This window comes from Prosopis cineraria, unplaced genomic scaffold (assembly GCF_029017545.1).
Source record: "Prosopis cineraria cultivar Desert tree isolate PC_DT_omini unplaced genomic scaffold, ASM2901754v1 PC8, whole genome shotgun sequence".
NCBI lineage: Eukaryota > Viridiplantae > Streptophyta > Magnoliopsida > Fabales > Fabaceae > Prosopis > Prosopis cineraria.
Window position 1 is genome coordinate 34454495 of NW_026555339.1, and position 72089 is coordinate 34526583.

The 72089-nt window shown below is 31.8% G+C and overlaps 4 protein-coding genes and 1 pseudogene across 4 annotated transcripts; 1 reads left to right on the plus strand and 4 right to left on the minus strand.

Moving 5' to 3' along the window:
• Positions 1-5101: 5101 nt before the first annotated feature.
• Positions 5102-13547, minus strand: LOC129317557 (polygalacturonase-like). The gene is made up of 6 exons (XM_054961868.1): positions 13514-13547; positions 13172-13231; positions 6726-6802; positions 6299-6613; positions 5653-6171; positions 5102-5518 (listed from the first exon to the last, which is right to left on the minus strand). Exons 1-6 carry the CDS (start codon positions 13545-13547, stop codon positions 5294-5296), a joined length of 1230 nt encoding a protein of 409 aa, XP_054817843.1. The 3' UTR covers positions 5102-5293.
• Positions 13548-16492: 2945 nt separating this feature from the next.
• LOC129317618 (putative glycerol-3-phosphate transporter 5) lies at positions 16493-19183 on the minus strand. Its single transcript, XM_054961946.1, has 2 exons — positions 17668-19183; positions 16493-17232 (listed from the first exon to the last, which is right to left on the minus strand). The coding sequence occupies exons 1-2, from the start codon at positions 18629-18631 to the stop codon at positions 16715-16717; spliced, it is 1482 nt and encodes a 493-aa protein (XP_054817921.1). The 5' UTR covers positions 18632-19183; the 3' UTR covers positions 16493-16714.
• Positions 19184-21212: 2029 nt separating this feature from the next.
• On the minus strand, positions 21213-33188 carry LOC129317558 (110 kDa U5 small nuclear ribonucleoprotein component CLO-like; annotated as a pseudogene).
• A 2618-nt stretch (positions 33189-35806) lies between these two features.
• LOC129317739 (glucan endo-1,3-beta-glucosidase-like) lies at positions 35807-38235 on the minus strand. Its single transcript, XM_054962105.1, has 2 exons — positions 38077-38235; positions 35807-36896 (listed from the first exon to the last, which is right to left on the minus strand). Exons 1-2 carry the CDS (start codon positions 38156-38158, stop codon positions 35968-35970), a joined length of 1011 nt encoding a protein of 336 aa, XP_054818080.1. The 5' UTR covers positions 38159-38235; the 3' UTR covers positions 35807-35967.
• A 23644-nt stretch (positions 38236-61879) lies between these two features.
• Positions 61880-65810, plus strand: LOC129318754 (glucan endo-1,3-beta-glucosidase-like). Its single transcript, XM_054963690.1, has 2 exons — positions 61880-62043; positions 64626-65810. The coding sequence occupies exons 1-2, from the start codon at positions 61953-61955 to the stop codon at positions 65558-65560; spliced, it is 1026 nt and encodes a 341-aa protein (XP_054819665.1). The 5' UTR covers positions 61880-61952; the 3' UTR covers positions 65561-65810.
• The last annotated feature ends 6279 nt before the right edge of the window (positions 65811-72089 follow it).

Sequence of the window (72089 nt, forward strand, 5' to 3'; positions counted from 1 at the left end):
ACATCTAGATACCACAAAACAAATTTAATTATTAAGAGATCCATATAAAATATATAAAATATTTTTAAATTTCAAATCCTGCATGTTTATAATTAGGCAAACCAAATTATCATTTTTTTATCAATTTATTATTTTTCTTTACCCAATTACAAATGAATATGATTTATCAATAATTATGAGTATTTTATGTATTTTATCATACTTATCAATAATTAAATTTATTCTTTGAAATCTAGGTGTGATTTTTGCTATTTATAACAAGAATATTGATGAGTACAAATAAATACTCGCTCTAGTCCCATTTATAAGACAGCTTTTAGAAGATCTATTTAGTCTCATTTATAAATCATGATGTACTTTTTTAAGTAATATTTAAAAGATATTTTCAAAATTACTCTTCATAAAAAAAAAAGTAACATAATATTACTTTTGGGATTTGTTATACAAGGATATATTTAAAAATTTACACACTTTTATTCTTTTTTTTTTTTACATTGTTATTGATAAAGTTAATAGAAATGATTTATAAAGAGGGCTAAAGAAGTATATGGGTATGCACCCAAAATCTCAAGTGCTTGAACACGTGTAATGGAGATAACAAATAACACCACACTTAACCTACCCTCTTCCACTCTATCAATCAAATCACATGAAGCAGTACACCGAAAAAAGGTTGAAATATATTCTTTGGGGGAAGCTATGGAATCTGGAGCTTTTATATGGAATTATATGGAATTGTATTTTTGAAGACAATTTTATCCTCTTAAAAAGATTGAGAAGAAGACTGTGTCCTTACTCATTTGTGGTTAATACTGGAAGAATGGAGCATGCTAAGCTCGGTCGTGATAGGGACAATTCAAAATGTAGAGCTCCTATACTTTCATGCCTTGTTCTATCGAATGTATGTAAATTACAATATGTATTCTTTTATAAAATATTTTAATTTTAATTTTTAGGCATATTTTTGTCTTTCAGCTGTAATTCTATTTTCATGTCTTACATACCAAACAAAAATAATACAAGAATTTCATCTATTTTTTTTAATATACCAAATATACTTTTAAAATTCAATTTAATTTTAATTCTGATTTCAATTCCATCAAAAACTATTCAATCATACCAAATAGGACCTTACTCATATGAACATCACATATAACTCCACTTCTCAATATATATGACATATCCTTAACTACATATACTCACAATCTTCATCATTTTCACAATAATATATCGTCACCTTTCTCACATAACTTTATACTATGCTTGTTTAACACTACAAATATCTCAAGTACCACATATAAATTCATTTCATATTATTCATTTGACATGCACATGGCCATTTCGCAACATAATCTCAACATGAGTTTCACATCACTTTTAGCAATAATTAGGGTCATTTATGTTTGATTACTACCATGATAATCAAATCAACCAACATTATCTCATTAGCTTTCTTTACACATCACATAGTTAAAAACCCATGGAATTCAACAATAATGTCCACCCACCCACACGCGCGCGCACAAGAGAGAGAGATATAAACATTTCATTTCAACAATCAACATCAATTAACAAACAACCATACAAAATAGATTCTTTTAGCTACTTCAAACCTTTAAATGGTCAAAGGTTTGATATATATAAACATTTCATTTCAACAATCAACATCAATTAACAAACAACCATACAAAATAGATTCTTTTAGCTACTTCAAACCTTTAAATGGCCAAAGGTTTATCCCTTAAGCAAATGCTTAGAAAGCTTGTTCTCTGGCTAAAATCAACGCCTAGATAATTAATCTATAATTAATTATATCTACAACCATTAATACTATTATTTACCTAATTCTAACTTCCTATTTCAACACCTAAAATATCCAAAATCCTTATTTCTAGCATTTAGGCTTACTCGTTGGGTCCGTTAACTCCCCTGAGTCCTCATAAGCTTCATTAAACTTTCAAACCATCATTAATGGCTTCCCAACCAACTCTAACAACCATATTTATTGGCATTTTAGGACGTTAATGTCCACCAACAACCACAAATGTGCAAAACCCTTAATCCTTAGTTTAGATCGCTCAAACAAATCTCATAACTCTATTTAAGTCAATGTATTTGGACCCATAACCCCTATGATCCAAAAATCAACTCCCAACACACAAACCCTAACTCTAAAATCTCATAAAATAGAGAAGAAAAAGAGGAGAAGGACTGAAAAACTTACCCTTTAGTGTTTGCTCACTTCAAAATGCTCCAAACTCTCCAACTAAATAAGCCCTAGTAGAGCTCTAAGTCTTCTCCATTTCCCTTTTATTCTTTCACTTCCTTTTCTTTTGTTTTCATATGTGATTTATGACTGTTTTTTCCTAGATTTTGTCCATGCGTTGCAATGCACGATGCACATGCCATGACATTTGGCACAAAGCTATATTTCCTTTTTCTTTCTTCCTTTTTTAGGTTTAGGTAACATGATTTCGCTCCCAACCTAAACGTGGGGCTGAAATTATAATCCAATATATTTATTAACTATCTATAACTACACACCAAAATAATTCTCTTAATTACTTTCATTTGACTTAATTAATTAGGGTTTTAATTTTTGGGATATTACAAAGTTTAATTTCAAATTTTTACATTGTCATCTATCACAAGAGCCTTAACACCTATAGTTTCCATGTTTTCATTGTTCACAGGTAACATAATTTAAGAGAAAAACTGCAAAGTTCATCTTTCAAAAAAAAAATGAGGTGGTCAAATTCTTGTTTAGTTGTTGCCTTGCATGCATTCCAAAGTTCATATTTCACATTCTTTCCCTTGTAAAAAAAGAGAATAATGTCCTCAACTTAAAAAAAAATGAAATGTGTGTTAAAAGTAAAAATTATAATTTTGCCCCTCCTTAAAATTTGTTAAAAAATAATAAAAAATATATATTTTTTATTTTCATGTGCCATATGTATTTACATTTGTTAAAAAATAATAAAAATATATATTACTTGGCAATAACTATATTAATAACATAACAGTTAATTAATGGTAGAGGGTTTTGAAAAATAAAATTAAAGGTTAGGGTTAATTTTAAATGTTTAAAAGCGATGAGGTCATATGCAACTGCCTCAAATTTTATAGGGATTTTAAATTAAAGGTTAGGGTTAATTTTAAATGTTTAAAAGCGATGAGGTCATATGTAACTGCCTCAAAGTTTATAGGAATTTTATACATTTTAGCCAAAAAAAAAATTGAAAGGTTAGGGAGATTAATTTTAAACTTTTAAAGATGACGTGGGGTTTTGTACAACTGACTCAAAGTTTGGAGAAGTTTTCTATATTTTCACTATGCTAGACAGGAGAAAAAATGATGGGAAGAGAATAGTGGAAGGGAAAAGTGGGGAGGAAATAATGTTTTTTTTTTCTACTTGGCTATAAAGAAAAAAGTGAAGGGGAGATAAATGTGGGAGGAAAATAATGTGGGACCCATATATTTTTATTTTCAAATTTTCTCTCCAAATATGGGGAGATTTTGGAGAGAAAAATTTCATTTCCAAATTTACCTATCAATTTTTTTGTTGCCACCTTTTGCTTCCTCCATTTTTATCATGATATTTATAGTGTAATTACATTTTGATAATGAACTTTTATTAAATAAGAAGTATAACTTTGTTCTATTTATGTTATATAAGCAAACGATAAATAGTAGATGACACATTAAATTTAATGTAAAAAGCATATAATATGATGATGGGATTCAGTCAAGTCCCAATCAAGATTTTGAAATTTTTAATTTTGAATTTAAGGCAAATGTCAATTTTGATGTAATTCATTTGAAAATCAAGACCTATACAATCCCTTTTTAAAATGTTAATTTGAATTTGAAATAAACTTTGAGCAATTAGTTATTTAACAATTTTCCAAAAAAAAAAATTACATTGAATAAGTTTACCACGTATTCATTCCTAATTTAGCTCAAAGTCATACTCGGTCGTTATACCATAATTTTCAACAATATTTTACCATCAACATTAATCGGCAATTAGTTCTAACAAAATTAATGGATATTAATCGGAAATTTAAATGAAAAATAATTATTTCTAACAATTACTAATATTAATCGGCAATCAACATTCAGGATAATGTAAATTTAAAATAATCATTATAGTTCATTGTGACATAATTTTCATTGCACGACAAATGAAGATACATCTAATAATTTTCATTATAATATATATCTGTATAGAAAGATATTTTATTCTATATAAAATGTAAATAAAACATAGTCTAGGATTGAAATATTATGAATAGAGAAAAAAATACGTTGAAAGAGGGAGAGATAATAATAGTAGATAACAGATAAATATATAAAATAATATTGATTAATGAAATATTTTCCATTATATATCTTTATTATTTGTAAATAAAGTCCTTCGAGGAGGTACATTATTCGTACTTCTATTTAATTGTTTATTAAAATCATACTATTTATTATCCTTAGATAGCTAATTCTCATGCGCCACGTATTACAATATTAATTAAGTCCCTATATGCATATTATTTTAAGCCGTCTTGAATAAGTAGCAATAAGTAGTTTTCTAATTCTATTAAATCAATAATTTCATGTTGGAAAGCAAGGTTGAATATGTGATACAGAGACAGGGAAGGAGGAAGAAATTAAAATATTTAACCATTTGAATGTTATAAGTTATTTTTAATATTAGGAATAAAATTTTTTTTGTGATATTCTATTTTTTATTTTAACTATTTAGTTAGATATTTGAATCAATAAAATCTCTAACAAACTCAAAATATTATGAATTTAGTCGAATGTCAACATCAAGAAATTAAAATTTTTAATTATGTAGTCGAAAATCATGGTATATAATATTTATCCAAGATATACATAATTTGTTTTTGAAATGCATATCATTATTTAGTGGTTAAAAATATGTTTCTAATTCTGCAAAGAGAAAATGTAATATACTCTGTGTCAGTGTGAGTTTCTCAACTATGCAAACCTAAGTATATAGTTTGGTGAAAATAATTATATGCCACAAATAAGAGAATAAAATTACTATGGAGGCAGACGTTTAAATTTTCAGGAAACAAAAACCAATACTAACAAATAATCTTTTATAAAATACTCAGACAAATATGCATGCATTATCGTAGGAAAAGAATCTTTACAATACATAGCTCAATTTTCAAATACTTATTCTAAAAAACTGCAAATCCTCATCACCTAACTAGGAGGATGCACACTCTATCCTGCATTAAGAGATAAAAAAGGCCTTGATTCTATGGTGCTAAGGTTTGCAAGAAGGAGTAGCCTTTCCGATTTCTATAGGGTCAACATTAATGCACGTTGCTAATGGGAGAGATCCATTTGATAATTTGATATCAACGTTGTTAAATTGCACATTCTGGCATGGTTTCTCTTTACTGCAATTCAGAACTACTGCATATTGGAACGCTGAAGTGCCTCTAATATTCTTGAATGTCACATTGCTTATCTGTATTTTTGATGGCTTCTAAAAGCCAATGAAAACATACATCAAATTTGTTAGATAAACTCACATGTATAGAAAGAAAAGCACAACAGGTTTGTCAAAAAAGACGATATATAATAAAGATATGTAAAGAAAGAGAAATAGTTGAACAAGACCTTGTTGGGGCAATCTTTTGATGGACAATACTCTTGATCTATGATGATTGGATTCTGTACGTTGATCATTGTGATGTCTTCAAAAAAAAGATTGGAGATTGAAATATTTCCTGGTTTATCGGCCCAAGTCTTAACCCTAACTCCATTAGATGTGCCATTAAGTGTGCAATTCCTAACAGTGAAGCCATCCACAGGCAGTTCTTTTGGGTTTCCTCCGAGGCTTCCAACACTAAAGCCATGTCCAGGTCCACAATTCACATTTTGGACCATTATTTGCTTATCTCCAGCACCTAATGAGACACAATCATCTCCAGTACCAATTCTAGAGTTTACAACGCTCACATTGGTGGATTTTGAGATGTGAAGTCCATCGGTGTTGATACTGTTTGCTGGAGCACTCACAGTGAAGTCATCAATTGTCACATTATTGCATCCATTTACATTCACATGAAAGCCTCTACTATCCTTTGTAGTTACGCCTCGAATAACTAAGTTGTTCACGGAATTGAATGCTAAATTCTGTTGTCATAGTCACAAGAAATCATTAGAGTTTAATGTAAATGAAAGACAAGACATAACAACACAAGATTTGTTTTCAAAGCTTTTGAAGAGGTTAAAAAAATAATTGAAAATAAATGTGAATTACATAGGGTTTGCAGGTTCCTGCGTTTTGTTTTGTACAATCATCTTGTGTCCAAGGATGGCTAACACCTTGACCATCAAAAATACCTGAACCTGATAAAGTGAATGAGTCAATGTCTGAAAAAGTAAGCCAAGTTTTTTCATTTTGGAGATCACTAGGATTTTCTGGGCCTTGGATTATTCCATCAACTTTAACTTCAATAGGAGCCTTGCAACTTCCATAGAGAGCCAAACCGTGCATCTTGAATGTTCCTCTTGGGACCATTACTATGCTGCTAACATTTGATGCACATGCATCATTCCAAGCATTTCTAAGAGCCTTCACATCCCAAAAAAGAATAAAAGAAAATTAAAGTTTACAATAATCAAAGTTATATTCTAGCTCAACAAAATTCACATAAATATATAGGAATGTGAGTAAATGACTTTACCTGGGTTATATCTCCATTAGGTACTCCACCATATGTTACTATATCAAATGTCTTGGGTACCGCGGAGATTGATGATGCTAAAAACATGAAGAAGGAACATGTTGTGATACTCAATTTCCAATACGAACAACTCATCTTGAAAGTTTATTTATTTTAGCTTTGGCTTTGCCTTTTAACAACAAACTGGAATATGCCTACATTGAAATTAAAGTAGCAAATTGTTAGATCACACATAGTCAAAGATCTATTTAACCAGAAATTATCCTCTTGTATGCTAACTATAAAGATTTTTTAATGATATTTTTACAAAGAGAAAATAGAATTTAGCAAGAATTAAAATTTAAATTATTATTTAGATGTTAGAAACTTGTTTTGAAGAAATTGAATGCATTATAATCCTCGAAATACATGACTTAACTGTGTTTAGTGTTCACAATTCACAAACAATACATTTGCACTCATAGAAAACTAGAAAAAAATAGGCTCAACTCAACAGGCCAGCCAACCATTTTTTGCGGGTTTTCAAAACAGGTTAGGTTGGCCTAAATTGTGAAAATATGCAGGTTCTAGCCTTCCTTTAAAAAAAAAAAATTATTGAGGTATGAGATTGTTGTGGTCATGCAGTGTGAATTGAACCCCCTTACTTTGTTTTTTTGCACCACCTAATCATATCCATTATATTTATAAGTTGAATTAATTATTTTCATCTGATTAATTATTATGAACATGATTCAAGGCTAGCCATTGAATTTATTGACTCTAGATTTGCAAGAACTCTAAGCGTGAAATATAAAAATAATCAAGATCCAGCAAGTATGCATATCGATATAATCATATGGCTAACTATTAGTTAAGGTTAATAAAAGACCGGGTCAAAGAGATCTGTTGAGCATATTTTATATCATATAAAAATAATCCTAGCTAAGCACACATACAGATTCAAACTCAGGAAATAACTATGGTCTAAATAATTGCAATAATATTTAGAATAATAAGAATGAGGCAGGCTGATTAAGTATTTTGGGAAGAGCTAAGAAATTGCATTTGTATAATTATTCTTTGACTTGACCAGATGTTTGTGAGTGAGGGAGTAATTTGATGACAGCTTGTAAATTTACTATATTTTAATGAAGTAAAAAACAAAATGCACACATTTTAATTTATATTAAAATAAAAAATGAAAAAAAGTAAGAGTTATTAGAGTAACTAAAAATAATAAAAAATAAATATCAGGTACAATTTTAATTTCTACATTTTTATTCAAAATTTATAAATTATTAGTTGAAATTTCCCCTTTTTTTTAAATAATCCGACTTCATAAAACATGCCTGCAAAGTTAATAGTTTTTTATATTTAACAAAAATTAATATTCTATGTGTCATTATATTTTTAAAATTTAAAATAAATTTTTATTAATTTACTGTACTAGAAAATATTTAAAGTAAAATAAATTTAAAATAAATCTTACAGGGGGTCTCTCCTGTGCTGTGCAAGCCCTTTAAATTATAATATAAAAATGATATTTTTCTTTCGTTGGTGAAGAAAAGGCTACAACCAAACCATAAAAATAAATAGCAAATTAAAGTTTGGTGTGAGACTCAATTGAGGTGGAAATGGACAACACAACAAATCAGAGGAAAGTGCTACTCTTCTTCTTCTTGTAAGAGAAAAATGAATAAATATGAAATGGAGTGTATGAATAATTCAAAAAAAAAAAGAAAAAGAAATGGAGTGTATGAAACCTGGCTCGTGCTACTCGATTCTCAATTTCCTTGTAGATAGCTGTCAAACTGTAAAAATTCTGGTTCATGTGTTGAGAGCTACCAATTAACAAATATATATATATAAGTGTGTGATGTGCCCAATGAAAATGAAAAATTTCAAATTCCAATTATGTAGTTGATCGATTCAAACTTCTAGCTGAATATCTTATAATACCTAAATTAATTAAGATATTTGACCCGGTCTATTTAATTGGAATGAGCTCAGTTAAGATATTCACCTGGAATTAGTTAAAATCTATTTAACTAATAACTAATAAAATAAGTAGCTTTTAACTCAAAACGATTTAATTTATAAAATCAAATTGTCGGTTATCTCTAGTTCAACAACATTAATTAATCAAATATTTAATATAATGGAAGTTTTACATGGATTTCAATTGTGATTTTTATTTTTTTTTATTTTCTTAATTTTTTTTCTTAAAAGGAACCATGTAGACAAACCATGCAGGTTTATATTTAATATAAAAAGATATTTACTCCTCATAACTAAAAAATACAATATTGATAATAAGTGAATAATTCAAATATTATCATAAATAAATCATCTATTGTAATTATTAAAAATTAAATAAGGTAGAAATAATATATATATATATATATATATAGGTATACTTCTAATAAGATAATTTTCTATCTTTTACTATTTAACTAATAATAAATAAATCAAACGTATTTGAAATTATAAACTAATTGTTTTTAGAATTAATAGTTAAGTGGTAAGTTCTAAATAATTCATAAATGGATATTAAAAACTAAATTAGCGGATGGCGAAAATAGTATTTGATTATAATATTGGAAGGTTGTATTTGAAAATAATATTAACGGTTATATTGGAACATTAAAACTGAATAATGTAATGATTTCAATTTCTTAGAAATCAAAATATAAAAGAAAGTATTAATTACTTTTATCCTCAGATAAAAATTGTAAGATGATGGGAATTAATATAAGGATGCAGTTGGTTACCAAAAAAAAAATAATAATATAAGGATGCAGGTATATATATTTGAAACTTCCCAATAAAAATCACCTGAATACAAAATTATGATAAGAATATTATTGTTTTATCAAATATGATTGCAATATTCTATTCTAGGATTTTATAGTTAATTTAAAGAATCTTTCCATCGAGATATTGAGATTGTATGGTTGAAGGATTTCACTATGATACATTATTTGACAAAAAAATAAAATTTAATATAAATATATGTTTGTTTATATTTTAGCAATTTTAATTTTTGTGAAAAGAAGAGGTGGAAGCCTACAGTTCAAAACTAATCTTATATAAAAGATTAATGCTAACAAAATGCGTTGTAATATAAAATTTTTTAAATAAATTTAATTAAAATATGAAATTAAAACATAATTTGTATTCTTTTGCATGGTATATATCTAATTTTTATTCATATTTTTTTGAAAATTCTGTTTATTTATCAAACATGTATGTATGAAAAAAAATAAAATATTAGTTTTTTAATATTACAATCCTCGTGAATTATCCGATCTTTAATATTTTAAAATTTCTAATTTATGTATTAAATTTTAAAATAAAGTTAATTGATAAGTTATATTTTTAGTAATTTTTAATCAACTAATATTGAATATTTAAAACCTATTTAAATTTCATAATTAAATTTTTATTGGTAATTTTGATGACTGTATAACCAGAAGATCCAAACAGAATGATTTAATCCATGGAGGTTTTAATTTTTTTTCAAGAAAATATAAAATAAAATGAAAACATATTTTTAGTATAAGGTAAAAAATTATGAAATTTTAATGTTAAAATAATTAAAATTGAATATAACTAGTTTAAATAAAATAAATAACTATTTTTATCCCAAAAATAATGGATCATCTGTAACGCTAATAGTAAATCTCCAATAGAATTTATTTTAATTTATCATAGTATATTTAATTTGAAGAAAATAAAAATGTAGAGCCTAACGTCCGCGTAAAATTTTATTATAGGCAAATTTGCAAATGATGAAGGGCTGGTTTTGAATTTTTGTTTTGTCATTGTAATGTTTATTTTCTTCTCTAGTGAATGATAGTTTTCCTTTTGAATTCCAAAAGAAGAAGAAGAGAGACTTAAATACATATAACTTTCCCCAACAAGAGAGACTTAAATGCATTTAACTTTCCCCAACTTTAGACTAACTTCATATAACTCTCCTAAAATTTGTAAGTTTAAGCTTGAGACTTTAATGTTTTATATATTTTGTCTATCCGCTTCCCTACCATTAAAATTGCAGTTCAATCTCACCACGTTAGAATTTTTGTTGTTTTTTTTTTTAATCACACACCATTTCATTTAGGGCTTAGGTGCATTTTTGTTCCTTAATTATTTTTCAAAAAGCATCTCATGTCTTAAATTATTTATCATAACAGTTCCAACCCGAAAATAATTAAAGGGTAGCTTATTTTTTCGTAACATTAAATACTATAATGTTAATTTAAGATTTTAAACTCACTTAAATATCAATCTTCCTCACGTGGAAAAATAATCTTTTAATGTAGCACTAAAGTTTAAATATATTTTTATATTTTGAATAGAAGAGTACAAATATAATTAATTAATCAATTTTATTTAACTTAATCTTAAAGTTAAACATATTGTATTTAAATAATAAATTTTCAAAAAAATTTGTATTTTTTTTAAATGCCCCAGTAATCAAAGTTGATGTGATCAGCAACACAGTGCTTGCAGAGGTTTGCTTAGAAACTGCAAAGGCAAATGGATTCACCAATATAATTGATATACAAATTATTACTCCCTTGATTTAAAAATATAAAATATTTTTAATAAAATCCTATTTTTAATAAAATAGTTAGTTATCTTCTAACTAATATCATCTTTCCACATCTAATCCTATTTAATAGGGTGTTTTACTTTAAAATAAATATAAAATGACTTATCTATTATGGACACTTTTGGTAAAAATATATTAATTACATCTCAAAACACTAAAAATACTTTATATTTTTTTAACATACAAACCTTGCAAAAATGCCTTATATTTTTTTAAGAAAGGAAGTATATTGATATAGAAGTGAGAGGCCTATGTAGCTATTGTAGTTGTAAGGATGTTTATAGGTTTAATTTGGTTTGGTTTCCAGGAAAAATCAAACCAAATTAAACCAATCGATTTACCAAAGCTTGAGATAGTTTTAGTTTTTTTTTCCCCTCTAATTGGTTTGGCTTAAATTTGGTTTGGTTTGGTTTAAGCTTAGGATCAATTTACTAAAGCTTGAGATCTAAACAGTTGTAACAGTTTGGTTTGATTTAATTTAAGTTTGAATTTTTTTGAGATATTTTTCATAATCAATATATGTACACATTTACTAGTAATTTTTAACCATTATTAATTGCTATTTCAAAAAAAAACCTTGAGGACAAATAGATATTTTTAATAATTAATTAGCACATTTAATGGTTAACAGCTAATAAATTATCTATAAAATACTTGATTATAAACTTTTAAAAAAATATAGACAACATTTAGTTAATTGTAATAGATTTTTTATTAGTGATTTACATATAACTAAACTTAGGAAAGAGAAAAAAATTACAGAAATTTATAAAAAAATATATAAAATAAATATAATAATATTTAATTTAGTTTAGTTCAAGTTTCATAAGGCAAAATCTTGAACTGAATCAAACCGATTAGTTTTGTCAAAAGAAAAACTTAACTTTATTTATAATTAATTTTGATCGGTTCATATCGATTTGGATTGGTTTTGAATGCCATAAGTGATTGGATGCATCATTAAAATACCATCATAGTTTGGTTGACTATTGCAAGCTGCTCAACAGTGATACTGCACTTAATTTTCATTGCAGACTCCAACCAGCCAGAAACAAATGGTTTTGTTGAATGGGTTGAGACGCATGTCAAACTATAATCAATTATTTGAAAGACAAAATGGATAGCCATCCTTTTGTTTTGTTTTGTTTTGTTTTTGGTTTTTTGTTTTTTGCTTTGAGGTTTCCTTATATTAATCAGAAAAAGCTTGGATTTAAGTTTGACTATGGTTTGGTGTTGGGAAGGCGGCTACTAATTCCAAGATAGGCTCTATCTGCAAGATACACATGTAATGCTAAAAAAACAATGGTAAACCTGATTTTTGATGTAATCATTTGGGTTTGGGCATTGCCAAAATACATTAACAGAGCAACAGCTAAGCATTGCACTCTAATCCTGGTATGAAGTGACCAAAAAAGGACAATTCCTGAACTTGTTCTCTGGCACCAAGTGAAGCTGGGGATGAAGTTAGATTTGCATCAGTTGAATCTGACTAAGCACAAACATATGACTGGGAAAAAAAGGAAAATATTAGCACAAGACACCTGAGTACTCGAATCTCGTAACACTCCAGTCAAGGGATAAAGTTCAAATATTCAAAACAACAAATACATGTGTTGTATATTTTTCTGATTAATGATAACACCAGAATACTGTACAGTAGTATGAATACTGATGTTTGAAAAAAATTGTACACACACACCTAAACCCCTTAATTTATACATGCTCTTTGTCAAGTCTCACCTTTCGATGTCTTGGGAAAAGAAAATAGTTGTTCCTCTAAGGCTGTGTATAGTTACTGCCATTTAATTAGAGGCCACAGAGAAGATAAGAGAAAAAGAAAGAAGTATACAATAATGCTTATCAGTACCACGAAACTGAGGTGAAGCAGCAATCTTCTCAGTATTACAACCTGAAAGTTGGTCTTAAAAAAAAAAAAAAAACCATCTTAACTTGCAAATGAAAAGTATCTCACGATGGAAAAAACAGCATCTCACGATGAAAAAGTGAGATATTTAACTAAAAAATAGGTTCATAAAGTATAACTCATTGAGTCTAGCAAAATAACTCAAAACAAACTTTAGAAAGTACATACACTTTTTAGTGTGACAATCTATCTGAAAAACGATGAAATAATCAATTATATTTATTAAAGATAAAATATACTCTAGTGCTTTATGTCATGTCAACTTACCATTTGCATGCTCATGGAACACCATGCCCCCCATCTACATCTTCTCTGGTCTTTCACGTGACCCTAATAGCTATCTTAGCAAAGTTGCCCAAAACTAATATCCTCATTCACCATTTCTAATCACTTAGCTAGAAGCCACTAGACTGATAACTGAGAGAAGGATGGAGTGAAGCAGGGGATGCGTACAATGCAGGAGGCAATGGAAATTTCAACTCCGCTCGAATTTAAGAACCAATAAGTCATGACCCAGCCTTTTCTAATACTCCCAGCACCTAGCAATTGTACTCAAGTCCTTTTTGCCAGAACATTAAGTACACGCAATAGTTTAAGATATCTTTTAAAACAACGTATTATAAGAGATAAAAACTACTTTAAATCTTGAATTTCCCTCTTTTCAAATCCATTTAGACATACATAGATTTTCTATTCTTTCTCATGTTTCTATTTCAGGGAGTTGTTCAACATGTATGTTTTCCCCTTTTATTTTTTCCTTGTAAATGCAAAAGTTTCTTGAATCTTTGAACTACTTCCATGGTCAAGGATCTCTATCATCCAACATTGTAATAAAATAAAAAGAACATTTATGCTTTAACTAAATACAACCAGATACAGAAAAAGTGAAAAATAAAATCAAGACACAGATGATTATAAAAAAATCTCCAAACAATGAATTAATGAAAAATTGTTCAATCACCACTGTTCTCTAATCAAAGATCATTAACTGGAAAGAGGGGGCAAAGACAATTAATAACTGGGTTCAAGTAAAGTTTAGTAATACAATCAACGTAAAATTTAAACATATATTTGGGCTTAGTCAAACATGATTTTAATCTTTGAACTTATTCTCAGGCACCTCTTAGATCAACCTCATTACGTGCCGTTTATCAAATCAAACACCAACTTTGGACATAGTATTGCCAACAAAAGACAACCTCCCTCGGCTTTCGGCCCAAAACTTGCATATTTTAAGGAAGCATGCAAAAGTCAAGAGAGCAACTTTTACTTCCACGAATTTGTACTTGGTCAAGCATAAAGAATGATCAACCGTTAAAAGAATTCTTAAAATCTGTAGAATCTTATAAACAATAACTTTCAAGTTATTCAACATTACAATGCCATATTAGTATGAATATGAATATAAAAATTTGAATCATGAAGCAACCTAGTATGTAGCACTTATGTTAAAAAGATGGAGGAACCCAAGTTTGGCCACTTTCTAGGAATTTTCATCATCTAAATTGAAAATGGTTTGATGCACAGGCATTTGATGAACATGGAGGGAAGAGCATTGCAGTATTTGTCCGTGATCATCTTCCAAGATGATTTTCCTATGGGGTTAGGGAAGGTGGTCACAAGGTCATTTTTACAGGCTGATGCTAGATTTGCAGAGAAATGTCCAAAGATCATAGGGACTTCTGCGTGAAAGAGAGGAATAGAATTAAGTCCCTTGGTGGATTCATCCATGACAGTTATCTGAATGATGTGCCAGTCAGGTGTGACCCAGAACTCAAACTAATCATACTGACCAAAGAAGATGAGTTTTTGATAATTGGAAGTGATGGAATCTGGGATGTATTCAGCAGCCAAAATGCTGCAGTTTTTGCAAGAAGGAGGCTTCAAGAACATAATGACATGAAACTATGCTGTAAGGAGATGGTGGATGGAGGAAGCCATAAAGAGAGACTCAACAGATAATTTAACAGTAGTGGTAGAGGTCAAGAGTCAGAAGAAGCATATCTGCCGAAGGACTTCAAAATCTCAAGTCCTTCCTGGAAAGAAAGAATATTTTTTCAGTCTGTGACATACTCCCTTTAATCCTTATTATAAGACATTTTAACCATTTCACGCATCTTAAAAAAAGTTAATTTTTCTTAATATCATAAAAAAATTGTATGTAATTTTATTTTTTCCCTTGATTTTAAATGGTATACAACTACATTAAATATCTTTACACTAATTAAGAAAAAATAAAATTGAAAAAAATAGTTTAATTATTGCAAAATGTCCTATATTTTGGACCAAAAATTACTTCTAGAAAGTATCTAATAAATAGGACTGGAAGGAGTAGCTGATTTTTTTTTTTTAGATGCTATTGTGTAATAATTATTAATTCATCACACACACAAAATATGCCTCCCTTGCATCTCTACATGATATGAATGATGTTCAACCTATATTTGAGATCATTCTTTTCTGTTAATGGGAAAGGTATTGAAAATGTAATAAAATTTATACCGCCTTGTGATTAACATTCTTTCCTGTTAAAGGGAAAGCCAGGCCGCAATATACAAGAGGATGGTAATCTATATTTGAGACGTTGTGCACAGAAATAAGCAGTGTAATAATATTTTTCTTGAGTTCAAAATTAAATCATTGTAAAATAATTGTTTTTCTACCAAGCTTCTATTAAGATACGTGGCCTTTCATGCATAATTGTAGTGTTGTTTGGAATTGCCGAGATTAGATTGGATCAAATCAAGCAAAGATATAACATGCAAAGGTACACAATGGAACTCATCTAGAACGTGAATTTCTATTTATGATTAGCTTGTTCTTCTTAAAGTTTACTAATAGACCAGGTCGTAATCTTTAATTTCTTTCTAGAAGCAGTCAGAGCAATTTCTCCCTCCCTCCCTCCCTGTCTAGTGTGTGTATTTGCTGAAGAGAGCCGAACACTGATGTGGACCAATATTTAGTAAACAGTTTTTAATGTTGAAATTTACACTCCTCTGTTTAATTTTACAAGATTGCATCAGTCAAGGTGCTGATCCAGGTCAATACAGAGAAGTATGGTTAAGATGAGCCAGGAATTAGATAAAATGAGTAGTTTTAGTAACCGAAACTATGCCAGATATACAGTTCATCCATAATGTTGGAGCATCAGACTGTCATGCTATCCCAAATACATACATACATACATACATACATACATATATATGTATATTTAGAGAGAGAGAGAGAGAGGTACTGGGGAACAAGTAGTATAAACACTCTTCAATTTAACCATTTGCAACGAATTAAATCAATCAATCTTGTATATTTCTTTCGCATCAATGAACAAAGAATGAGTAAATAATACAGAGTTGAATGACAATGATTTCAGTTTATATTTCATATCCTGACTTCTCTGCCATCTAAAACACCAATGGCTGCCCTAACCTTAATTAACAAATTTGTATATGTATTGTTCTATCTCCCAAATCATTTTCCTGCATTCATCTTATCTCTGATCTCAGTTCCTGCCACACGAACTAGGAACAAGCCAGCCAGGAAAATAGACAGAATCAGCATAAAGAAGACACTGTTCCATCCCCTAGTAGAAATATACCCGGCCAAAAGTGGCCCAAGAGCAGCTCCAACAGAGCCGGTACCATCTATGATTGCAGTCACAGTAGCCAGTGCTCGTGAATTCCCTTGATTCAAGGTTTGGGTACCAAGATCAGCAGCCACAGCAGTTGTGATAAGTGCATACGGCCCATTCACCAAAAAGCCCGAGAGAAACATCAACACAAGGTTGATCAACATCGAGAGGCTCCCATAAAGCCGGTAGAGAACCAGCATTGGAATTGATAGAAACAAGAATACAATAGAAGTAACAGCCCGAGCTTCAATCATGTCAGAAATGAAACCAGCCATAACTCCACCAAGAACTCCTCCAATGTCAAATATTGTCGAAAGTATTCCAGCAGATTTTTTAGATAAATGCACACCCGCAACAGCTAAAAATGAAAACCAGATTAGCTATGAAGAAAATAGCTATTTACATCACAGAAAATGTCATCAGAAAGGCAGACTGGGGGATTTACTGATTTTAGCATTTCTACGTCCTAGTAGGTAACATTGAAAACAAATTTGGGAGAAAGGAGACACTAATCAAAATAATTTTAGGCCTTAATCTATAAAAGATAGATTATCTAAGCAGCCAAGCCAATTATAACTGTTTTTTTTTTTTCTAATGTCAATATTTCACACGCACCTTTCGGTAAAACATAATGTTTGAGTTTTAAAAATAGTTTGGTCAACATAACGATATCTATTGTCTATAAACCAAATCTAAGAATCGGTCACACTAATAATGTGCAGATGCTAATAATAAGCGAGAAAAAGATAAGATCTATGTCGAAATTGATATATCAGCACATAAGAACAATTACCTGTGTGCCTAATGTAGAAGGGCAACCAATAGAGAAAAGTGTAAGCCACCAGCTTAGAGAAAAAAAGACAAAAGGCAAATGCAGCCACCCCAGGTAACATCCATGCCTCAAAAAATCCAATAGCAGATGAAGAATCTGAATCATCAGGATCAAGGAGTTTTGCGTCCTCTGATTCCATCTTTTGCACATTCTCTATTCCATCTGTTTCTACGTTCATTTCAATCTCACTTACAGAGTGCACAAATCCCATATCCTCTGGACTCGCAACAAGAAACACATACACCACAATCCCCACACAAATGATAAGAAGTCCAGGCACCACAAAGGACCAACCCCATCCAAATTCTAACACTCCAGAGGCAATTATCGAACCAATGATATTCCCCACCGAGGTATGTGAACTCCATATCCCCATTATCAAGCCCCTCTTTGATTTTCCAAACCAATTACCCACAACTGCAACCACACAAGGCCACCCTATTGACTGAAACAATCCACAAACAATTTGAACTCCAATAAAAAACCCCAACAAATGAACATCAAACCAATAGCCTAAGCCAAAAAGTATTGTAAAAATGCCACTACCCATCATCCCAAATACAAGGAACAATCTCAAGTCAATCCGATCACCAACATGACCTGCCACGAACATGCCAACGGCGTAGGAAGATAGAAAAGCGAGATCCAGCTCGCCAAGACGGTGAGTCCCCCTAGCTCCATTAAATGGAGGCCAACCTGAATCACCGGGACTGATGCTATTACCTTGAGTCGAATTGGAAATAATCGTGGGTCCCAAAACGCTCTTCACGATGCTGGGAGGCTTTCGGGAGGCATGGAAGGAAGCATAAGCAAGAAATGTAATCACCAGAACTAAGATTTGGTGAAAAAGTAGGGTTTTGTAAGGGGGCTTGAGGCTAGGGAAGAGAGTCAAAGCTGGAGCTAGACTCGAAATCTGGGACGACATCGTTATTCATTGGGGATTCACTATGCAAAATGTAGCATAAAGGCAAAAATTTATTTGTTCTTTTACACAATTATCCGCACAAGACAACCCACGATCTTCAAGATACAAAGGATGGTTATAAGATTGGGGCAGGAATCGCACGCCAATCAACTGTAACATAACATTTGGTATGAAATCTGCTGCAATTTCCTTTTCCTTTTTCCCCCCTTCCCGAAGAAGACAATTTGTTTACAAGCGCTGCGAACAAAGAGAAAAATGAGCAGCAAACAAGCGATCTGGGATTACAAGCCTGGTCCCGGACTCTATCAATACAGAAGTAGAGTTGCTCAACGGCTTCGGGTAGGTATCGGACAATGGAAATCCTTGATGGAGGGAAGGAGTTGAGAAAGGGAAATTTCAGGCGAAAAGTCAAACCCTTCGGGTTGCAACGACCTATTTCAAAACAGGTGAAATGACTTGGCGTCTACAAAACCGGCGACCATTCTACCAAAAAAAAAAAAAACCGCCACCGCGAGCGGGGATGCATTGTTTGGTGCGCAAATTTTCAAGCTCTGTTTGCCCCGCCCACATCGCTGTAATGAATTGAGAAAATCGTATTTATTCTTTTATAGACATTAAATCAAAAAAAAAAATCTATTTAGTATGTTTAATTGATAAGAAAAAAGGCCATACTTTCTATTTGTGACTTATAAAAAACTTTAAGCATCAACTTTTTGTTTTCGAAAAAAAATTAGTATCAATTTTATTATCTATCTATCTATTTATCCTCTAAGATTACAGTCAGATGATTCTACAGTAATCATCTGACCTATTTTTTTATAGTTATTAATTATTATACATTAAATAAAAACAAAAAATTATAGAGACTTTATAATATGAAATTATTACTAAAAAATTAATGTGAAATGATGAGTGGAAAAAAGATTATAGGGTATGGGACCCACAATAAAAAATGAGTGATAAATATAAAATTAATACTAAAAAATATTCTCTCCAAATTATATTACATGACATTTTTGAAAAACTTTACTTAATTTAAAATGTAGAGTATTGAGTAATTTTTATGATTGTATAGATAAATGTGGTTTAAAATTTGTAAATAATTTTATTTACTAATTTCCTTTACATTCTATTTATATTAAAAATTTAATCTTCTATTCATTTTTTAAAATTAAAATCTTCTCTCTCTTTTCTATTCAATCATATTGCAACCAAAAATTAATATTCCCTCCATTTCATTGGTATAAAATTTAGTTGGTAGAATAATATCTATATCTTTATTTAGAAAAACATACTATTGCATAATAAAAATAACGTAATAATTTTAATAGAATATCCATAAAGCCGCTGCCTTTTCCCTCTTCCTCATTGCCGTCCATCAATGTATAAGAACTCCAAAATCGCGGGCAATCAAACATGCACAACAATCATTATTCACATTTAAATGAACGGGTTTTTCTCTAATTTAATTTGATGTAACTATTCATGGGTTATCGAACAATCACATGACAAAACAATTTGAAATACTAGATTATAGAATATGAGAATTTGAATGTAAACCAAATTCAAAAATTTTTTAATTTTAAATTTTAAATCCATGTTCCATTATAACTTCTTTATAATTTTAATTTTTTTTAATTTTAGTTATTTGATATTTTTCTTGTTACAATCCTTTCTCTCTCTCTGTTTTTTCATGTTTTTATTGTCAGTATTTCTATTAATTTTGTCACTCTTCTTATTTCTCGTTCCCATTTCTCACCTACTGGAAATATAAATATAAGCTTATTATTTTTATTCTTTCATTTCTACTTCACATATAAACTCATCTCTCTTTTACGTTCATACTTTTTTACACTATCTAAACAAATAATTTTAAATATATAAATTTTAAATATAATACTTTAAATATAAAATTTAAATTTAAATTATTAATCCAAATGGTACCTAAAAAGATTGGGGGGCATTATCTTGTCTTTTAAAATATTATAATTCCACTGAAACTCCCGAAAATTTATGTGTCAATAAATTTTAAAATAAAAAAATTATTTTATTTTTATTAAAAATAATAAACCCAATCACAACTTTTATTTTATAAATTAAAAAAATTAAAACTTATTAAATGTAATTTTTGTTATTAAAAAATAAATTTTTAAAATAATAAACTTCAATCACTACTTTTTTAAAAAATAACTTTTATTCAACATATTGCAAAAATTAAATAAGAAATTACAACTTGTTAATAGGAATAAAAAGTAAAATGACTTTTTCATTTTAAAATTTATTGATATAAAAATTTTTAAGAATTTCAATAAAATTATAGTATTTTAAAAGATCATGTTACATTAATATAATTTAAAACAATTTTATTATCAATTTTTCCAAATATAAATTGCATCCACCACTGGAAATTGCAAGCATCGACTATTTCACAGGAACAACAGAATATTACAACATCCTCACCACCCGCTCTATCGTTCAAGGGTTCAAGACACAAAAAGGCTTCACCTTGCCATTTTTCCAGGTGGGAAGGAGATAAATATGGACACTTCAGTGGCATATGAGCTTGCCTACGGGACATTATAACGCTATGTCAAATTCATTTTTAAAAAAAAAAGGAAAGGGAAAAAAAATCAGATGCTACAAAGAACTTCGAACTTTGGTAGAATCATATCATCTGTTGATGAAGATCTGCGGCCTGTTGTGCCAGTTCCACCATCATAGCCTCATCAAAGAATTTGCTGATGCTAACATTCTCACTCATTCTCCGACAGATTTGAAGGCACCAATAATACATGTTAATAGATGTTCCTTCTCCAATAGCATTTCACATTTGAATAATTCACAACATTCCCTCAAATTTTGTACATCATATAAATATATAATCCTGCATCGCTTTACAGAAGCACAAAATGGCATATATGGATTTAATTATTCCCTTCAAGACGAGGATCATGAGAAAAGTAAAGAATAACAGAGCATACAATATATAGATTCTAGAAGCAGAATCCTTTAGGAAGATAAATGCAGTTCATAAAAAGGAAAGATAACTATAATGCAACCAATAATATTCAGAAATTACCAGTGAATGATGCAAATAAGAAGAGCACTATACCTTTCTACGCCTTGTTTTCACCATAAACTCGTGCGCAAGATGCTGGATTGGTGCTGCTTCAAGAGGAATGCTCTTGTCCAGGGAACAAAAGCCCAGTGATCAAAACCTGAGAGGCAAAATGCTTAACCTTGTGTGTGGTATCTAAAATCTGTCTCAATCCAAAAGACTCTATGACGGGCAAAAATGCCTGAGATAAAAGGTGAGAAAAAGTCAACAATCGAGGTTTCAAATGACAAATGCAAAATTCCCCACATCCAAAGTCTCATGGTAATTATAAATAAGCAACTTCTATGCCAACAGATCTAACCCAAAAATTCCCACCAACTTTGACAATATAAGCCGGGGTGCCTGGTTGAGGTACATCAGCTATATATAACATGTCCACGTGTTCGGGATAGCACAGTGTAGATTGCAGAAACACAGTCTATCGGGGTTTAGATCTGAAGAAACAGGTAGAAGAATAACTTTAACATGCCATCATACAAGTTTCAACTTCCCATATATCGAGTCATATCTCAATTCTCATTGTCCTCCAGAACAATTATTAATCAGTGACAAGCACAGAAATTGTTGTATTTCCTTCTATAAAGTAATATTATTCTTGTTGTACTTTACTCAGCGTGTCTCATACAATTATGACCATACTTTTAGGCTTAGAGGGCAGAAAAGTTGAACCAGACAAATATTAAAATCAAAGAGATGAGCCCCAAGCCCCCAAGGGCCAAAGGCATGGGGGTCCAGTCATCTGTTCCTAAATCCTATGCCCTAAATCCTGTGCCAAGAATCTAAGTTGAGCCTTAACAATCACGTTTCTTGCAACCTTCATAATAGTTCAACCAAAATAACAAGCATTTACCCCCACATAATATGCAGGTTCCATAAGCCTGGGTGTGGCCATAAGGAAAGATGAATAGGCCACTCGCCTTGCTGTTGGAATAATCTATCCAGATCCGCAATGGAGTGGTTCAGGGGCAATTCTTGCATCAACTATCTTAAACTTGACATTTCTGATGGGCTTGTCACACAAATGTCCCTTTCGTGCACCCCATTGAAATCTGTAAAAGAAATAACATAAATCATTGTGCAACTAATTGATCAATGAATAGCAAAATATCACACCGTTTTGCATACCCCTGAACAATGGAATCCTTCACAGCATTTAGTAGGTTCTCGTCAACTTCAGAAGGAAGTGTGCCATCTAAGAGGATATTCGGACCCTAGATGATATTCACACATGTTACCACAAAAGTTCAGGGATATAAAATAAAATTACATCTAATATTACAGTAACAAATATAACCAAAACAGAAAACAGGGATCAGAAGTAAAAGATAAGTAAGAAATGCAACCCTACATTATCTGTACAAAGCATTTATCCTTGTACCTATATGTATCCACATGCACGTGCCCCAAAAATACACAAGTATGCAGCACATAGACAAGGCAACCACAATGACAGACAGACAAACGGAAATTTTACCTGCTTGTCAGGGCCGAATGCCCAGATTGACCATGCAGCAAGGAGATCCCAGTCATACTTTGTCCGAAAAAATTCACCTAGTTTCTTTCTGTTCCAGTCAGTACTAACAACTCCATTCTCTATGTCCTCAGCAAGACCTCTTTCCAAGGGCTCTGCAATCTAAAAACTGAATGAAGTTAGCTTGAGCAAAGTCTAGTCAATACAGTATTCTTGATGAAAACCAACGTCAAAATCATGTAGCTGCCTACCGTAGTTATTTTATTCTTCTTGTTGGGAGTTTCAGCAAAGCATTTCATTGATGAAGATTCAACAACAGTTTCACAGAATGAGACAACAGGATCAGCAACCTAAATAGTCAAGCCAAGAACAAACTTCAACAAAAAGAATAGATCTAAAAATCAAGTCTTTAGCCAATATAGAGAATGATAGGGAAATTGAAAATGGGTAAACATTAAACAGAATAACAGATGACCTTGACTTCTACTTCAGAATAGAGCTCTCTCAGGTCCTTCATAATTGAATCCAAGTAGAGCTCACCAGTCCCTAACACAATGTGTTCTCCAGACTCCTCAACTTTAGTAACTGCTAAGGGATAACTCTTGCTGATTTTTCTGAGGCCCACCACCATTTTTGGCAATTTACTTGGATTTAATGGCTCAGTAGCTGTTTTCACCACTGAAAGTATTGAACTGAAGTTGTCTGAATATATACACATCTTTATCATAATCCATGTTACAAAGAGTGGCAGTTTTCATGATCGAAGCATCCACACCTTCAATGAGAACCCAGGAACCAGGAGAAGCCTCAGCTATTGGCATCCTATCTCGAGCCTGATACAGTCATAATTTTGTTACTTCTTTAACAGTCATATCCTCCTCATCATCTGGTGAATAGACTTCTCCCAGAACACGTACATTCTGGCCTGTCTGTATCTTGCCACTATAAACTCTACCAAAGGCATCAAATACACTACAATCAGACTTTGGATACAGTGTGGTCACGTCAACCATTAGTGGCCCAAAAGTATCACACTGTATCATGGCTCTATAAATGGTAGAGTCTTTTGGCCAGTATATGTATGATCAACCTTCGCAATTGCAGCCTCTTTTGGTGAAGGTATATGTCGAACAAGCATATCAGTAAAACCAAACGCTGGACCAAAACTGAAAGGCAATCCTCGACAAAGGTCTGACATTTAATCTATAGGCTGCATTGCTTAGAGTAACTCCAAGTTCTGCAAGAGTTATCTCCACACTCTTTTTATGTTCTCCAATCATATATTGTAAAGTGGTTCGAGCACAAACTCTACAGAAGCTCGTTCCCCTCCACAGTTTCTGCAGCTGTCATATGGCAGTTCATAGAATGAACTTCTAGCTGCACTGTTTTCACATGCGACATCTGATCGAAGCGATTCAAGCGCCCACACAAAACTTATTTTATAAGCTAACTAATAAAATAGGTTTGGATACGATTTAACGGTCCGATTAAAATTTGAATACCCAGATGCAAAAAGTCACTTTTTCAAAGGAATAGACGCAGCCAAGGGCTTAAGTCATCTCAGTCTCATTAGACCATTCTAAACCTTAAATTAAGTCCAAAAGGATCTTATGCACTAGATTGACCACACTTTATATCATGCATACACAAAGATCAAAATTTGGCCATTTAACAGCCCATTTCCACAATCATAAATTTTTCTCCACAAATGCAATAATGCACTATAGGCCATAATTACCACAATTTCACCACAAACTTATATATTTCCACATTCACAACGCATTCTCAATTAAATTTTAGCCCCTGTTTCTCATTTCACAACATATTTTTACATAAGGGCTAAAATTTACACAATCACTATAATTTACTACTCATAACCATTCAAAACATGTATGTAAGTTCTATGGCAACTTATGTACATAATATACACCCGAGTAGTGTTCATTACACAAAATTTAAAGATTTCACAACAACGACACACTATGTCGGTCTAGACTCTTTTCCCTTACCCTGCTCACCATTATGACCTGCAAAAATGTAACCACGAGATGAGATAAAAATCTCAGTAACAGAATAGCTCTCTACTATTGACTATTACTTGCAACCATAAGCAAGTATTGCATAATATACATTTAAACATAACATATAATAAAGGTTTTATTTCAAATTACTATATCAATTTAATCAATCACCACTTTTACCACTCACAAATCATTTCTCAATTCACCACTAGTATAGCATATAGTATAATCACTACTATTCAAACCTCCAAATCATCCTGACTCGAAAGGTTTGCCTTTCGATGGTAGAATCATTTGGCCAAAAGTGTTCTATTTTACTTTTGGACCATAGTCTTCCCCAATTCAAACAATAGGGTGTTATTGGCTCCAACACTACATCATAGATGCTAAGGGGCGTAAATCTCCAACACCGCACCTTGATAGGCATTAAGAAGATAATTTCGAACACTGCACCTCAATAGGCACTAAGGAGATACAATTCTCCAATATCGCACTCCGTCAGGCACTAAGAAAAATATGCTATATGGTCTTTCACTACTTCTCCTTATGGGTGAATTCCCACCCCTAAGATTATGCTTTCGTTTAACCACATTTCCATACTATATACAACCATACATATATATATATATAATCGCAAAGTGTACAAATTCATAAACTCAGTTTCATAAAAGTCAATGTCATACAACAAATGTTTAGTTGGCAAACATGCTTATTCTAAAATCGTTTCATGCAGTAATACTCATACTCCCAAATAGAGAAAGTTATTCGGTTATCTTAACCTTTCTGTCACAAGAAAGGTTACCTGTGGACTCTTACAACCGCTAACCCCTCTCCACCAACTTCTCTTCTCACTTTACACATGAGATAAGCCAATCTACACACGATTGGCACCATTAGTCAATTGATCTAATTGACCAAAAACACTTAATTATCAATTAGGGCTATAACTAGCCATCCATTTCTTTTCATCTATTCATTCTAAGTTCATTATCCCTCAATCACTACTTTCTATCACTTCTAAGGATTCTATTTTACTTTTACTCCATTTCTACCTCAATTTCTCTTTGATTTAGGGCCAAATTTAAGCCTAATTTCAAAGTTTCATCATTTAACTCCAAATTAATCACAAAGCTTTAATTTAACTTCTAATAACCTTTTTATTACTATAGTGTAAAAAACTAACCTCTTAAATTTTTTCGATTCAATTTCTCTATAACTCATACTAAGAAATTATAGTAGAATTGGAGATAAAGGTTGTACGAAGCTTACCCAACAAATTACTAGTTGGAAATGTTTTCTAAGCTCCCAAAAACACTTTCCCTAGCTGATTCCTTCTTTTCCTCTCTTCCCTTTCATGATTTTCTCTCTTTCCTCTTTGAACTCAAATGCTGATTTATGACTTTTGAAGTAATTTTTTTTACTCCATGTGCCACGATGCATGGTGTAGTAAGGAGAATTCTCACTGTGTGCACACACTTCATCCCGAAACGCGATTCTTCTACCTGTATCTATCCACTTAACACCACAAAGGCTCAAATCATCATATGACCATCCAAATTTCTAATAATTTACTAATAACTAATTCACCCCTAATCAACAACTAATTATATGATTAGAAAATAAGAATGTTATAAGTAAAGATTTAATTTGTGTGGATCTCACCAACACCATGAGGCCTTGGTGTTTGGTTTGTTACTTTACCTTTAAACCCTACCTAGTGAAGGTAGTAATAGGGCTTGCCCTTAAACTCTAACTAGTGAAATTGGTAATAGGGTTTTGTGACACCTTTATGTTTGAGATGGAGAATTCATGGTTTGAGACTAAGTGTGAGGCCTTGGTCATGTCACCCCTCATGATTGAAAAGCTTAGACTAACTGAGTCATATGGATCTTGATAAGTAGGTATTTTATGTATATTTATATATTATTTATGCTTTTATATTGACTATTTAATGCGTGAATTTTAAGATAAAATCAAATAAAATATATCACCTAGAGATTTTAGTGTATTTTCAAGAAAAAGGGACAAAATAGCATGAAAAAGACCTTTAAATGTGAACCAGAGTCAAAGGCCAAGGAATCAGGCCAAAAAAAGTTCATGTGGTCGTGGACAAGCTTAGCAAGGCTCTGTTTGCTCACAGATGAAATTTTGAATGTCTTATGTTCATCTACTCGTGGATGAAACTGTAAATTTCATCCGCTTGTGGATGAAATTTCCAAACGTGTGCGGACATGGCAAAACCAAGCCTAACTGTAAGAAAAATTGGCAAAAATTAATATTTTAAATTATTTTAATTAGATATCAACACATCTAATAAGATAAGGCGTGATCTAGATGAATTCTAAGTCTACGAGGTTGAATTTATTATAAATAAACTTCCCAAAAGCTTTTTAACATCTCTAATCTCAGATCTAAAAGTTAGGAGGTATATTATGAAATTAGAAGGAGTTCTTCTGAGTAGGGGATTTTATCTCTTATCTTCTTCTCTAAATTCTCCTTATGCCTTTTATTTAGATATTGTGCAATAACTTTATGAGTTCCTTCTAAACTCCCAGTTAGGGTAGGGAGTATGAGATGGTTTTGCTCTTTTATTTACTTAAATTATTTTCTTGTTGAACAATAGATTTTGTCTATTAAATTTATTTGTTTGCTTTTATATTTATCTCTCTCAAATTACTTCCTTTTTATATAGATAGCTACTATATAGATTGTTTATGGGTAGTTTGATAAATTAGAAAGTAAAGAACTTACTTAGATCTAGAGAAATAAATGCAGATAATTAAATTAGGAATAATTTAAGAGTTTGTGATGGCTTAAATCATAGCTTCACGATTTATTTTAAGGTCTTAATAGGATTAGCAAGAGTTAATTTAACCTTTGATAGACATCCTAATCTACTAAAAAGTAATGGGGACACCTTAAAAATAGTTGTTTTTGTAAATAAGGGAAGATAAATAACTAAATTAGAGTAATCTATCTCAAGATGTGAATCCTGATCCTCGATGCTTTTTTAATTGGTTGGTTCATCATTTTCATCACTTTTCTTATTTATTTGAATTATTTAATTACTTATTAAATCCTTTTCAAAAATTCTTTTTTGTTTTCTTAAATTATAAAAATCACTGTCTTCCTTTAGGTTTGACTCCTAGAATACTTTAGCAATTATTACTATATCAATCTCGTGCACTTGCGAGAGTCGACCAAGTTTTTGGCACCATTACGGGAAAGACAAACTTCTTTGTTATTTTTATTTGATTTTATTGTTTTTAAAAATGAAAATGTGCTTTATAATTTTTCTTTAATTTTTTGCATTGTGAGTTTTTGTTAAAAAAAATCTTTTGTAAATATGTTCGCGAGCTGAAAATCTGTAGGGATGAATTCCAAAACCATATATTTCTTCTGAATATGATCTTTAATAAAGTGATGCTAATGTTAATATGCTTTGTAATCATATTGTCACACTTGATTGGGATTTCCTTGAGTTTTATCTTAAAGTCATCAAGTTGTTGCTTCATCTATAAGATTTGTGAACAATAAAGCCCCACAGCAATATACTCTAACTCCAATAAAGATAAGGAGACAGTAATTTGCTTCTTGCTTGGCCAAGAGATAAGTGAGCCACTGAAAAAGTGACAGATCCCACTTGTTCTCTTTTTCTTTGTCTTGCATCCTCCAAAACCCACATCAAAGGACCTGTAACCTGCCCTTATCTACTCAATATATGAGAAGATTAGGGTGTTACTATTGCCTCACATCAATCATAATAATCAAATTCTATTTCAAAAGTTTCGAATGAAGACTTATTTTGCAAAATTATTCAATTCAAAATATAATTAGAGAAAAATATAACGAAAGTAAATCATACACTCCTCTAATACATAGTGGACATAACCTACCAGCATTCTTATCCCAATAGCATGCATTTCATCACAAAATAAAATTGAGAAATGGTTCGTACACCACGGCATGCAGTCTGTGCACTGCGACATGTGGCACAGAGCCACACGCTCACCTTTTTTGTGCCATGCGCCACAGCATGAGTCATCATGCGCTGCAGCGCGCCTGTCCGAATTTTTGCTATCATTTTAACAGTAAAAATGATAAATTTTTGGCGTGTGCCATTTTCACATACGATATCCGATTGAAGTGATTTAAGTGCGCACATAAAACTTAGTTCGTATACTAACTAATAAGATAGGTTTGGATACAACTTAATAGTCCGATTAAAATTTAGATGACTGGGTACAAAAAGGTACTTTTTTAAAAAAAATTACGCACCCAAGCGCTCAAATCAATCCCTTTTTCTCATTAGAACACACTAGGTCTTGAACCAAGTCCAAAAAGATCTAATATACCTGATTTATCACAATTAATCACAATCATATTCATATATCAAAATTTAACCCTTCTAAAGCCAATTTTCACAATCACTAACTTTACACACTTTGTCACTTCTTGGCATAACTTAGCCCACTTGGCTATTTCTTAACACATTCAAACATATTCATATTCACAATATAATCTTAGCCCTCAAGTTACTCATTTCATTATAATTTATTTTTTAGCTTAAGATTCACCAATACAAATAACCATTTCAACACAAACATATTCAATCATAGCCCCCTGATTCATTTCAACATACACACACACACAAATCGGGCCAGATTTTACAAAATCTTCATTTAATTCATGCATTCAATTCTATGGGAACTCATTTATACATATACAATCTCAGTTTAGTTCATTACACAAACTTAGAGTGCACGGCTTCACAACTCAAACTGGACCAGACTTTCTTCCCTTGCCCTGATCACTTCCCGGTCTTGTAAAAATGTAACCATGGGGGTGAGATAAAAATCTCAGTAATAGAATAACTCACTCCTATTGACTATCACATGCAACAATATGGAAGTAAACATAGTATATTATTAAAACCTCATAAATAGCATTTATATCACATATCTCATATCATTTCTCAACTTTTCCTCAATCACATAGGATTCCATATTATCTCCACATATCTCATATCACATAACATGCTAGCACGATTTCTACTAACCTAATTTTCAAATCACCCCAACACAAAACCATAAGCTCACTTTAGACTAATGTACACTTTCATTAGCTTTGAGCTCACCTATAGTGATAGAATCACCCTGCCAAAGATGTTCTAATGCACAATACAGACTATGGTTTCCTCCAATACACACAATGAGGTGTCATTGACTCCAACACTATATCACAAATATACTAAGAAGTCTCTCATCTTTAACACCGTATCTCAATAGGCACTTAGGAGATATTCTCCAACACCACACCTTTCCAGGCACTAAGGAGAACTGTTTTCAACACCACACCCTATCAGGTACTAAGAAAACCTTGTTATATGGTCTTTATCATCTCCTACACTCAGGTGAACTCCCACCCCTAAAATCATCCTTTCCCGAACCATTTAAGATTCCCTTTTACCATTTCACACTCAACAATCACTCAATGCTATAAAACATACTTAGTTTAAAACTATTTCATACACTACACAACATACTAATATACAGTTACAATAAACAGTCAAACAAAGGAAGTTATTCAATTACTTCAACCCTTCTGTCACTAGAAAGGTTACATGTGGATTTCAACTATCAAGCTTTCTTCCACTACTCACGCGTCTAATATATCAATCTGAACACATTTGACACATTTTAGTCATTTGGTTTATTTTAACCAAAAACTTATTTTTACTACTTTGGGCTATTTTCATCCGTAGACTCTTTTTCATTTATCCATTCTAAGTCCATGACTACCTAATTACTACTTTACATTACCTCAACTGATCTTATTTCACTCAAATCAAATTTTTACCCTAACTTTCTCTCTCTAAGGGCTAAAATTGAGCCTACAGATTCAAAACTCTACCATTTAGCTTTAAACTAGTCACACACCTCTAATTTAACTTTCAAGAACCTTTTTATTTCTATTGGGCAAGAATCAAACTTCTCAAATTCCCTCAATTCAATTTTCTTATAACCTATTTATGGAGAGATTTGTGTAGAATGGACGGTAAGAGTTATACATAGCTTACCTGACAAGTTATCGATCCAACTCACCTTCTACCACTCTAAAATGGCTTGACTTAGCTTTTCAGCCCTTCACCTCTCTCTATCTTGTGTGTTTCTCAATTTTACTCCTCTGAAATTTCTGAAATTTCATGACTTATGAAGGTAATTTCTGATCCATGTGCCATGGCACACGTAGCACAAGCCATGGCGCATGATACAGTAAGATTTATTCTCACCGCACGCACTTACTTAGACTCGAAACGCACTCCTATCGCTCGTATCTGCTCACACAACACACAAACAAGTCAAAATATCAATTTATCATCCAAATCTCTAATCTCATACTAACTTTCACTTCACCTTCCATTAACCTCTAAACTCAGGATTAAGAAATTCAGGATATTACAGTACCTAATCAAGAACTCACTTCCTCTTTTAAAATACCAAAGTCCTAATGTGTCTGTATCTTTGAGATATCGAAAATTCTCTTCATGGCTATCATATGACATTCCTTTATAGTTGATTAAGACCTTGCATAGAGACCCACACTGAAGGGTATGTATGGACGACTTGTTGTCAAGTATAAGAGAGATTCAATCATCCCTTTATAAGCATTACACAATCAAACAAATGGTCAATGTTTTGGGTTTGTCAAAATTAGGCAACATTGCATTGTGCTAGAAACTTGGAGGGGAACATCATTACCTTTCTCCTTAGTTGAGGATGCCAGACACCCCTCGCATAATACTTTAGGGGTAGATTTGCATCATAACCTAAAATTTATATACAAATTGGAGGGAGGGAAGGGGAACTGAAACCTAAAAATTTGTGTGTTTGGTATACATGAAGAGACTTCTTGGAAATTGAGTTTCATCAAATTTTATGGAATTGGGTTCCACACCCAAAACCCTAGCTCCACTTCTCTAAATCTCCACTTGTTGATCATTTAGCCCTAACACCCCCTCTCCCGTTAAACAATCCAAAGTGTAACATCTTGAATTTTAAGTTTCAAATTAAATAAGTGAATGAAGAGTAAATAGGTAAATTGATTTGTAAATTGATTTGAGGATGGTTATAGATTGGGCTAAGAAATGATTTAGGCCTCCTGGACCAAATAGAGAAATAAAATTGGGCTTGGCCTCTCTGTACCATCTATCATAGGGATGGAACAAAATCATAATTTAATTTGGGCAAACTCACAACAAAAGAAAAGAAGGAAAGTGAGGAGAAAGCGAATGGAGCTAAATTCTCTCTACTAAGGCAAAGTTCAAGCTCAAGTTCAAGAGAGTTTTGGACTTTAAATCATTAAGGTAATCCTCTCCTCTTCTACACTTTTTTGAAGCTAGAGTTTATAGTGGGGTATGATGATTTTTTAATTTAAGGAAATGGAACTAATGAGAGTTGTTAAAGCTTTGTACGCCTAGATTTGATGTTTATAAAGCTATGTGCATGGGTTTTCAAGTTTGAATGAACCCTAGGTGCAAAAAGTGAAGATTTGAGTGTTGGAAGTGATAGATTGGTGTTATTTAAGCTAATGGTAGTTAGATGAAGATAATGGAAGATAATATACACCTTGGTTAAGAAAAATATAGGAGTTGTGACATTTTGGGTTGATTGGATCTTATTTAGATAGTTGGAAATAAGTGACGTGGTGTTAATAATTGATGTTGATTGTTATGAATTGTAGACAACCACCTTGATCACCAATTAAGCTTGAAAATTAGCTTAGGAAGCAAATGTTGAGCAAGGTGGAGGAATATAAGTCATAAGGGTTATGATGCCAAATAGGTTGAGTTAATTGCCTAATGCACCTCTCTTCTCTGGGTTCATGCTCATTCCTATGGTCTTCATCATGTACATGGACATGCTCACGACCTATTCTGCCTTCCATTATTGAATCACTAACCAGATGTGAATCAAGTATGGGTTGTCTGTTTTTTCAATCTCTAAAATGTCTTTTCAATTTCTGGATCTAATTCAACAAAAGAGTTATATTTCCTACAAGTCATGCAAAAATTAAGCTCAAGACAATCAAGAACAACATACAAGCAATACTAAAATGCAAACAAGTGAAGATAAAAGCACACCAAACACGCTAAAATTGGAAAAAAGAATTCCAATTTTTCAAAGCTGTCCAAGAATTTTAGCAAGAATAAACGCAATTAAAATTCAATTCAACACCTACAAAGATGAAAAAAAATTCACACAAACAAAAATCACATAAATTAAATAAGTAGAATGTTAAAAATGCTCATTCGAAATGTTGTCCAAATTTCTAGAAATCCTGTAGCTAGCTTCCTAGAGTCAGTGAGCTTGGAAACTATGAATGAGAGAGTCCCTATGTCCAAATCTTCTAAAAACTTTATGTAATGCATCCAAGATATAGAGGATATGTCTATAAAAATCTCACTTCAAAACTCATTGTTAGGCATTCCCAGAACATCACACATGTTGGTTAACGGCTCTGGAAAATCAGAATTTCTTCTAGATGACCTTGCAAGGTTCTAATACTCTTTCAAACAGGTTAACGACAACATTAATGAAAAGGACCAATATAAGAAAAAGAGCTAATACAATAAGGAATAATTCGAGACTAGGATCAGGCAATTCAAACACATAGAGTGAGAGATATGCTCACTTAATATTTCCTCATGGTTCTGGAATCCTTTGTTAAGACTTCTTGGACTTTGTTGGCTTGTAAAAAGTGCACAAAGAAGTTCTCACGTCCAAAATTGACATAATGAGAGCTAAGGAGCATCGATTTCAAACAAATGAACTCCCAAGTAAAAGTTCCCCCAGTGTCGTTTTCCCAGTGATTTTTTGAATTTAGGGCAGAGATGTTGCAAACAAAGACAATGCAAGAATTTGCTCTCTTGATGTCTAGCTCTCCTCTTGACAACCTAGAATACAACTTCCCTTTTTATTTTCTTTTTCAAAATTTTGACACAAAGCTACAAAAACCACAGAACCTAAAACAAGACTAAAAATGCAAAGAAAATAATTTAAACATACAAAATTCAAATCTAGAATTAAAACAAACACAATAAAAACACTAAAAATTGAAAACACAATTTTTTTTATTTTAAAAAATTTTAAAAAAAATTTAGCAACCAATAAAAGTTCAAAAATGCAAATAAGCACTAAATCAACCTTGAAATCAAACTTGGCACACTCCCCAGCGATAACATGAAATTTTGACTTGGCTATCGCACATCTAATCAAAATAGTACTAGAATTAACCATAATATAGCAAGGGATCAACCCAGGTCATGTCCTTAAGAGTAGCTAGCATGAAATTTTGACTTGGCTATCACATATCTAATCAAAATAGTACTAGAATTAACCATAATATAGCAAGGGATTAACCCAGGTCATGTCCTTAAGAGTAGCTAAACTTTAACTATGAGATTAACTAATGAAATAAGTCACCTAAAAGTTTGAAGTTGATTTCTTAATTACCTATTGTGCAAATAACTAACTCTAGACTAAAATGAGTGAGTTGGAAATTCCCTGTCAAAGAGTTGGAACTTTAGATATTAGTTGATATTAGAACCCTTATCTCCTTGATGATTTAAGCTAACTAAGTGCTCCCTATCCTCTAAAAAATTATCCTAAGTCAATTATCCTAACTAGCTTAATTTTCTAAGTCTTAGATTAAAGTTTTTAGTTCATTTTACTAGTTGGTGCAAGTATTAGTTAAGTGTGACAATTACCTCATCCTCATGTGCCATGGCCAAACAAGAAATATGAGCAACCACAAAATTATATTAAGCTACTCAGGTGACAAGCAACAATCCCATAAGATTATGTAACATTAATGCAAGCCATTCACTAAAAGAAAAATACAATTAATTACAAAATTCTTCAAGTGGCCGAAATCAGTCATAAGCACATTCTCTTTACACAAAAATTAAATTCAAATCAGAATTGCAAAGCTATGATAATCAAATCCTCAATTAAAGTATTTAATCATTAAGTTAAAAGATAAGAGTTAGGAATTTAGGAAAGCTTGGCCATGAAACTCATGATTCATCCTTCATCTTCATTTCTCTAGCATTCCTCCAAAGTGCCTAGCCTCTCATCTCCATCTCCATCTCCATAGTCTTCTTCATCTTCTTAGCTTGGCCAAAACTCGTGACCATTGAAGTGAGGAATTAAAGCTTGAAACCTTGGGAAGAGTAGTGGGAAAGGGGTGAAAATGATGGAGAGAAGGAGAATGGTTTGTGTTTTGTGGCGATTTATGTGAGAAATGAGGGAGAAATGAAGGTGGATGAATGGTTTGGTGTGAAGAACAATAAAGAACAAGTGAACGAGTGGGAGGAAATGAGTAAAGGGTAAGGGAGACACATAGCCATGTACGCACATAAATATGTCAATAATTTAAAAACATGGCATTTTTCAAGTGAGAAGGTGGCGTTATCACTTGAACAAGTAGCCGTTGACAATTTATTAAAAAAATTTAAAAGCAATCTAATATGTATTAAAAAAAAATGATAGAAGCAACATTCATCATGATAATTTAAGTTCCTTTATTCTTTGTTCCATCTAGCATAAAGCATAAAGCATTATTTATTAGAAACACCAACAAGGTGCCACAATTGGGTGCACCCATACATATCTAGGCTCATTATGGCACACCCTTATTTAAGTTACATATATAAAAGAAAGTCTTAATTGAAAGTAAGTTGGTACTTGGGTGACTGGTCAGGATTGAAAAGACCAAAATGCCTCTCAGTTTCTGCACCTGGCTTCAAGTTTTCATCAAACATGGCAAACAAATACGTCTCAATAGGACCATTTGGCCTCTTTGGAGTCCCACCTTTGACATGATTAATCAAATTCTTGTAGTAAGTTCCTGCATTGTCCACAGTTGCGCCAGTTCCACCAGCAGAAGGCCACCCGCTTTCAGACACAACAATGTTTACACTTGAAGCTCCCACTTTCTCTAAAGCAGCATACATAGAATCCAGCAAAGCATCAAACAAATTTTGATACCCAGCATCGTTTGTTCCTTGTTGAGTGAACAATGCATAGTCAAGAGTAATGCTTTGTGTGTTGCCAGTATATGAGAAATAAGGATATATGTTAGCAAGAAGTGGAGCTCCATTATTGGATAGGAAGGTGATGATAGGGTTTATATAGCCATTATCGGTGAAAGCTCCATTACTAGGAGGGTAAGAGTTTTGAATTAGTGAGCTATCTATGGCTGTGGACACTTTGATTTGGCCTTGTAAGTTTGCCGCAGAAATCGCGCTCTGAATGTTCTGCATAGCCGGGAGGACGGAGGATGCTCCGGCATCGCCAGGATGGACTTCATTCCCGACGGCGATGTACTTGAATTTCACGTCTGAGTAGGGTTTGACATACTTGTTCACCCAATCTGTGGCAGCACCAGCGTTTGTGAGAGATTGAAGGCTATCATTAGGAACACCAAGAATGACTTCAATGTTTGAACCCCTTAGAGCCTGGAGGGTGGCTTCATCAGGATTGTATATACGCATTCTGCCTATTCCATTGGATTTGTATAAGTTCACCACATCCTGTTTGCTTGGCAGGTTGTTCCCATCTGAACCATAACACACCCCAATTGATTGCGCACCTGCATAAAAATAATTGTGATTTTAGCAACTAAATGTTAAGTAGGCTATTCCTATATTCATCAAATATAATATTGGTTAAGCTATATCTGAATAAAAAGCTTAACTACGTGTTTAAGATAGTATAATTTTTATATATTATATAGACTTTATGTATATTTATTTGAAATAATATTTATATCTCAAAATTATTCAATTTATATTCAAATAACATTTATTATCCGAATAATCGACATATAACTTCCATTTTTTTTAAAAAGGAATATAGTTGTTAGAACTAAAAAAAAAAAAAAAAGCGAAGTCGAAGAATTTAGAACTTCAATTCAAAAGTGACGACTGATAATGCACCTATACGGAACCACCTAGTCAACCGTTGACCTTGACTACAAACGTTAAACAGCTTAAATTGACCTTCACTGTACATCCTTATCTAAAGAAAGAAATTATTGCAATCATTTTTCATTTTACAAGTCCGAACTATTGGAGAGAAAATCAATGATAAGCACCACCCATTCACTATCTATATCATGAATTAATCAATCAGTCAACATCGACATTAACCATAAAATTTGTAGAAAGTTTTATATATAACCTTAAACAATGTCTAATTAATATTAATAATTATATAAAAAATTCAGTTATTAAAACTCTAGAAAAACTCAACTCAGAATTTTTTTTCTAAAGAAAAAAACAAATAGGGAACGAAGTGATGAAGGATATATAACTTCAACTATATAATCAAATGGAATTAATTAAGACTTGATTTCGTTTAATAGATAGATTATTAAACACACGCAGTTCATTTTATTTGATTATGAGAAAAACAACATAGTCGAAAATTAAACTAACAAATCTTTTTTAAGAGATCTCAAGCCAAGTCCGTTGATACATGAAAATCATTTTTTTCAAAAAAAAAAATAATAATAACACCATGAAAAGCAATATTAGGTATAGGATAGACAGATAAGTTACATAAGGCAAATCAATAAAGAAGCTCATCCTTAGGGGAATAAAGCTTCCATTAAATCAATTAAAGGAAGGGAAGAGATCTAGAGAGATAGTTACACAATGAACAATATTTCTCCATTTATCCATTGAAAACGATAGGGTCTATTGATAGTTACATATAATGCCAACACAATAAAGAATATCTCCATGAAAAGAGGAGATGGAGAGAGAGACCTGTAAATTGGATCCCCATGGAGGAGAATACACCAAGAAGCAGAAATATGGCAATGTTTCTCGTGGAGAAAAATGTATCCATGGCTATGGCCTAAAAACAAAAGCCAAATATTAATAAGTTATGAATGATCGAATTCTATTTGTGACACCTTGCTCTGCTCTAAGAGCCTCTATTTATACACAAACATAAGCAAGTTCTGTACGAAGGACGCAAACACTTTTCCCTTCTCCGTAAATCACTCCATTGAAATTCATTGAATCATCACTTTGAATTTTCACTTGATCTCTCAATTTATACTTCCAGAAACAATAAATCATAAGATCAAGTTTACAACGCAACACGTATCCTCTTTCTGGTCCAAGTCAAGCAGCCTCCTTAATTTTTGGTCTCTAGTCAATAGCACAGCAGCCTCACTTCTGAAAAACCTTGCCTTGGAGCTAACTCCACATCGATGTACGAATACGTATGCACTATAAAATATACAGATAATCTCACTGTTTATAGATCATAATTCTATGAAAGAAAAAACTTATATATATACCCAGTCTTGTATATTTGATGTATTTGTTTTCAATTAAATCATGGCATATGTATTTTGTCTATATTAGTTATTATATAATAAATTCTTGTCATAAATTTTATTAACATATTAAGATCCACCTGTTATATATTAGTAAGTATGTTAAATATATTAAAAAATTTGCATGGATCTACAATCAAATTTTACAAATGAATAGTTAATTTCATATTTTTTTTAAAATTATAATTTACACTAAATGAGAATTGTGCTTTGTCAAAGCATCCGCGCCTTGGAATAGACGTGCTATGTCTTGTATTATAATTATAATTTTCTCTAGCTATTAGTTTACATTCTAATAAAGTGTATTCACATTGTTCAGGGACTATATTTTATTAAAGTATACTCCCTCCGTTCAAAAATATAAGTCATTTTTTAAAAAGTTGTATGTTCAAAAATGTAAGGCATTTTTAGTCTTTTAAGATATAATTATTGTCTTTTTTTTTCAAAGGTGCCCCTATTGATAATGATTTTATATTTATTATAGGGTATTTAATAAGGATAAATATGAAAAGGTGGGATTAGTTGGAAAGTAGATAATTACTTTATTAGGAATGAGATTTGATTAAAAATGTCTTACTTTTTTAAATGGAGGAAGTATATAGGTTAAATACACTATTATTTGAAATATGCTTGCTAATAATATGAATAGATATTGCATTGCTAACTCACTCAAGTTAAGATGGCATTACAGCCAAATAACCTTTGTGGACAAATTTAAATTAGACAATAAAACTATTTCTAGATATGACTAAATTATATTAATGTATTATATATAGTTCATTATATAATAATGTATCCCATGAAATCCTTGACTTTAAAGCTGAAAAATGGGTGAACACGGTTCATATGGGCTTGGCCCTTAAGGGCTCAAGCCCATAAGCCCATTTTTTCAAAATTGATAATTTTTTGAAACCCAACCCTTATTCAAAAGGTTCATGATTGAGCTTGTAAGCCTATTTTTATTATTTTTAAAATTTTAAAAAATTAAAATTTTCAATTATAATATTTACTATTTTTTAAAATACAAATTATAATATTTAAAAATTAAAAATAAATAATATAAAGTCTAATTTTAAAGTATAAATATATATTCTAAATTTTAAATTCAATTTAAAAATTAAAAATATTTTATTTTTTAGGGGTAAAAAAAATAAGGGCCTAAAAGGATCGACTAAGCCCCTTTTTTAGGGCCTATTAAGGTCAAGTTCACAACTTAAAGTTTTAATATTTTTATTTTTGAAACTCAAACCCTTATAAAAATAGGCTTAAATAGGTGGCTCACCAAACTAAAATTGATGATGATGCAAATTAAAATTGATCTAAATTTTGAGGACTTAGAATATATAGAAGTGTAACTAGAATGTATTAAGATCAATATTAGGCCAGAATGGGTGAGGAATCGGAAATGAGAGGCTAAAAATTTGAGATTAAAGGAAATGGGGTAGTCGGCCACATATTTGAGACTTGCATGCAGAAACAGACAGAATGGATCATATCCAAATTTAGTACAAGGGGTAGAATTGCTTTTATCTAGCATCGAATAGAATGCATCCTATCATAACATAAAACATGAGAAAAGAAGGGAAAATAGAGGGAGTTCAAGGTTACCCTGCTATGGCATGGCTTTTAGGAGGGTTGGGAGTGATTTTGAGGCTTTTAACTACTTGCTAAGTGATCTAGACTTGTTCTGCCCCTTGGATCCCTAGTTTGGGGATTTGGAAGATTAGGAAACTAGGGTTTAATTGGACTTCAAATTTGAGAGATTTTCTATTGATTATTTTGTGATTTTATGGTTTAGATGTATTTTTCTAGGATGGTTTTGAGGTTCAATATATTAATGGGGTTTAGAATTTAATTGATGGGGAAATTCAGAAAGGATAATTGATGATCTTAATGGATCAAGTGGATCATGAATTGATAGGGATTTGTTAGAATGAGGATGAACAAACCCTAGAGTTGAAGCTTTGATTTTGGGGATTTAATTTAGAGTTAATTTTGATTAGTTGTAATTAAATTGATGTTATTTATTATTAATTGCGTAACTATTCTTGGAGGTTTTGGGCCCATAATCCTTCAAGTAGTGTTGCATTTGTGTAAGCGTGAAATAAGGAAATACTAATTTATTCTTTTATATACTAGGAAATCTATATTTTGTGTAATTTGATCTTTATAAATTGTTATGAGACCCAATGAGGGGTGGTATGGATTTTATTGGATTTGAACTTGCATTTTGTGTTGAAACTGTATGTTGAAACCTGTCCAACATGCATGTACATCTTTGGAATGTTAGATATTTAATTTTAATCCTTTAACCATGATCGTAGTGTAAATATGAAAGTTTAATGTTGGAATTGCTTTATGATTGCTTTAAACTTTTCAATCGTGCATGTATGTATTGAAAACCTTGAGAATTATATTGTACTTTAATTATTTTCAAGCATGCTTGTGTCAAAATTTATTGTTACTTGTTGTGATGCACTTAGTAGTGTATTGTGACTAGATGGTGGATGTTATAGAATTGTATTGTATGTTTTGTTCTTTTACCATGTGGTAGGCAACCACTTGATGCAAAGTGAGTGGCTCATTTTGGAGTGCTTATGAAAAAAAAAAAGTTTTGAAATATTGATGTGGAAACTTTTAGAGCACTTATAAAAATAAGCGCTCCAAAAAAGGTAACATATGAGAAAAGTACTATAGCATATGGAAAAAGAAACTAGTAAAGCTACACAAGCGCTTAAACTATAGAAGTTCTAAAACGCTTTTCTCCTAAGCACTCTAGAATGTTTGAGAAAAAATAAATAAATTTTTTCAAACATTAAACTTTCAGAGTTCTTTATTAGTAAGCACTCCAGAAGGTCTCAAAAGAAAAAATAAATTAAAAAAAATTAACCTGCCTAAGCACTTACAAGAAAGCTCTTGGGTAGCTAGGTCTCTAAAAATTCTTTTTTTTTTAAAAAAAAAAAATAACATTCCAAGTACTTGTCATGTAAGCACTCTGGAAGGTCAAACAAAAAAAAATATTTTTTAAAAGACCCTTTTGGAGCTCGTTTAAGCTAAGCACTCCAAAAGGTAAAAAGAAAAAAAATTTTATGACCCATCAAGAGTGCTTTTTCCCTAAGTGCACTAGGAGGTCACAGAAGAAAAATATTTTTTTTTAAAAAAAGAAGAGTTGTCTACTTTTTTCCTAAGCTCTCCAGAAGGTCATATAAAAATAATTTTTTTTTAAAAAAAAACCCTTTCAGAGTGCTTTTTCCCTAAGTACACATAATTCAATTTAATAAAATGTGACATCATAAAATCTAATTAAAGTGTAACATTCTATTCACATTTAGAAGAAAAAATTTATTAAAAATGTCCAAGTAATGGATGGACAAAATTATACAAAATTCTCACACAAATGCTTTTTCCCTAGAATTCATTCAACCCATTGAAATCAACACTTAAGCTTTACAAAATCACTTACTCATAGTAGAAACACTTGAATTAATTCCCTAGGGTTACATGCAATGCCTTGGGTTTGACGAGAACCTTTTTGTAGTTCATATTTCACTTGCCCAAAGCTTAAACTCAACAAAAACAAGATGGAGAAGAAATGGAGAATGGTAGGAAGCTTACCTAAGTGACTGAGGACTCAAATTAGCTTGCAAACTTGCTTAATCCAAAGCCCTAGCACAACCTTAAACCTCCTCCTTCGAGCTCTCTAAATTACCAAACTCCTCCTCTATTTTGAAGTATTGAATCATGATTTGATTAAGTCGGATTCATGACCATGCACCACCGTATGTCACGTACATGCTACAGCATACGATAGACCAAACTAACCTTACTTTTTCTTCACTTGTTTCGACCCAACTTGATCCAATTTCAATCCTAGCTTGACCTTAGATCTTTCTAATGATCCAAAACACTAATTAATAACCCAAAGACAAGATTAACAAAATTAATCATTTCATTTACTAATTCCTTTTAATTAGCAATTAAGTTCTAAATTAAAATATCAAGATATTATTGTTCTTCCCTTATTTAAAAGAATTTTTTCCCTAAAATTCAACAACCACAACAATACATACCTAAGGGAACAAATGCAAATAATGCTTCCTCATGTTATCATCTATTTCTCAAGTAGTATTTGTAACATCATGAATTTCTAATCTTGTATTAATTACTGATTTCAGAATGAATTAGTGATTTAATGTGAAATTAGTGGTTTAGATAGTTGAATGTTATATTAACTCCTTGCGATGTGATATGAACAAATATGAGCGAAAGAAAGAAGTTATGGAGCAAAGCGTGTGAGCATAGTAAGGATTACCCTCACTGTGCAGCACATCGCAGACAAGAATGGCTACGTCACAATGTATGGTGCAGAAACTTGATTAAGTATAACATATCTTACTCAAAAAATAGAAGAGAAAAGAAAGAAAAAGGGGATCAGGCATGGAGAAGAGAAGGAGGCCTACTAGGAAATTGAGTTTCGAGAGCAAGAGTAATGTTTCTGACCTGTTACTTATTGGGTAAGTCTTGTATTGTCTTTGATTCTACCCTATTTTCTTAGTTTTAACTAGTGAGAAATTAAATTGAAAAGTTTTAAGGAGATGGTTTCTTACCCTATAGTAATAGAAAGATCCTCTTAGACAAAACTAGTACTATGTGACTGGTTTGAGTTAGAGCGATAAAGCTTTAAAGCTATAGGCATAGTTTGACCTAATCTAGAGGGAGAGTAGTGAGAGAGAAGTTTGATAGTAAGGAAGATAGTTGTTGTAGTGATAATTAATCATAATGAGTGTGAGTGAATGTAAATTGTGAAAGCGATAGCAATTAGGTGCTAGATTACTGTATTTGGCACTTTTTGTCAATAGAGTTATTGACTTTGGGTGCCTAAATCTGTGTAGATTCTAGCGTGCAACGAGTTAAATAGTGAAAGAAAACTCGAATAAGGTTGTGGAACACAGGTAACCCTTTCTACTAGACAGAAGGGTTGTGGTAACCATATAGTTTATTATATTTATTAACTATTATAATTGTGTAGAAGTAAATATGAAATGATGAATTTTTTATTTTATGAGTTTTATGCATGATTTGATATTGTAAATGATTTTAGCATGAAAATTGATTTGTGAAATGAAATTTGAAAAGTTATTGGTTGCGATTGATATATATATATATATATTATCTATAAAAGTGTATGATGTGGGAATGCAAATGGGTAGTGAAACTTTTATGAAAAAGCATGATCATAGGGGTAGGAGTACACCCAGGATATGTGGGGATCTGTGTATATAAAGATGTGAGTAAAATATCCATATGATCGAGCTAGAACAATGGGATATCCTGTGTAGCAGTGGAAGGGTTGATACTATAGGTAATCCAATACATCATATATTGTGACTGTCACCATGAGACATTCAGGTAGTCTAGCAACTCCCTAGTACCCATTAGGATATAGTTAAGAGTCAACGATGCCTCAATCACAAGTGTGTGAAAAGAGGGAAACCATAGTCTGTAGGTAGGATAGATTACCTTTAGCCAGGTGTTTCTACCACCAAAAGTAAACTCGAGTCAATATGTGATTAATCTAGTAAAGCCTATAGTTTTGTGTTAGAGAGCATTAAAGGATTAGTGGGTACATGATTATGCTATTTTGGAAAATTTTGTAGAAACATTTGAAAAGAGGAAATTCTTACATGTTTTAATATATGTAATTGCTATTACTCTAGTTTTTTTTTACTTTGGCATGGTTATCTATGGTAATAAATATTAAATGAACCATATTGGTTACTTAGATTTTGATCTCATCTGTGGTTATTTATATTTTTTAGGTTCTAGCAGTTGTAGTACTAAAGGGAAAAATTTAGGCCGAGAACTGTGAATTCTTGATAGAACCTTATAAGAAGCGGTGTAATGAATTGGTACATAAGTAGTTATAAATGTGTATATAAGTTGCCATAGGAACGGTTATCTGGTGCATAAACATGTGAATTATGTGTATGTATATGATTTTGAGTTCTAGCTTACTAAACTTGTGTACATGTATGTATGTGATGAAGATGGAAATGTGGGCTAGTAGATAAATGTGGGTATATGTGAAAATGTGGTATACTTGATGTATATGAGAAATTTGGCCTTGTATGAGAATGAGTATGAAGAAATGAAAATTTGCCCGAATGTGTGATATGGGCGATTTACAAGCCAATCGTATGTATGTGTGTTATATTGTCTATGTGGTTAGTCAATTAGATGTATATTATCCATTTGGATGTAGTCAAGGCCCTAAAGCAGCTAATGACATGCGGTTTCAATTGGTGATGCTCAAGTGGCAAATTTTGACATAAAACAGTCAAAATGCACTTGGGTGTCCAATTTATAAACAATACATTAAATTAAAATGAAACTAATGTCATTAGTTAGATTATGAAATAAGCTTCATGCGAGCACTTGAACTACCTCAATCGGACATCGGGTGTAATAACGGCGTACATCCGAAGTTCACACCAGAAATTGCTAAGTGATAGCAGAATTAGGTGTGTGCGCCGCAGCCCATGTATCCATATGTTATGGCGCATGGCACAGAGCAGGTAATTGTGGTCTCTATGCCACATGTCGTGGCGTATGACCCCTATTTTTACTTAACTAGGTTGAAATGCACATGTTTCTTGGTTTTTTATGCATTTTTGCATATTGCTTCCATTGTGTAGGGTTTTATAGTTCAAATAACTCATGAAAGGATTTTGGAAATGTTTTATATGGCATCCTAAGCTTTCTAAATAATGGTTTTTGTATGTATTAGTAGATTGAGTGAAGGATTGTATGGTAATGTTAGTGAAGGCATTACAGTAATACTAAGAGCCATCCATTTCTAGATTACCTTAATTAGGTGAATAGTCTTATTATGTAATTGCTTGTGCTTAACATCTGCTATTTGCTTTGGCTTGGCTCTATATGTTAAATCTAAAGTTCTACCTCTTTTAGTTCTATTACATGTGATAGATTCAGTTGATACTTCTTTAGCTAAGATACATGAAATATGTCATACACCCTAGACAACTTTAGCATTAGCGTGACTTGATAGTCAACCAGCCCTACCTTCGTGAGAATCTCAAACGAGCCCATGAATAGAGGAGATAATCTCTTCCCTCAAATTGACCTCCCAATTCTAGTCATAGGTTAAACTCATAGAGAAACATGATCACCTACCATAAACTCCAATAGCCTCCGATGTCTATCTGAATAACTCTTGTATAGTTTATGCCATTAGAAATTTTTGCTTTATCATTTGATCTTCAATGTTGTTTGATCTACAATATTCGAACCAATGATACTTTTCTTACTCAGTTTTAACCTAGAAAAAGTGTGGTTTTTAATCTAGAACAATGAAATTCTCAAAGTTATAAGTTGTTTTTGACTCAGTGGTTCCTGCAAAATAGTTTTTCCTTTAAAGAGGACATTCCAAAGTTTATTTAGAGACCTAGAATAGGCCCAAATGATTTTTTTTAGAATTAGTTAAGAGTTTTCAAAGTTAATATATAATTATGGAAAATAAATCAATTGGGCAGAAGCTTGAGAATTCCCAAGTCCAAGCTAATGGGCTATATGTTCAATGATTTGGGCCTAGACTATACTTGGGTTTGTAAGACACTTGTTGCCACATAAAGTTAGTCATCATGGGCCAATAAAGCTATGTTTTTATGGTATAGTCTCATAGCATTTAGCCAGAACGAGTCATCCAGTTCATTCTTTAAGTTTAGTTAAGCCAGGGTAGACAATAGTACATTTTTTAATTAATAAAGATGCCTAATATGAATATTAACCATAGCATTATCCTATAATAGGATTTATTAATCATGAGAGTGCCCTAAGGTTAGATGTGTACAAAGAAGAGATAGCAACAAGTAGCGAACTATACCTAAACTCTTGCATTTTCTTTATTAGCATGATATTAAATGAGTTATATGCCATGTATGAATATGAAATATTTAGTTCATGATAGTTTATGAGCATCATTATGATGATGCTGGATTTCCTTTGCTAAGTTGATTGTCCATACTATATTATGAATGTCATGTTTTCATGGCTTCTCAGTCGCAATTTAGATGAAACATTTCTTCTACATGGGTTTTAAAGCAGTAGATTTAAATTAATGACATGCTTAAGATGCTTAAGTTGTGTAGTTTACTATTGGAATTCTTTGAATCTCACCCCCTTTTGATAAATCTTATAGGAACATGTGAGACTGACAAGTAGAAGGCTAAGGTGTATACAGGTGGTTTCTAAGGATAGTGATGTTTTGTGGCTTAAGGATGTATGAAGAGTAGTAAAAAGCAACACTTAGTCTTTTTACTCTTTATACTTTAGGAGAGACCTAAGGGTTATTTTTAAAATGTAATATACACATATGGATGATTGGACCAATGTGGTTAAGTACACATTTAAGTTTTTATGATATAAGAGTGTATAGTAGATCAAAAGAGAAATAATCCATGCTAATTTTAAGAAAGAAAGAAGAAATAAAAAAAATATAATGATTGAGATCTCATTATGGCTCAAGGGGTATATTTTAAAGAAAGTGAAGTTTGAAAGAGTAGTCCCGAGTTAAATATTGATTGATATCTCCTTATCTAATTTAGTTAAATATGCCATATATTTTAAAGAGAAAGAAGTTTTATTACTCAAAAGGAGATGTTTTAAAATAAGTGTCAAGATTAAAGTTTTTGAATGTTTTTGCTATAGTTGTTTTCAAAAAGGCTCTTTAAGTGATCTCCTATTGTCAGACGGCATACTTAGTAAGGATTAATGATTTCTTGGATCAACTAGTTAGAGCATTTGTCTTCTCCATGATAGATTTGAGATCAAGATACCATTAGTTAAGGGTTTAAGTCAAATATGTGCCTGAGATAGTGTTGCATACTAGATATGGCGTATAAGAGTTTCTAGTGATGCTATTTAGGTTGATGGTGGGACTTAGTCACTTATCTCTCAAAATTAAATTAGAAATAACCTAAACGTAATAGTTAGGCCAACCTTAGGTCTTCTCATAAGGTGGTGATTTAGACTTCTTAATTAGTCAAGTAAACAAGGTTAATAGATTAATCCAAATAACTAAAGTTATTAACTAATTGCCTAATGAATTAAACTTGCAACCTAAGCTAAAGTGTGTATAGTGAAATTCCCTTAACAATTAGGAATCCTGGGACATTGCTAATGGAAGAATCCTAGCTTGCAAATGGATATGACAACTCACTTAAACTTCTCTCCCTTGGCTGAAAATCACTATAATAGAATAAGCTAAATATGACGTCCTATATTTGATGGTTATAAGTGTAAAATGATAAATAAAAAAGTCGCTAAATAGTTGACGGTTGTTTTGAAACAACCGTCAAGTATTTAATATATATTTGATAGTTATATTCTTATAACCGTTAAATATATCTTCATCTCATATTTAGTTTTTTTATGAATATATTTGACATTTGTTTAAAAATAACCATTAAACTTGACAGTTATTTTTAAACAAGTGTCAAATGTATTATTTAAAAAGAAAAATAAAAAAAATTAATTACTTGACACTTGTTTATTAAAAACCGTTAAGTATGTTTGCCTTTTATTTGATGGTTATTTAGTAATAAGTATCAAGTAAGAGATACTTGACGGTCATTAGAAATAACTGTCAAGTATTGCCTTTTAAATTTATGCTCCCAAACCTTTCATTTTCACATTTTTACAACTCAAACATTTTTGGAAACACTCCCAGGTTGCTCGAAAATCATTTTTCATCACAAAACTACCTAAAAACATAGATTTACACTCAAGTCTTCTCGAATTTTGTTCGTGGGTTCCATTTTTTGGGGTTCATGCATGGTTCATTCATCCATGACTTATTTTTCAGTGTTTTAGGTTCATTCTCCATCCTCTATATGTAAGTTTAATTTTTCTTTCATCTGCTTAATTCATTTTTGGGTTTAGTATTTAGGGTAATTCTGACTTGAAATTCCCCTCCTTGCTTTTCAACAGTGCAAAACACACGTTGTCTTCTCTCCTCCTCCCCTTGCTCTTACTCTTCGTCCTTGTGCTCTGCCTCTTTCAAGTAAGTTGGCCTATCCTTCTTCCTTATGGCATTGTTGTCAATTGATTGTAATCAGAGAGTTGATTGGAATTAGTGATTGGAATATAAAATTTTTATTCATTAGAACTATGATCTTGTGACTGAATGTATATAGCCTTTGGTTTTTGGTTCTTTGTTAGTTATGAAATTAACTTTAGGATTATATTAAAATTATTCCACTATTGGGCATTACATGAATTTGTTAAAAATTTGCTTTCCTTATTGTGGTGATGATGATGATTTTGTTGTTGGATAACTTGATTAGATATGATTGAGTTATATTGGATTTTTAGGATGAAATTTTTGTATTAATTGTTGTTGTGAATAATTTGATTAGGTATAAATATTATATGAGAACTTTTGAATGATGAAACTTTTTAATAAAGAGAGGGTTCAAGACCTAGGAAATTCTTTTTTTTACGCCATTATGTTGCTGAATTTTTTAGGATAAAATTTTTGTATCAATTATTGTTTGGTAACTTGATTGAGTATAATTAAGTTATATGAGATCTTGAATGATTGAAACTTTTTAATAAAGAGAAGGCATAAAGCTCGAGAAACGCTCTTTTTTAAGTCATTATGCTGCTAAAATTATTTCAATGGCTAGCATTAAAATGTAATTATTAGTTTTAAACAAGATTAAAGAGGGAATGTGCAAACATATAGTTAGTAACTTATTGACTAATTGATCCTTGTATCTAACTCTTCCACTATTTAGGAGTAGTCAAAGTCACTAATCATATTTCCCTCTTAATCTTTCTAGGAATTATGGATAAGGAATAGATGTTTGCCAATCGTCTATTCAAGGAATATTAGGATGGGGTGGCAGGTTTTGTTAAGTTTGTAGTTAAGTATGCAGAGGACCCTACTAGGATTGTTTGCCCATGTTTAAAGTATGGTCTTGTGAAACGGGTTATTCTAGATACTTGTGAAGAACACTTAGTGATTAATGGGATGGATTAAAGTTACAAGTGTTGGACAATGCATGGTGACACAAGGGATGATATTGGTTGTAGCCAGAAGCATAATGAAAGTTATGCATCATCTCTTGATGATTTCAACACATGCACACTTGAGGAATATTGCCTTAAACAGATGGCTAAAGTGATTGAAGAGGACCTTGAGGATTTTCTGAAAATGTTTGAGAAGTTGAAAAGTAATGCGGAGATGCCGTTGTATGCTGGTATGCTGTTTGTAGTGTATCAAAGTTGTTAACAGTGTTAAAATTGTACAACATAAATGCAAAACATGGATGGAGTGATGCAAGATTCACCAAGTTACTTGGGTATTTGAAAGTAGAATTACTTCCTAAGGAAATAAGCTTCCTTGTCAAACATATGACGCAAAACAAGTATTGTGATCAATTGGCATGAGTTATGAAAAGATATATATGTATGCCCTGATTATTGCCTTTTATTTCAAAATGAATATGCATCAGTAACTGAGTATCCAAAGTATAATGCTTCATACTACAAGCAAAACAGATCAAGTTTGGTGAAGGTACTATGGTATTTTCCAATCGTGCCTAGATTTAGACGCATATATAACAGTGCAAAAGTTGCAAAAAGCTTAACATGGCATGCGGATAAAAGGATAAAAGACAGCATGCTTCATCATCCTACTGATTCTCTATAATGGAGAAAGATTGATTATGAATACCCTAAATTTGAGGAAGAGAGTAGGAATCTATGCCTTGCTTTGTCTACCAACGAGATGAATCCTCATGGGCTTCAAATTAGTAGCCACAACATATGGCCAGTCATTTTGGTGATTTAAAACCTTCCTTTGTGGCTTTGCATGAAGCGCAGGTATATGACATTATCCATGCTAATTGTGGGACCTAAGTAACCTGAGAATGACATAGACATATATTTAGCTCCTCTAGTTGATGACTTAAAGATCATGTAGGAGTCAAGTATAGAGGTATATGACGAGTATAGGGAGAAAGATTCAATTTAAGAGCTATGCTCTTCAATACAATCAATAACTTTCCTGCCTATGGTAATTTGCCAGGGTATAGCATTAAAGGGCAACTTGGATGTCCTATTTGTAAAGAGAGAACACATTCTATGAGGCTTTAAAATGGGATGAAGAATGTTTACCTTGGGCATCGTAGGTTTTTACACCAAGAACATCGTTATTAGTGGTTAAGAAAAGCATTCAATGGAAATCTAGAAGAAGGTAAGACACCTTTGTTGTTAACAAGTGATGACTATTTCAGAAGATTAAGGATTTGGATATTGAATTTGGCAAACCATTTGCAAGGAATCTTAGGATAAGTGGATCGAAGAAGAGATCTATTTTCTTTGAACTCCCTTATTAGACCACCTTAAATGTTTGGCATTTTCTTGATATTATGCATATTGAGAAAAATGTCTGTGAGAGTCTTATTGGCACTTTACTCCAAGTGTCAGGAAAAATAAAAGATGGCATAAAGGCAAGGTTGGACATGGTTTCTTTAGGAATAAGAGAAGAATTGACACTACAAGATAACGGGAACCATACCTTTCTCCCTCTGACAGCTCATACACTATCTAAGAAGAGAAAACTGCATTTTGTGAGTTCCTTAATGTAGTTAAAGTTCCTGAGGGCTACTCTTTAAATATAAAAAAAATCTTCTATCAATGAAAGATCTAAAGTTAAAGGGCTTAAAGTCTCACAATTGTCATGTTTTAATGAAGGATTTCATTCCGGTAGCTATACATGTAATTTACCCCCTAAAGTGAGAGGAACAATCACTAAGTTATGTTTGTTTTTCAAGTCCATTTCTAATAAAGTGATTAACCCATATAAGTTGCTAAGGTTGCGAGCCTAAATTGTATTAAAATTGTGTGAGCTTGAGATGTATTTTCCACCAACATTCTTTGATATCATGATCCACCTAATCGTTCACTTGGTTAGGGAGGTTTAAATGTGTGGGCCTGCTTATTTAAGATGGATGTATCTTATTGAGCTTTATATGAAGATTTTCAAAGGCTACGTGAAAAATTAGAGTTGATCGGAGGGTTGTATTGTTGAATTGCATATTTGTGAATATGCTATTGACTTTTGTACTGAGTACCTGAGCCATGTTAGCTATGTTGGGCTTCCAAAGTCTTGACATATGGATAGAATATATAACATCCTGAGCTTTAATTCCTTGATTAATTAAACCTAATTAGGATAATTAAGTAAATTGAAGTAGTGTCTAGCTAGAAAGGTTTAATAATCATGTTTGATTTCTATTTCAGCCCTAGTTGTGGGTCCAGTATTGATGTGGACTACTCGGGCATCGAAAGGAGAAGAAAAAGAAGATTTGAAGTTGCTGTGCCACACACTGCAGTGTGTAGATCGTCTGCAATGGCGCACAACCATTTTTAAGCGAGTAAGGACCTCTCTATGCCATGCACCACGGCATGTTGTGCTTCTACCACGGCGCATGGTCATTTTCTGCACTTTATTAGACACAAAATGAGACAGAAAAAGAAAGAAAAGAAAAGAGAGAAAAGAGAGGCATGTTAATGCTCTGATAGGGTTTGCTTAGGGACCACTTTGAGATTATTTTGAAGGCTACAAATGCCCAAGGTAAGTATCATACTCATTAGTCTTCCCTTTTCTTCCACATTTATGAGTTTATGGTTAGAGTTTGATAATGGAAGTGGGATTTCGGTCCATATAAGTTATGGGTCTGAATTTGTTGACTCAAATGAAGTTAATAGGGGTATATTAGAATATTTAAACCTAGGTATGATGAGTTTTGGTGTATTGGGTTGTTGGGCATGATAAATACCTGAAAATCTCATTTATTATAGGTAGTTGGAAGTTTATGATGCCATTAATAAGGATTTAAGGGCTCATTAATGCTATTGGGGGCTAAAGGTAATTATTAAACCCAATAGTTAGGCTCCACCTCTTGTAAAGTGAAGGTTAGGCAATCTAAAAGTAGAGATTAAGGGTTTAAATTGTTTGAGTTTGTTATGTTGATGGAATTTAACTTGGTTGATTGTAAGTTTGGCTCTTGATCACCTATTGGAGTGCAAATTCAAACTTGGAAGCTAATTGATTGAGGGGTAAACTTTTGACCTCTCAAAGGTTTGAGGTAACTGGGGGAAAAATCTACTTTGGGTAGTTATATGTTAATTGATTGTTAATGGGTTGTGAATGTGAAATTGTAAATGCTTACATGCATAGGATTGGTTGTTTAAGTAAGAACTATATATTAGCTTCTTTGAGTCAATGAAAAAGCTATTTTTGGGCTTGAAAATGCAAGTGCAAAGTTAAGAGGATTGTATTATGAATATGCCTATATTTTTGAGAAATGAATGTGATGATGTGTAGAAATAGTTTTGTGTTAATAAGAAATGAATTTTGAGAAAAAGATGAGAATACACACTTGGGTAGCACAAGGTCGTGAGCCCAACATGATTGTTGTAATAGTGAGTATATGAAAGTGAAAAGTGAGAACAAGTGAGTATAGTTTATGGCATGATCAGTGGCTGGAGTTCGCCTAGGAATTTAGGAGTAGAGAAAATTCATATAGTAATTAGACTGCCCTTCGATGCATGGGGGCTATAGTCTTGTCCCTTTGTTTGTCAAGGGACTAGAACCTAGCTATTTCTACCAGTTCAATGAGGAGAATAGCCTAGGGTATGAGACACCCTAAGGATTTGAGAATGGGGGAAGCTATAGTCCGAGAGTCAGTTCTGTGATCTTTGGCTGGGTCATACCTCACGATTGGTGAGCTAGGGTAGTCCAGTCACATGGACGGAGCCCTAATCAGTGTTATAGCCCACGGTTTCAGTCTGAGGAAATAAGGAAGATATAAGGTTGGTTGATCATTGCCTAAGTAAATACATGACATGTCACACGTGTTAAGTGGTGGCAAGTATAAGAGTATTGGTCATGTCACATATTTGAGAATATAGTGACAATGCACCTAGTTATGTAAGTAAAGAAGCTATAGAGTGATAAATGATAAGTTATGGTACATGTGGACTTATTTTACATATTTGATCTCCCTATGCATGTATTTGTTTTATAATTGATATATAACTAGATAAGGTAGGTTTAACCTTGATTACTGAGTAGCTAGACTCACCCCTCTTATTTAATACTTTTCAAGCTCTAGCTCTAGTGTTGAGAAGGAGACGACTAAAGAGGCAGGGAATTAGTACATTCCTTCTTGTATACCTTTAGTTTAGCTTTAATTCTGTAATAGTATATGGCTTGCCAATTCTAGGATGTATATTACCTCACTTGTACTATTTTGGTTGCTGAAAATGTTAGAATTGTATTTTGGGCCCTTAATCTTTGCATATGTTGTCACATATATGTTTATAGGGTTGAAATACTAGTGCAAATGTAGAAAAGAAGTTTTGAGCATGTTTTGAATGATTTGAGTTAAATGCAATGCTAATTTACCTCCCCTTTTGTTTTTGGTAAATTGGGGTTGAGAAGTAATTTGAGTCAGCTATGGTTTCACATCATCCAACGCCTATACCTATTATAGAAAACATTCCATGACTCTCTTGACACTTTTGCTTCTACTACGAGGATGATTTGTCAAGTGCTGATTAGGGATATCATTAATTTTGATGATGGGTTATTCAGTAGAACATCATTTGAAGTTGTCCAGGATGAAATTTTAAATGAAATCCTCAAACACAATATGGAGAGCACTAGTTTGATGACCTACCTGAGGTAATTCTTCAATATTTGTCGATTAATTACTTGAATTATACATGTGTGTGTGTGCACGCATATTAACTTGTATATTTTTTCACCCGAGTCACATTTATACTTCATTCGTGGTTCTTGGTGGCCTTGAGTCAAGGATTAAGCTAGTTAATCCTCATGATATCTCTCTCATAACAATATTACGAAGGAAGCTCTTGAAAATCAAGCAAGAATGCTTTTAGATTAATTCTAGGAAAGGGGAGTAGATAAGGATACTTTATTTCTCACTCCTTACTGTAAGGGTGAGCTACTAATATTTGTTATGAGTAAATATTTTTTTTATATTTACTTATTTGGTAATGCATACTATTTCTTATTAAGGGACACCGGATGCTTATTGTGGTTAATCCCGTTGCTCTAAAAATATGGCATATCAATCCTCTTAATAGAGAACCAAGCAATAGGGAAAATATGGTAGTACTTTTTAATGAATAAGTTAGATTTTTTCACTTCTTATTTCTTGTTATTTTTAGTTTCGATACATACATACATACATACATACATACATACATATATATATATATATATATATTTCTCACATTCATTCCATATTTCTTAGAGCTATGGTGTTGTATTACACTGCGACTGATAAGATTATGTCCCCTAGGATGAGGGCATTCAAATCTTCAGACAAATGAGTCACTATTAGGGTATTGATTTAATTGGCCAAGTTTTTAATCAAGAAACTGTGTCATGTTTTACAATTTCAATGATATGTGTGTTTTTTTATAGTGTCTACTCTAGTCAGATCAGAACAATGACTATGGTTATTGTTGATGAAGTTCATGAAGAACATTATCACCCATGCCCTTACCATATTATCTGACAAAGTATATATATATTAAATTTAATTACACTCCAATTATAAATTTTAACTAATTTTAATTAGCTACCTATTAACTTGAAATTGTTGTGACTTTGCTTACAATACTTTGAGGATGTCTACTGCATTCATCATACAACCACACATGTAGAAGAAATCCTTGAAGAGGTGGCCTAATATGTTTTTAATATATGGGTAGCGACAGTGGTTAGGCTAGTATAATAGTTAGTTATATATACACACACACATTTTTTGGGCCAATTTTTATGGGATATGTCACTTAGTTTTGAAACTTTAGTTTGCAAATAAGTTAAATGTAGATTTTTTAGGTTTTAAGGCTAAAAGTATAGGAATTTTAATATTACTTAGATAGTAAATATTATTAGAAACATTCATTGTATTATTTTTGGTTACTGGCTGGCTGTTTTGTATCTGTATTTGTATCTTTATGTAGGGAGCCTATTTTTAAAATAATGCCATAAATACTTGACATTTATTTTGAAAGAACCGTCAAGTATTTGTTCAGGAGGAAGCAAAGTTTTATTCATATACTTAACAGTTTTTTCTAAATAACCATCAAGTATTACCTAAATACTTGACCGTTTTTAACCGTCAAGTAAGGTTACTTTAATATATGTTGCACCCTACTTGACGGTTAAAACATATCAAGTATTGTGAAAAATAAGCGTCAAATATGGGGCTTTTTTATGGTAGTGAATGATGATCACTCAAGAAAACTATCTTAAGCAATCTAGTTTCACTAATTCAATTCCCTAAGACCTAACCACAAGCCCTTAAGTTGTTTTATTAGCTTAGCTTAGAAATTAACTAAGTGTTTAATTGAATTTTCTTCACCAAATAGCCACGGTTTGAATTAACTAGAGTGCACAACTATGCAACTTAAGCATTTGATCAAACACTAACCAAACAAAACTATGTAGAATTAATACAAGATCCTCACCAATTGAAATTCACATACTAATGTAAAATTTCACACAATGGCTAAAATTTCCAATAGCATAAGGAGAAGAAATCAAGTCAACAATCTTTTTCCAATACAACCATTCACAACCAACTGTGATACTAAAGTCAAAATGAACTACAATTCAATTATGGTCATAATCTAAATATGAAAATCAAATAAGATGAGGATTATGAAGAATTTAGCCAAAGATAATCTTCAATTCTCCTTTTCCATGAACTCCTTCCTAAGATTTCATGAAGAATTTAGCTAGAAGACATCATCATCATCTTCCTCTCCAAGAAGCTTGACCTAGTGAAGTTGTGCTCCATAAAAAGTAATAAATCCAAGCTTCAATCTCCTTGCAATTTGATGGGTTATGTTTGGCCAAGTGAGAGGATGAGAATGATGAAGGAATTGTGTGGGTTTGATGGTTGAAAGTGGAAGGAGAGTGGCTGGACATGTGGAAGGGGAAGAGAGAAAATAAATAACACTCAAGAACAAGTGAGAGAAAATGAGGGAGATGAAAAGATGAAAGTGTGAATATCTATTTGAGAGTGTTTATACATGTAGTATGTGTTGCTTCAGCTAATTCAAGAATTAACAATAAAACAAAAAAATTAGAATGCAAATGGGACTAAGTCACATGGAAAAGGCTTGCTAGGTATCACTTGCCTATTGACTTATAAGTGATTTCAATGTGTGTCAAGTTAATCCCATGCTTTATCCACATTTTAAATAGATTTACTCCACCCAATGGCAGTCCACATCCAAAATGATCAAATTTGGCTCATTGAAGCTCTAACCTCATTTGCCCAATTGATGTACAAGTCATATGTCACCTATGCCATAAAATACACAAATTTAATAACATATGATATCATAAAATCTAATCAATGTGTAGCTTTGTATTCATATTTAGAAGGGATAATTTATTAAAATATCCAAGTCTTTTGATGCACAAAATCATAACAAAATTCTCACAAATGCAAACCCAAAACTAGGTCAAATAAGCACACTTGAGTCAATAAAAAGTATTGACTTTTATTTAATTACTCACAAACTAAAATAAATTTGTAAAATCTAGTTTGACCACTCTTTTCCTAAACTTAAAATACACATTGGCTAATTTTCTTGTATATTTTCTCAAAATTTCAATTTTTAAACCAAAATACCCCTAGAGCACACAATGTAGACACTTGTAAAAATTTCCAATTTTAATGAAATATATGTGGACTTTAAGCTAATAAAACATTATAAATGGTCTTAATTGATATAGAAAAGTGTATAATAAATATGTTTTATTAGTTGACAAATGCACCCATAGTTTTTATGGATTACATGAACCATCTTTTTAAACCCTACCTGGACCAATTTTTTGTAGCATTCATTTTCAACATTCTAATATATTCCAAGGATGAAGTGGAGCATGCTAAGCATATGAGGATATTGTTACAAATTTTGAAGGACAATAGTCTATATGCTAAGCTTAGTAAATGAGAGTTTTGGTTAAGGGAAGTGAGGTTCCTTAGTCATGGGGTCACTGCCAAGGGTATTGCAATGGATCCACATAAGGTCGAGGCCGTGTTAAAATGGGAACGACTAAGATTTGTTATGAAAATATGAAATTTATTGGGGTTAGCCTGATACTATTAACATTTTATTTAGGAGTTTTCTCATATTGCGTCTACATTGACCAAGTTAACTAGGAAGGATCAATTGTTTGTATAGATGGACAAATGTGAAGTAGCATTCTAGGAACTCAAGAGAAAGTTGACTTCAGAGTGTTGATTATCCCTGTTCCACATTTATCGTATGTTATGTATACAGATGTGTCCTTGAAAGATTTAGGGTGTGTTAATGCAAGATGAATGGATTGTGGCATATGCATCTCAATAGTTGAGACAACACAAGGAGAATTACCCTACCCATTACTTGGGGTTAGCAGCTGTGGTGTTTGCTTTGAAGATATGACGGCATTATTTGTATGGCGTAGTTTTTGAGATGTTCAGTGATGACAAGAGTTTGAAGTAAGTATATGGTAGACTAGATGAACATAAGATAAAGGAGGTGGATGGAGTTCTTCAAAGATCATAACTTTGAATTGAAGTATCACCTTTGGAAAGCTTATGCTATAGCTAACGCATTAAAACGAAAGTCGATCCATGTGGCTCGATTAATGGTACATGAGCATGACATGTTGGAATCATTTTTGGATTCACATATAGAGAAACTTTGCAGATTACATTATTCAATGTGCATTCCACTGTGATCACTAATGAATTCTAGAGGGAATTGATGGCAACTCAATTAGAGGATGACAATCTGGTGGGAATCATAAAAGATATGGAGGAGGATCGGACTAGGGATATTAGTTTTAATGATGATGATGTAGAATATGTGTACCAAATGATGAGGACACGAGGAAGTCAACTCTAAATGAGGCACACTAAATTCACATGTTACTCTTTCTAACTTTTTTTATTAGGTGGCTAGCTAGTGGCTAGTGTGTTGTTTCAATCTATATATATATATATATAGGGAACTCCAATATTCATATAATATTGATATAACATAAATAGTAAGGCTATCTCAAAATTTTCATGAAGCACAAGCTCACAATTTACTTTAAAAATAAGTATTTATCTTTAAACATGAAATTAGTTATGAATTCTATATTTAAAATGTTATTGATATTGAGATTAATGTATTGATATATATATATATATATATATATTATAATCTTGGAATTACGAAGCCATATTTATACAAACATATGCATGTATGTATTGGCTCCCGTGTTTATATTTGACTACCTTGAATAGTTAGGCAGTAAACCAAATGGCAAAAGGTGCCAAAATTGCATATAAAATAAAAGAAAAATAATCACTGGCGGTCAAGGTACGGCATCCAAGTTGACCAATTAAGTAAACTTTTCAAAATTTCTATTCATATGAAACAAGAAAGATTAATAGCCATCCCCTCGTTGAAATTAGCAAGAAAATCAGGAAATTTGTTATAAGGGACTGGATAATCACGCTTGATCACATATTTAAAAAAGTAAATAAATGTATTAATTGACTTCACATAATTAATCATTATATGATAATTTAGACATCAGGATTTTTTATTTTCCACCCAATGGGTGTATAAATTTTTTGTACTCTGTCAAACTTGATTTGTCATCATTTTATGCAGATTTTTTCTGTGATCTTGTACTAAAAAAAATAAAGAAACAAGATTAAAAAATGTTTTTAACCTATACTTAGGCTATTAACAGCACAGAAAAGGATTACTAATAAGGCATGTGAATATATAAGTATATTCTTTAATAGAAAAGAAAAATTCTACATAAAATCACAATAAATTATTATTAAAATAGAAATGAAATCAACTATTGAATTGTACAACTAAATTGTGGGATTGTGTTTTATATACAGTATACGCGAAATAAGTGTTATGTTTAGGGAAAATCTCTCTCAAGTTTCACACGAGTAATTTAAATATAGAATGTCTCTTGGAATAACAAAATTATTCTGAAGTTTTATTCACTAAAAAACATTATTCTGAAGTCCCATACATTTTATTGAAGCTGTCAATTAGTACTATGGGAAAAAAAAGTTGTCAGTTATTATTAAATAGTTGTTAATTTATTATTATTTAATTATCAATTGAATAACTCTATTAACAATTATATTCAAAAATAACTGACAACTTAACTTCGATATAGTAAATTAACAACTTCAATAAAGACATAAAACTTTATGCTCTATTTATATGGAGATAAAGTATAAGATCTTAGATTGGAGAAAATTAAAAGACACAGAAGAAAACGATGAGGGACGAAAGAAAAATTGGGAAAAATAATTCGAGACTCATTATATTTTCTCTAAAAAAATTTTCTTACATGTGGAGAGATTTTAAAAGTAAAACTTTATTTCTGATACTGCCCTTCCTTTCTACCCACTTGCTTTTACCATCATCTTTGTCTGGAGAATTACATCCGTGCCTGGAAAAATATGCAAAATGATAAAATTTTGAATATTATTTCTTTCTATAGAGGAATATATTTGAATCCAGGAATAAAAAAGCACAAATAATACAACCACCACGTTGGAGCTTAACCAAAAAAAAAATGCAACGTATCAGAAAGCTTAAAATTAAAACTCAACATTTTTTCTCAAAAATTGATAAAAAAAATAACATTTTTAATTTTTTTAAATGGAAACTTTAAAAAATAAAAAATAAATAGAAAATTAAATTTCTAAATTTTTTAAATAGAAACATAACTTTTTAAATTATAGTCATTGTGTTATTTGCTTATTTTCTTTCCATCTTATTCATCCAAACCCAAGCAAGGATGATATTATTTTTCTAATTTTTTTTTATTTTTTTTCCTTCCAACTTTCTTTCCCACCGAAATGGAACGCTAAAGTAATTATGTAATTTGATTCATAGGATTTTTTTTTTAATATTTAGATTGCTTGTGTGAAATCTGAGAGTGGTTTCCATACTATTTACTCAATCCAAACTGGATCCAGATCCTCTCAGTATCCTCCACCCTCAGCATCCCTCAACGTCCCAATCACAGCAATTCAATAAATATCCAATATCCCATACTTTGCCACAGCATCTCATGTAAAAATAATTTTATTTCAAAAAATAATTCTTGTAACTTGTTCTAAAAAATTTCTCTTTATATCTTTAAAATAAATTTTTATTAAATAAATTAAATCAAAGCTTAAATAAATCAGACTATAAGTATTTGCTTACAATCTGATTTTTTAAATATAATTTTATTAAATAGATCTTGCTAGAGTTTGCATAAGTCAAAATATAAGTATTTACTTATAGTTTGACTTACTTTGTAAATTTTTTTAATTATATTTTTGTTAAATATATTATGCCAGAGTTTGAATAAACTAAACTATAAGTATTTGCTTATAGTCTGATTTACTATGTAAATTTTTTTAAGCATATTTTTATTAAATAAGTCAAGTCAAAGTTTAAATAAAGTGGATTATAGGTCTCTTTATAAAAATTTATAGGGTAATTTTTTAGAATAAGTTCTTAAAATAGAAAATGAAATTAAAAATCAATTTAGTTAAAAGAATTATTTTTTAAAATAAATTATTTTTATATGAGATGATGTGGTAAAGTATGAGACATTAAATATTTATTGAAAGGCTGTGATTGGAACGCTGAGGGAGGAGGATACTGAGAGGATCTGGATTCTTCCGAACCACAGTATAGGGCGTTCAAACCCATAGGTTTGTGTGAAGTGAGGCTGCTTGGCAAAAGGCCAAAAAACTAGGGCTGCTTGACTTGAATGAACCAGCTGAAAGAGGACAAATGTTGCGTTGTTAAATGTATCTTAACTTATATGATGATATAATATTATTTCTGCAAGTGTGTATATATATTGTTTGTCTGAACGCAAGTATATATATACAGAGATGGCAAAAATTCAAAGTGATGATTAATACATTCAGTGGAGTGATTGGCGGGGAAGGGAAAAGTCTTTGCGTCTGTACTATAGAAATTGATTGTGATTGATGTTTTCAAACATTATGGCTGCGTGCATGTTATATATGTGTATAAATAGAGGGTAGACGCCTTGGGGTGGAATATCGTGTCATAAATAGAATTCGATCATTAACAACTTGATTGGTTAGCTTTTGCTTTGAAGGCATAGCCATGGGTACATTCTTCTTCACAAGACAGATTAACATGTCTTCTATATTGCTGCTTCTTGGTGTATTCTCCTCCATAAGACTCCAATTTACAGGTCTCCCTCCCTCCCTCCCCTCTCTCTCTCTCTCTCTATATATATATATATATATAACATTTAGTTTCTTCAACATGCTAGCCAAATACTTCCTTTGATCTTTATTATAGGGTATCTTTAGAAGGCTTGTTTGATCCTTAATATTAGGCACATAGAGTATTATTTATTATTATTTTTTAATTGTACCCTTATTATAAATTTAATTTTATGGCTCATCATGTAGTATGTTATGTAGCTCTCTCTTTCTATTTTAATGCAGGTAAAGTTAAAAATTTTATTTATTTTAAGGTATATTTAATGAGTTAACTATCATTTTTTAATTATAGTGAATTAGAGACCAAAAAGAGCGTGTGTGTATATATATATATATATTTGAATTCCCCCATGTCTCTTCCCTTGATTTTCATGGATTAATATTGGAGAAATTATGTCTGTTGTTTTATTGTTTACGTGGAACAATTAGCTCTCAGAAGATCTATTAATGATAATTAATTATAAAATGTTTAATTTCCAAAGATTAAGTTATTGGTTCGGATAGTTGTAATTATGATACTTTTTGTAATTTGTGACTTTAAATTTACAATTGAAACTCTGAAATTTGCAGTTGCTAGGATTGATATTTGAAAGTCATTCTTCTGTAAAAAAAAAAAAAATAAAATTAGACTTAAAATATCATTAAATTGCCTTATATTTCTTTGAACTTTTTTCATATCTCCATCTCTCCCCTTCCCTCATCATGGATTAATGGAGATTTTTTTTATTGATTTAACCTTACATTAATTTTATCTCAAATATTGTCATTCATGGATTAATGGAGAAATTATTTCTCCATTACATTCTCTCTCTCTCTCTCTCTCTCTCTCTCTCTCTCTCTCTCTCTATATATATATATATATATCCCTATCCATCTAAGTCTAGCCCCTACTCTCCCGTAACCTCCGCCTAACAAGTATTGGGTTGATATATGCCTTCCAAAGATTTCAAAGTCTAACGACTTATTTGAATTCTGTTTTCATTTTTTATTGTTAAAATTATTTTGTAATATAGTTTTTCATAATTATTATTTTTAAAATAAAAAAATAAAAATATTTGGTTATGTTAATTAAAAATAGTTTAGAATTAAAAAAATAAATGATAGTGATGATAGCATGCAATTAATAGTGATGACTTATGATAGAAATTGATAAAATGTAATATATTTTGAAAATAATAAAAATAAAAAACAAAAAAACTTAAATTATTATTTTTCTCTCACTTTTAAAAATAAAAAATGAAAACAATTTTGAAAACAACAAATTCAAAATATTTGTCCAAATAGTTTTAAATTTTTTTCATTTTCAAAACTAAAAGAGTTTTTAAAACCAGGAAACAAACATGAGTATGAATATGAGTATGACTCAATATTAATCTTAATAACATATCAATTCAGGACCACTTCAAAAGTCTTTATTAATTCCAACCTATACATAGTTAAAGTGATTTAGGTGAGCATCATAGTCACTACTAGTTGAATTCTTTCCTAATTCTTAATGGGGGCAGTTTACTGTGTTTATGAATGATATTCAATACAAAGGTATTATCTGAGCTAGCTATAGTGGTGCATGTTATTGACTTGCCTTCTCCGATAGTTTGGATTTTTACAAGGGAAAAAGAATTGTAATAGTTAATTATTTATTAGATGATAAGGACATAAAGAAAAAGCCAACGGCTAATTAAACAGAGGGATAATTTCATCTCTTTAGGAATTGTAGTGGAGGTCAATGGTTGACTAGATTGTTCTATACGCATCGACACTTTGTATTTAATTATTCTAATTTTATTTTGTTTTCCAGTTTTTAGCTAAAAAAAAGAAAGAAAGATATTTCCCCAGTTCCATTTGTTGCAAATTCCAATTTAAATATAATTTTATTCTATCTATTCTTTTATTCATAGATATTTCATACATTCTATATACGTAATTTGGTATAAAAAAAAGAAAGTAGAAATTACATTATTGCTAAATCGATTCATATGATTCAATGAAGAATGGAAGCAGTCCTTCTACCAAATTTTTTAAATAAATAAATATTTTTTATTAAATACTAATACATACGAATGTCTTAAATGATAAGTTTGTTATATTTAATGTCTATCTACTTTTAAAATCGGGATAATGACAAATAAGGACCCTTTTAAGATATAAAGGACCTTTGACAACTAAAATATCATGAATTTATAACTGAAGCTTCATAAATGTACAACCCCAAGGTCTTTATTTTACATTAATTTCCTTACAAGGTTTTGAATTGTCATTCTCCCTTTAAAATTATCAAAGCCAAAGATTTTTTTTAAGCTTTTCTTTGCACATTATATACGTATGTTGTTCCTTATTGGAGGGTCTTAATAAAAGATTAGCTTAAATTAAACCACCAGATTGAATATATATATATATATATTGGCACAACGCTCATTTAATGTAAATAAATAATGCTAACTATCTTCCTGAAATATTTGGGTCAAATATTCACATATTAAAATAGAATATGCAGCTTACAATTATTTATATGTTAGATAGTTGCTAAAATCACAATTCATTCGTGTAGGTGCACAGCAAATAGGAGTGTGTTACGGTGCAAATGGGAACAACCTCCCAAGCAAACAAGATGTGGTGAACTTGTACAAATCCAATAGAATAGGCAAAATGCGTATATACGATCCTAATGAAGCCATCCTCCAAGCCCTAAGAGGAACGAACATTGAAGTCATTCTTGGTGTTCCTAATGATAGCCTTCAATCTCTCACAAACGCTGGTGCTGCCACAAATTGGGTTAACAAGTACGTGAAACCCTACTCAAATGTCAAGTTCAAGTACATCGCTGTCGGGAATGAAGTCCATCCAGGTGACTCCAGAGCATCCTCCGTCCTTCCTGCCATGCGGAACATTCAGAGTGCGATTTCTGCGGCAAACTTACAAGGCCAAATCAAGGTGTCCACAGCCATAGATAGCACACTAATTCAAAACTCTTACCCTCCCAATAATGGAGCTTTCACTGGTCCTGCAAGTGGCTTCATAAAGCCAATCATCACCTTCCTATCTAATAATGGAGCTCCACTTCTTGCTAACATATATCCCTATTTCTCATACACTGGCAACACACAAAGCATTTCTCTTGCTTATGCATTGTTCACTCAACAAGGAAAAAACGGCGCTGGGTATCAGAACCTGTTTGATGCTTTGTTGGATTCTATGTATGCTGCTTTGGAGAAGATCGGAGCATCGAATATAAAGATTGTTGTGTCTGAAAGTGGGTGGCCTTCTGCAGGTGGAACTGGAGCTACTGTTGGTAATGCAGGAACTTACTATAAGAATTTGATTAATCATGTCAAAGGTGGGACTCCCAAGAGGCCTAATGGACCAATTGAGACTTACTTGTTTGCCATGTTTGATGAAAACTTGAAGCAAGGTGCAGAAACTGAGAGGCATTTTGGTCTCTTTAATCCTAACAAATCACCCAAATACCAACTCACCTTCAGTTGAGACTTGGTTTTATGTAACATCTATGTAACTTAAATAAGGGTGCCATGAGCTTGTTTACATGGGTGTACTAAATATTATTATTGAATAAGTACATGTCATGAATAAATAGTCGCAAGCCTCGAGATCAGCAGATAGAGTGATCCTTGGTATTTAGGACTAGAATCATTCATAATATCAACAATAACGTCTGAAAAACACAGTTGAAGAGAGACTTAATTCAATTTGGACATTTGATGTCACCTTTTGATGACCTTGCCACCTGCATTCCCCCTGCTAATATATATTATTATATGGTAGAGAATACAGTCCATATACTTGCCACACCTCATTTTGATTATCATGAATCAAGGAGATGTGCTTGGATCATAAATTTTGAATCCATGGCTTAATTACACTTTCCATTATTCAAAATTTGTCTTAAAATAAATCAAATGATGCAACTGTGTACATTAGAAATTTAATCTGTGAGACTTTTCAGTCTACTCCATATGTGTGTGTATGCATTTGTATATATAGGCGCTTTTGTATGTACATAAATTTGGCATGGCGCTAAAGTCTAAACCATGTGGTAAAATAGTGAAATTGATTCACTGCCCGTCAAGCTAGGGCGGCCTTCAATATGTACAAAGTGAGGTTCAAAACTTGGTGGATGATTAAATTGTATTTGAAAGTGTTGAAATTATTGCAATCAGTAGTGGTGGGGCCACTTGTATTTGAGGGTGGCCATAAGCCTCCCTCGTAGGAAAAAATTACATATTAGTGAACATTTTTTTTTAAAAAAAATTTTGCACCCTTTTTTTCTTATATATTTGCATCCTTATATTTTGACATTTTAAATTTTAATCATATTTGAGTCTTAAATAACAATGACCTAATTGTTCAATCATTTTAGAACGTGAAACCATCATAAAGACAATTTATAAAGTACTCCTTCCGTTCAAAAATGTAAAGCATTTTTAATCTAATCTCATCCCCCAATAAAATAATTACTTACTTTCCAACTAATCCTATCTTTTCATATTTACCCCTATTAAATACTCTACAATAAATATAAAGTTACTATTAATAGGAATACTTTTGAAAAAAAAGGTAATTATTACACCTCAAAAAACTAAAAATGCCTTACATTTTTGAACATCCAACTCCTCAAAAAATACTTTATATTTTTGAATGTATGGAGTATGTAATTATTAATTAAATTTTAATTATTAAATTAATTTTTTCAATTACTTATATATATATATATATATATATAAACATAAATTAGTCTTGTTCTTGGATCCTAGCTCTACTATTGATTACAATAACAATCGATCAATTTTCTTTTCATTTGTTGAAATTAGGAGATAGTTTAATTTTAAAGCTAAACAACTTGTAGTGTGTTATAATGCGTCTTCATGAATAAAAAAACTTCATACAATTTAAAATTTTACTGTTTTAAAACATATAAATACTTTCACTAAAATTTAGACCCAACACTAGCCACATTTACTCTTGCTAGTCCCTAAGGTTTTGTTTGGTTCAAGGGAGGGAGAGCTTTTATATAACCTTGTTTGGTTTTGTTGAAGGGAAGAAGATTTTAATGATCCTTTGTTTGGTTCAAGAGGAGATAGAAGGGAAGGTAAGGAGTAATTAACCATTTTGCCAACATATATTACCCTAACTTTTAACTTAATGTAACTCAATCCTTATAATTTTGACTTAGATATAATTTAGTCCCTAAACTTTAACTTATTGTAATTCAATCCCTATCATTTTAGTAAATTAAAATATTAGTTCTCAAATTTTAAAATAACTTAAATAACTTTAGGCCCTATCCAGATTTGGCCATTGGTTTTTCTGTCTTTGAGTATGAAGGTCACAAGGGAATATGTTTATAGTTGCTACTGTTCGAGTTCAAATGCGGCATATCAAAGGTCACATCTATGATTGTTGATGAAGAAGATAAGGAGAAAGAAGACAAGGTTGGGGCTGTAGAGGAAGAAGAATTAATGGCCAAATATATTGTTTTTTTTTAATTTTAATCTTTTATTCATGGTTGCTCTTCCAACCTCTTTAGAAACTTCATCTTTACTAAGTCTTCGGCTTCTTTTGAGAAAAAGAGCAAGAGCACAAGCGTTTATTTTATTTTTTTAGCAACAAGCATTTGTGTAATATAAGATAACTAATGAGGGCAAATAAGTCATGATATTTGGCTCCCTTTCAAAAACCCTCAATTTAGGGGACTAAAATGAGGGGAGGGGAGGGGAGGGTTAAACTTTGGCTCCCCTTCCCTCTAGATTTTTCAACCAAATGAAGGGAGGGGAACATTTTCCTTTCTCTCCTCTCTCTTCCAAAACCCTCCAATCAAACACACTCTAAGACAAATTTATTACATGGCCCATGTAACATCATAAAAATTTACCCCTTGATGATCAATCTAATTAAAGGTAATTAAGTAGAATTTATGTGGTGTACTTGTGGTTAGAAGGGATTAATGAGTATCTTTAGTTGGGATTTTAGGTATAAATTTAGGTCCAAAGTGAAATTGGGTCACTTGGTCATCAAAAGTGGAGAAAAGTCTTTGTGCCATATACCGCAGTATGCGTATGGTGTACTGCAGTGCACGAGTCTTGAAAATATGAAGTGATTATCTCTATATTGCATGTCGCGACATGTGATATAGGCACCGTAGTGCATGATACATTTTCTACCAAAAAAAGAGACGCGAATTGATGAGAAATCAAAAGAGTTAGAAAATAAAAACAAGGAGAATAAAGAGAGCTCTACTAAGGCACAAATTTGGGAAGGATTTAAAGCTCCCAATCATTAAGGTAAGTTTTTTCTATCATTCCCCTTCCTCTCTACACTAGTTTGAAGCTAGGGTTTGAAGTGCAGAGTTGATTCTCTATCCATATAGGTTATTGGTTCGAACCCATTGACTCAAAGGAAGTTAATGGGACTTGTTTAATATATTTAAACAAGTGATTGAGGGTTTTAAACATTTTTAGTGTGTGAGCCTCAATAATGTCTGAAAATAGGGCATTAAATTTGAATTATGAGGGTTGTTGTGACATTAATGACCGTATGTGAGATTAATGATTGTTAGTTAGGATAATATACTCAATGGGTAAGTTTAAATGTGAGAAATAAGGGCTTTGGGTATTTTAGAAATAAAAAGTGAGAGTTGGAAATTTGTATTTGGTAATATGTTGATGAGTTTGGATTTGATTAATTGTAGATTAATCGTCTGGACACCATTTTTGGCTTAGGAAGCAAGCTCGGAGGCATATATTGAGGAGTAAACCTTTGATCTTTCAAAGCTTTGAGGTAACCAGGGAGAACGTATCTTGGATAGTTGTTTGTTAATTGTGTTATAATGTGAAAATAGATTTATTAGCATGTGCAATTGAATTTGGTGATAGAGAACATGCTATGAATCTTATGAGTTTTATTAACTCTAAAATTTGTCATAATTGCAAATTGAACTTTAAGTATATTCACCTTATGAATTGTATTGATTTGAAAAGTTGTTAAGTTATATTATGATTTTGTTTTGAAAAATGTGAATTACAAGTTATATGAGTTTTATCAACTCTAAAATTTGTCATAATTCCAGTAGTGAGAATGTGATGAATTAGTAAAATGGAGAAGGTTTATGAAAATAATATTGATGCTCACTTGGGTAGCGTGATATCGTAAGCCCAATGTATTAATATCAATTGAACAAAATTGTGAAATGAGTGGGTATCATACATTGCATGATCAATTAATAGGAGTTCACCTAGGGAGAGGAGTAGATAAAATTCATATGACATTTATGGCTACCTTCTAGTACATGAAGGCTAAGCTTTATCTCACTATTTGTTGAGGATTGTCCTACAGTTTATCAAAGGACTAGAACCTAGCTATCTATACCTATTTATCAAGAAGATTAGCTTAGAATATATGACATCCCAGAGATTTGAGAGTGGATGAAGCCGTCGTCTGAAAGTGAGTTCTATGATCTTTGGCCAGGTCACACCTCTTAATTAGTGAGCTTGGCTAGTCCAGTCACATAGATAAAGCCCTTATTGATATTATAGCCTATGATTTTAGTCGGAAGATATAAGGAGAGTATAAGGATGAATGGATCATGCATATATGTATATTTGACATGTCACAGTTGTTAAGTTTATGGCAAGTCATGATAGTAAATGTGTAATTACCATATGGTTGTCTATATTATGGTAATCTGCATCGAGTTGTAAATGTTGAACCATGTGTTTTAATGATTACAAAATCAAGAGAAAAGATGTTTGTTAGTTGTGCTGATATCAAGATCTATTGATATGATAAAACCTTCAAGAATATGAAGAATCAAGAGAAGAAGAAGTTCTATAAGTTTAGTGTAAAGTCCCTCACTTAATCTGGACTTTACTATCACATTTACATACATTACAGTACAATCACAATTTAACATTAGAGTAAAAGCCCTCAATTCATTTTCAAAATGCAGGATCCCAACTTCGTCAAAAGCATGTTTAAATAAAAAGGCTAACAAAAGTGTAAACACACATTTCAAGACTCAACAAGGCACAATTATTTTTTGTGAACCATGCCATGCACTGCGGCATGTGGTACAGACCCACGAGCTTTATTTCCCTTTGTGCCATGCACCGTAGCGTGGCACACAATAAGCCACGGTGCATATGATAGCAAATTCTATTGTCATAAGACAGCTCGTGGGGTGAACTTTTAGCACACGCCATTTCTACATTCGACGTCCAATTAGAGTGATTTAAGTGCCCATACGAAGCTTATATCATATTCTATCAATGAGATAAGTTTGGACTTGATCCAATGTTCTAATCTAGAATTGGACACCTGAGTAAAAAAAGCTACTTTTTCTTTCAAAACTTGTACCTTAACTATTCAATTCTTATTGACCACTTTGGTCCTTAAATCAAGTACAAAAGGACTATGTACACTTGTTTGACTCATCACGATACCTATATCACATAGAATACACAATTTGACCTGTCAATGCCATATTATACAATTGTGGAGTTATATGAGGCACAAACATACAAGCACACAAACATATAGACTCATTCCACTTTCAACCATCTGACTCTCACATATGGGATTCCACCTCATCATATATTCGAGAATCACAATATACTTGACTCTTTCAAATAGGCTTAGCCTCACCATTTGTGTCAAGTTCTCATATATACACATAAATTCACATAACAGAATCACATATATAAAGTGAAACAAGTTACATAATAACATATACTTGCTTGATTGGTATCTAGGCTTACCCATATACCCACTACTGTGGTACCCTCAACAAGATGCACTATCATATACCAAAGTAAGTTCTCAATCACAATTCATATACACATTCACATATTTATATTCACATACACTTAGGCATTCTAGTTGGCAACTCAAATCTCTAACTAGGACTTTATACATTCATTATACACAATTGGTGGTCATACCACTATCAAGTGGGGTTACTCTTTTCTCGCTTCCTTTCCTAACCTATTCGTTATCTCTTCATTTGTATACAAAGGTAACAAAGTGAGACATACGTCCCAGTAACTTAGATATAACCTAAATACTAGTTAGCAAGAAAAATCATAAACAAGAAATAAAGCAGCATGTGTTTTAGTAAAAACAGTATAATATGCATATACAAGAATTCATACACATCAATCTTTTATGCTCATGCTCGAGCATTCCTCGTTTCACCTAGTGGAGAAAGCTCTACACTCGAACTAAGACTTTCAGTCTTACATGAAATAAGGCCCACTATACCTTTGTCTCAAACCAGGTATCCTCTTTGCATATGAATAGTCTCCTAAGTCCTTCCTGATAGAGTCAAGCTCTACACTCAAGACCTTTAGGACTTCTTATCCTTACACAGAGTAGGACCATGATCCTTTATCTTAGTCTAAGTTATACTTGTAAATCATTATCCTAGGTCTATTGTGGCGAAGTCAAGCTCTATGCTTGAGACCTTCAGGATCTCCTAAGTCCTTCCTGATAGAGTCAAGCTCTATGTTTAAGACCTTCAAGACTTCCTTGACTTACACAAAGTAGGGCTGCGACCCCCTACCCCAGTCCAAGGTATACTTGTGGATGCAGTACACATGTTAATGCATGTGTCTCTTCACATTCATTTCATATGTAACTCTCACACTTGCATACATATCTCTTTCAAAATATTGCTACTCTATCATTTCATAAATCATAATGCATATAGTTTTATAACATACTTGTCAATAATTTCACAAATGAACAAGTAAAAAGATTACTCTAGTTAGCTTCTGGTTCTTACTATTAAGGGTTACCAATCGTGGTGAACTCTTAAGGGTGTAGATTCTCACAAGCAATGTCACGATGCTTAATCTACACAATGTAATGTCTTTTGATCAATTCTCAATACCTAATATAGGCACTGATTTAGCTAAATTGAATTTGGTAAGACATAAAGCAGTTCCATTAGCACCTTTCAAATTAGCTTTTAAGTAAAATTCTATGCAATGTGCTGCAGTGC

Bases quoted from the DNA above. Each gene is read 5' to 3' on its own strand.
- LOC129317618 (XM_054961946.1), bottom strand. From the start codon at position 18,631: ATGTCGTCCCAGATTTCGAGTCTAGCTCCAGCTTTGACTCTCTTCCCT. The intron at 17,233-17,667 runs GTAATTGTTCTT...TTTCATTTTTAG, and splicing joins CTTCTACATTAGGCACACAG to CTGTTGCGGGTGTGCATTTA.
- LOC129317739 (XM_054962105.1), bottom strand. From the start codon at position 38,158: ATGGATACATTTTTCTCCACGAGAAACATTGCCATATTTCTGCTTCTT. The intron at 36,897-38,076 runs GTCTCTCTCTCC...ATTTTTATGCAG, and splicing joins CATGGGGATCCAATTTACAG to GTGCGCAATCAATTGGGGTG.
- LOC129318754 (XM_054963690.1), top strand. From the start codon at position 61,953: ATGGGTACATTCTTCTTCACAAGACAGATTAACATGTCTTCTATATTG. The intron at 62,044-64,625 runs GTCTCCCTCCCT...TCATTCGTGTAG, and splicing joins CATAAGACTCCAATTTACAG to GTGCACAGCAAATAGGAGTG.
- LOC129317557 (XM_054961868.1), bottom strand. From the start codon at position 13,547: ATGGGGGGCATGGTGTTCCATGAGCATGCAAATG. The intron at 6,614-6,725 runs GTAAAGTCATTT...TGGGATGTGAAG, and splicing joins CTAATGGAGATATAACCCAG to GCTCTTAGAAATGCTTGGAA. The intron at 5,519-5,652 runs GTCTTGTTCAAC...ATTGGCTTTTAG, and splicing joins CAAAAGATTGCCCCAACAAG to AAGCCATCAAAAATACAGAT.